The sequence below is a fragment of the Juglans microcarpa x Juglans regia genome, chromosome 4S (genome assembly GCF_004785595.1).
Source record: "Juglans microcarpa x Juglans regia isolate MS1-56 chromosome 4S, Jm3101_v1.0, whole genome shotgun sequence".
Classification (NCBI taxonomy): Eukaryota; Viridiplantae; Streptophyta; class Magnoliopsida; order Fagales; family Juglandaceae; genus Juglans; species Juglans microcarpa x Juglans regia.
This window is the reverse complement of record NC_054601.1, coordinates 6,417,532-6,489,620: the sequence shown is the minus strand read 5'-3', so window position 1 is coordinate 6,489,620 and position 72,089 is coordinate 6,417,532. Positions and strand designations below refer to the sequence as shown.

Genomic DNA, 72,089 nt, shown 5'->3' with positions numbered 1-72,089 from the left:
GCAAATTTTCCAGCTGCTTTATTACAGTTTAGTGTTTACAGATCCCTGCAAGCATATTAGAGCTGTATCTAAATCCAAGCCAATGTTCATGCCAATAGCATTCACATTTGCCTTTAAGGAGACCGACCCAAGTAAAAAATGCTTATATTGGGGTTTTTTCTTTTAAAAAAAAATAAAAAAATAAAAAACCAGTTTGCAGCTACCAGATTTGGAAGAGAAGAACAAAATTTGATGAGAGGAGAGAAAAAGATTGTAATATTCAAATTTTACTTTTTTAATATTTAAAATTCATGCCACGTGAGCATTTCACATCAAGCGGGAGGTAAAAGTGGTGGGAATAGCATTTCTCCTAATTTCTTCCCACCACTTCTGACATGAATATGAATGATGCATTAATTATTGCAATTTTGGCCTACAACTCCTTGGGTTCTTGAAAACCCTCCGTACGTACTTTGAATGATGCATGAATCTATTTGTGCGTGTGCACATGTGTCTGTGTCTATGTGGGTGGCTGGATGTGCACGTTTAGGTGTGGGTTGGGGTGTGTGCGTGTGGGTCTGTATAAGGATAAGTCACTTTTTGAAGTATTTGGATGACATATACAAGTTTAACAATCAGGTTGATGCATTGTTTCTTCATTTTGAGTAGGACTTTGTACAAGTGTGTGCGCGCGCGCGGGGGTGGATGTGGGTGGGTGCTTGTGTGCTTGCAAGTGAGCATGTTCATCGTTGTCTGCGCTTGCGTGTGTGTGGGTGGGTGCATGTGTATGCAATTGCTTGAAGGTGTGTGTGTGCATGTGTGTGCATGCACTTGTGTACGTGTGTATATTATTGGTTGAAACTTTATAGTTCTACATGCATGCGAATGTACCGTTTTTACTTTTGAGTAAAGCTTTATCACTCTCACTCTCATTGTTTGTCTCTATGAGTATTATCTCTTGTTTTTTAGTAGAGGTCCATTTGTGTATGGTTGTGGGGGTGCATGCATGGGTGTGTATATGTGGGTGGGTGGGTGCGTGTAACACCCCCTTCCCGTAGACTAGGAGTGTCACGTATTTTTCATAAAATAAACTTGGTAATAGATCTCATATTTCATAAATAAAATTAGAATTTTTTTTTGTAAAAAAATGTCTAATAAAATGTCTTCCAAAAATATTAAATTAATAAACTGAATAAATTCATGTCATAAAAGTAAATTTTATTTTAGAAAGTCTGAAACTAAAATTAACTGCTTCTTTTAATCCTGGTCTGCTTGCTCGTATTCAACATCCTCACCTGGGTGGTTAAAAAAAAGAAAACAAACTAAAATGAGTTGAAGACTTAAATCCATCACAACCTAAACGTAATAAACGTAAGGTTTTTATAAAAGTTTTCATGCTAAAAGTTTAAAATGCATGACTGTTCATACTGATGTTTATGCTATGCATGACTTTATCTGAATTAACTGACTGATCTGACTTAATTGACTGATCTGACTGGCCAACATACTTAACCCTATATGAGAGGTTGTGTACCGGCCCCACGTCCCGTTGCAGCAAAGGGAGCCGCTGATAGTATTCTGGCATACTATAGTGGACCACGCTTGAGTCCGTGGCTTGCACATCCACCTTGAAACTGAACTGTATTGGTACCATGCATCTGAATGGCCATCTGATTAACTGATCTGATTTTATCTTGTACTTGAACTTAAGATAGCTTGTGTCTTATACACATGAAATGCATGACATAATACATACATAACTATAATTTTTGAATTTGAATATGATGCGAAAAGACATGATCATATGCTATACTGGATGCCATGTTTGCATATGACATGAGTGGTGCATAAATAATGGATGTCAATGAACTGGTTTGAATAATACTTATATATAAGTTGAACTGTAATGATCTTAATTTGTGATCAAATTACTTACCTCGCTGCGCTTTTTCTTGAATATCACTTCGTAACTCAATACCTATATGCAATAAAAACTATCACTAAATCTGTTTGGGAACAATATGTATTAATATCCTATTAAATTAAATTCACAATCTAAAAGATAGTTAAATAAATCTTTTATTTAACACCATAATCAATAAATCTTAGTATTTAAATTACTTAAATACTAATAACATATTATAATTTAGTAGAATACTTGAACTATTTTAAAATAAATCATAAAAATCTCAATTCTTAAAATAGATTTATTTTCCGAGGCTTAACATAATTATTTAATCTTATAAGAAATCTAATAATTATAATTTACATATCTTAACATATTTCTTAATTTTTCTATTTAAAGTATAACATAAAAATCTTGAAAATCTAATTAAATAGTCAATTGGAATATTACTTAACATAATAGGCTCAATAGCATAAAAATATACTTTAATTCCTTTAAATGCTTTTTATAATAATTTAAGTCCAATTTACTCATATTTATTTGAGTAAAATCTCACCTTTAGAATATTAAGCCCAATAAAATTATTAAAACAGTTGTTGAAATAATATAAGATCAAGCCCAATTCAAAATACAAGTCCATTTAAAGATCATTACAATATGTAAGAGTTGCAATTTGGCCCATAATAATATTACTACATTAGTCTATCTAAATAAGCCCGCACACGCACATAAGGGCTTAGGGCCCAAGGGCCCATCAAGAACTAAGGATTCCTTTGGAAAGCAAAACACACGAGGCCAAAAACAGAGAGCTTGTGAGAGAGGGAGAAGTTCTGCAATGGACTCACCGAGAGAGGAGGTTGCACGGTATGGTGGCTCAGGCGGCTGGGAGTCACGGCGGCGCAGCTGGAGGGTCCTTGTGGTGGTGCGACACCAAGAGAGGGAGATAGAGCGGTGAAAGAGCTTACCGAGAGGGGGGAGGAGCACGTGCTGAGCTGGGTGGCTGATGGTCATGTGCTTACTGTGGCGGTGCGAGGCCGAAGGAAGTGAACCATATGACAGTTTCTGTGGCTTCTTGAGTGGTTTTTCGGCATCTTGAGGTGGCTACCGTGCAGGAGAAGCAGAGGCTTCGAGCTTCACGTTCGTGGCTGTTGCGACGTGCTTTGGGGGCTGAGGGTGGTCCGATGTCTTCTAAGGTGGTCGGTGGTGGCATCGGCGTGTTCTGGGCAGCGTGGAGTTGCTGCAAAGGGGAAGGAGCTGCGCTGGTGCTATGGTCTTGCGTGGCTGGGTAGCTACTTTCTCTTGGTCCGAACGTCACAGTGCAACGGCGGTAAATTCTGGGCTGTCCGGAATAGTGCTCGGACGTCTTCTGTGGTGGCTCCGGCGTGATTTGAAAGTGGTGGTGGCATCGGCGTGGAGTTGGCAAGGGTTGTGAAGTAGGGAGGGTGGTGGTTGGTGTCGTGTGGGTTCGAAGCTGGGCTACTCTATGTGGTTCTCGGTGTAGCTTTGCGGCAGCGCCTAGTTTGGGTGCTCTGTTTTGACGTGTAGAAGAAACTTGATTTCCTATGGGGAGGTTCTAGCCGTGAGGTATCGTGGGTGTGTTGATGAAAATATTGTGAGGAAGAGAGGATTTATAGATGAGGTGGAGGGAGATATCGTGAGTGATAAGGTGATTGGATAAGTTGGAGTTGGGAGTTGGCTTTGATCAAGGATTTTATTCAAGCTGTGAAACCAACAATATAGGAATACATGCACGCACGGAAAAGGGAAAGAACTTTTAAAAAATACACACTATCTAGAAACCTATCTTAAAATATATCTCAATTTAATAAAATTAATCCTACTTCCCATAAAATGTTAATCCAAAAAAAAAAAACCTAATTATCAAACCAAATAAAATATATGTGTAATTATCTTTAATGATATAGGATCGGGATGTTACAGTGCGTGTCCAAATGTGGGTGCGCATGTGTGTGTGAATGTGGGTGTCTGTGCAAGTACGTATGTGCATGTGTGTGTAGGGGTGAGTGTGCGCATGCACGGGTGTGGGTGAATGAGGGTGTGCTTGTGGGTACATGCATCGTACGCGTGTGTGCTGGTGTGCTTGTCTACATGTGTTATGGTGTGTGGATGCATGTGTATGTAGTTGTGTATGTGTGTGTGTGCACGCGCGCGTGCGGGTGTGCGTTCATGTGTGCGGGTGTGGGTACGTGCATGCTTTGGGTGTGTGTGTGTGTGCATATGTGTGTGCCCGTGTATTTAGGTGTGTGTGCACTTGTGCATGCATTTGTACAGGTGTGCATGAGTAGAGCTTTGTTTGTTTATACATGCATGCACACGTGTGTTTGTGTCTACGTGGGTGGGTGTTCGTGCATGCGGGTGTGGATGGGCATGTGGGTGTGGGTGTGGGTGTGTGTGGGTTGAGGTGTGTGCGTGTGGGTATATGTGCATGATATTGGTTGAAGCTGTACAAATTCTACAAGCATGCAAAGATATAGTTGCTAACTTTTCAATACAACTCTCTCACTCTCACTCTCTTTATTTGTGTCTCTGCATGTTAGATATTCATTTGAATCTTTATATTGGAGGAAACTTCAAATAGTTCTGCCAATTTTGCTTTGATTTTGGTAGATTTGTTTGTTTATAAATGTTGTTTTTAGTTATAAAGCTGCACAAAACTCTTTATATCTCATCTGCCTAAATGCTACTAAATGTATCCTTGACAATGGCTGCTCAAAAGACTCATTATGGTTTGTGTTTCTACACTCTGTAATCTATTTTGACTTTGGATTTTTTTTTTTTTTTTTTATATAAAATCCATTTTATTAATTCAAAAATAAATATTATCATTTCTTCCATCAGATTCTATAAGGACAAGTTACTTTTTGAAGTATTTTGAAGACATGTACAAGTTCAACAAGCGGGTGGACGTATTGTTTCTCCCTTTTGAGTAAGACTTTGTATGTGTGCATGTGTGTGGGTTGGTGGATGGGTGTGGATGCGTGCGGATGCGTGTGTGCTTGTGAATGTATTTGTAGGCATGTGTGTGTGCGTACATGTGGGTGTGTGTGCAGGTGCGTGCATGCACTTGTGTGCTTGCATGTTGTATTGGTTAAAGTTGTATAGTTCTACAAGCATGCAAATGTATGATTTCTCACTTTTGAGTAGAGCTCTATCACTCACACTCTCACTATTTGTCTTTATGAGTATTGTTTTTTATTTTTTAGTAAAGCGTTTTTTGTGTATGGTTGTGGGTGTGCGTGCATGGGTGTGTATATGTGGGTGGGCATGTGAGTGTTTTTGGGTGTGTGGGTGTGGGCGGGGTGCGGGTGCATCTATGCATTTGTATGCGGCTACATGAGTGTGTGCATGCATGTGTGTTTAGGTGTATTGATGAGGGTGTGTTTACGGGTACGTGTATGTGTATGAGTGCGTGTGTGTGGTATTGGTTGAAGTTGTACATTTCTATAAGCATGTGAAGGTGTTGTTTCTCACTTTTGAGCAAATCTCTCTCACTCTCAATCTCGTTACTTGTTTATGTTTGTATTGCTTATTATTTTTTAGTAGAGCTCTGCTTGTGTGTGTGCATACGTATTTGTGTCTAGGTGGGCGGGTGTTCATGCATGCGGGTGGGCATGGCCATGTGTGCATGCGTGTGGGTGTGAGTGAGTGTGTTTGGGTGTGTGGGTGTGAGTGAGTTGTGTGCGGGTTTAGGTATAGGCTAGGTTGTGTGCTCACGTGCATGTGTGGTATTGGTTGAAACTCTACAAGTTCTTGTTGGAAATATTTTCAAAATAAGTATATATTATATTTATCATTTGTATTATTTTTGGGGGTTTATTTGGAAGTTATGAATTAGTTTGGAAACAGAGAAATTATAGAAAGTTTATAAGCTATGGCTTATAGTTTTAATATTTTGGGTCTATGTGAATGCATAAGTCTTTCAATGGCTTAGTGGTATTGAGGCTCTAGATTTAAGGACTAGGGTTTGAGCCACACCCTTGTCAAGAAATGGTTTTTTATTGATTTAATGAAAGGATGGGCATCCCTCCACATGGGCCTGGGCATGTGGCCATCAACCCAATCCGCATTGGCCTATGGGGGTGTGGCTAGCTCAACCAGTGCTTGGCACATAGGCACAACTCTTGGCAATAAATAAAATGCCAAAAGTCACGTTTGTTGGGTTTCGAACTAGAAGGATGGTAGGGAAGCAGCATGACTATTTGGAATAAGTCCAACATATGTGTTGACCATTTGGACTAAGTCCAACCTATGTGTTGGTTGGTAGCAGGTGCAATACATATGCATATTCCTAATGGATTTGAGTCCAACCATTTGCTTATGAATTGAAATACGAAGAAGACAATTTCAAAATTCTCTCTCTCTCCCAAAAGTTTTCATTTCTTCAAAACTTGTTATTATGATTTGTTCATTTTGCATAGAACATATTTTTAATCTTTTGGTTGAATAGCAAAATCTGAGGGTATTCAGATCTAATCTCGTGTGTGCATAACCTGTGTGCATACCGTTATTGGTGGGGGATAATATTGTCTTAAGGAAAGTAACATTATAACCCGTCTTGAAACAAATTTTTCTCTCACTATTTTCTTGTTTTGCAGCTCCTTTGCACCAATAGTTCTCCACTACACCAAGCACTACATAATAAGTAATTGCTCCTTGCAAATGAATAATCATTCGCATGCATGGCTCACAAGTCCTTCATTTTCATTTGGTTGAATAGATTCAAACCTTCTTGAACAAAACCATTTTGTGATAAACTAGATATCATAATAGTCCATGTTAGAAGGTTTCTCTTCAGACATGTCCTTAAAGAATGACTTTGCTTCCTCGATGCGCCCTGGTTTCATGTATGCAGAGAGTTCATTAGTCGCGTGGCCAATCGAGGATGTAAGTACATGGCCTGAACCCTGTAATCATATGGGAAGTGGGCATGGACGGTTTGAGTAAGGGAGTACAAATGGGGGCTTCAGGAGCTGCAGACTTTGCAGTGGAGCCATGTAACCGCTTGCCACTATATGAACATGATGAGTGTACAAAAGTGTACTCTAAATACCTTATTATTAGACTAAAATGCTAAAATATGAATAAAAATTATAGGAATTAATGTGTATTTTTGAATTGAGTTTCTATTTACTTTGGGATACTCCTGAGTAAATTTTTATGTTTAATTTCAGAGTCTATAAAAGAGCAAGTCAAAACCCAGTTAAATTTAAAAGACTTTCAAGTAGACAAGATGTTAAAACAACCTAATAACTTTCAAAGAGTGTATGACTTTTCAAATAAGGATAATGATGAGGTTTGAGAGTAATTTGGATCAAGAGAAAAAGTCAGTCCGAAATTTGCTAAAAGACAGCATGTACATACTTTAGTATTTTGATCGTAACTTTATACTCAAATATCGGATTGATACGATTATTAATGCGTTGGAAATCTATCTTAAAGGGCTACAAATTTGTCTCTAATAAGAATTTCTAAATTCGAACTCCTAAAGTACATAAGTGGCTGCTAAGATAAGTCCTAAAATTTAGGCGATTTTGTATACGAGAATATGAAGACATTAGGGTTTCTTTCCTATCCTATATAAACATTTCATTAGCACGAAATTGAGACTTTTTAGAAAGGGGAGACGGCTCAGTACTGAAGAAGGAAGAGACGAAATTAATTTCTATGGTCGTCGTTTGCTTTATTTTTCTCTTGAGATTTTTGTTGGGCTAGGGATGAACTTGCACATTAGATGATATTTTAAATTTATGTTTTTGATTTTCAATTACCAAAACTCTTTTGTTTTATCATTTTCAATTCATTGTTGATGTTTTCTTCTCTGAATAATCATAAAATTTATTTTATTTATGGATTCAGTCATGCTTTTTCTATTGAATGAATTAGCTCTTTGATTATATTTGGATCAATTACTTATCTATATTGATTTAATTTTTTGCTGCAATATCGCTTCCTGAATATATTGTCGTCGTTAGATTTTCTCAATAGTGATAATAATTTATGTATTTTAAAAGTGGTGAATGATTTTTCAAAGGGTTACATTTGATTTAATTTTGGTTTATAAATCTATACCTCCGATTGAGAATTTTGGGACTTGAGTTATTCAATGAATTAAGAGTAATTAAAATACCAGATTTGTGCAAGGGATTCTCGATACTTTACTGTCCATCAAATTTGAGTACCTTTATCGTTAGTCACTTTGTTTTACTTTAATTTGCATTTAAAATTTATTTTTGTTCTCCATTAATTATTTAATATTTTTGTTTAGTTTTTTTGTTCCTTTAACTATTCTTTTAATTTGTCTCTCTGTGAAATCGATACCCCAAAGCTGTGCTACAATTACTGTGTTATTTTTTTGGGCGTAATCAAAACATCCAAGGCATTGCCAATTTCAAAGTGCTTGGAAGTCGTGACAGGCTTTTATGAAAGAAGATGACTGTAGAAATAACTAAATGAAAAATGCTACCCTTTCGACTAGTTGGGGAATACCACTAGAATTTTTTATTAAGTGTATTTTAATAATATTGTAAATTTTAAAACAAAAATATTAAAAAATATACATGTAAAAAAAATACAAAATGAACTAATGGGAGCCCCAACGATGGTTGTAGAGTTACCCCCAACCAAATTATCACAAGGAGGTTTCAGGAGCTCAAGTGTCGACTATTTATCCAAGAATTAAGGTTACGTTTGGTTACCAAACTCATCTCAACTCATTTCAACTCATCATTACAATTTTTTCAAATCTCAATACAAAATATAATAAACAATTCAATTTTTTTAAATTTCAAAATAATAATAATATTAAAAAATAATATTCTAACAATATTTTATCATCACAACTCAACTCAACTCAACTCACTTCAACATCTACACACACCCTAAGAGAAAAGGTAACGTATATCGAAGAATTTGAATATTTGGCAATGGTAAAATTTTCTCATTTTCTTTTCTTTTTTAAGAAAAAGAGATTTTTTTTTTCAAAAAAGTAGACAGGTAGAAAAGTTATTTAGATAATTTTTTTTAAGGTGTGTTTTTCATACCGAGTGTTAGAAATAAGTGAAATTAAAAGATTGTTTGAATCAAAATTTTGATCTCAAGTGTGTTTTTTCTTTTGTGAAAATTTTGAATTATGTGTTTTTCTTTTGAATAGAAATTCAGAAAAATAATCAGATGTCTTTTTAAGGTAAAAAGTGTTTTAAGGTAATCAGATTACCCACTCTTAAGAACATCGAATTCTAATGAGCTGCATTTAGCCTAGCTATATATAATACACATAGGATGTATGGGATAAATATATCCAAGTAGAAATAAGAAAATGGTTTATTTACAATTATTTCATAATTAGATATAAAATGAATAGTATTTTTGTTAAATAAAAATTTAATTTTAATGAAGTCGTTAAATCTAAAATAAATAGTAAAAGAAATGCATGTGCTGAGTTATCATCGACTCTAAACATAAGAATCTAACCTAAAATAATAGTGTGATTGGACTTTCTCTTAGGATGAGTTGACCAAAGAGAAATGTTTGGCCCCGAATGGCTTTTTTTTTTTTTTTTTTTTACTTAGTGATTAAGTGAGTGTTTTTTAATGATATTGTGATTTTTTTATTTTATTAAAATGTTTATGATGATTAAAAAAATACATAAAAAAAGAAAAGAAAAATAAAAAAGTAAAATACACTATTGAAAACAATTTTTCAAGTCACTTTTTCGGTGGTAGTAGCAAGACTCTCAACCAAATTTATAATCAGTTTATTTTCAAAACAATTTGCTTAAACTTCTAACATCGTAATGATATATACAATACATTTCACAATATATTTCATAACATATGTTGTAAAAAAAAGATATTTTTATAAAATGATATTAGTTTTATAAGGTATTTTATAAAAATATCATTCTTTTTAAAATATTGTGTAAAGTACTGTAAAAATTGATGTGTATTTATCATTTTTCTATTGCAATAAATGTACGAACACTCTCCAAAGTTCAAATTACAATTTCATCGGCTATCATCCTCAATTCAAAATAATAATAATAATTGCAATCGTCTCTGACTCTCTACTCTATCAATTTTGGTAATAATAAAACCAAAAAGAAATTGTTATATGCCACCTCCATGAAAAATATTACATGGGTATTACTGATAAAAAAAAATCAAAGTCAAAATAAATAAAAGATAATACAAAAATTAAAATATTAGGACAAGATTGAAAATATAATTAAAAAATAAAGCCGGAAAACATAAAAGTGAGTTGTTTAGTTTTTAACTTTTATTTTCTTAAAAATGTTTTCAATAAACATATTTTGTCATCTTTTAGAATTGTTTGAGTAAACATTACAATTTCTAATAGTTTGAAGGTGATTGTCAATATTAACAATTTAGAGGGATGATTACAAATTAAATAATAATTAGAAAAGTCTTTATGTGTTAAAGTGGGAAGTGAGAGTTAAATATGAAATTGAGTGTGATTATTTTGGCAGGCTAACCGAAGGATGGAGACAAAACTCTTTCTTATTGATTAAATATATTTTTCATTATAATATTCTTTTTTTAAAACCAATAATACATTAAATTAAAACAAAGATATACTAGGAGGAGGGGGTGAGTGCACCATATAAAAGACTCGTTACGACAATTGCAATGCTCGGGAAAAAGAGAGTAAAGAAAAAGACAGATAATAACTATAGGTTCAAATCCAAGTTCCTTGGTTGAGCTAGGAGATGACTCCCATTAATTCAACCAGTAATTCTACAGGTACCTGCCATGGCGTACCTTTTGTGTAACCGGCTGACACGTCAGTTGGTATTATTAAAAAAAAAAAAATCAATTTCAGACAGATGAAAATGCCCTCACGAGTGCCAAAACCTGATCAAAAGCAAAATATAGCCCAATGTGTTGTGAAGAACGAAGGTCTACTTGTCGCTACTTGCCGTCGTCCGGTCGAACCAACCCCATCGTAGCGTCGAACCCATCCCAGAAGAAGCTGCGTCGCTGTGCCGTCGAACCCCCATCATGCCGTCGAACCCTCATTTGCGCCAGTGGTCGATTTCTGTGTTTGAGAGAGTGCCATCGTGGGTAGACTAAGGTTTGATTCTATTTTCCTCTGTTTTATGCTTCTATTTTTCTGTATCTTTGATTCTTTGAACAATAGAACAACCAAGGTTTGATTGTATTTTCTATTATTTGATTCTTGACCGAGGTTTCTCAACCTGGATTACTGTTTATAGAAACAAAATGGATGAGTTTTGTTCCCATTGCAGTTCTTTACATTGAAGTTGTAATTTTCTTGTTCCTCCTTTTGGCCGTGGGTTTTGTTCCCACTGCAGTTCTTTTTCCCACTGAAATGCAAGCAAAAATCCGAAAGTTCACATTAAAGTGAGAGGGGACAAACAATTTTTGCACCTGGACTGTAAAGTAAAAGCGAGAGCCACATTTTATTTTGTTTTATTTGTGATGTTTTGCATGTACAAGCTAGTGCTTTTGAGCTAAGTAAAAGGATGCATATAAATATTTCATGTTGATTTGGAGAGGAAGAAAGCAAACGCAGCAGGTGCTGATAACATTTGCATTAAATGTTGATTCATTAAATATTTTGTCTTCAACGACCCTATTGAATGGTGCTGAAAACATTTGCAATATTAGCTTGGAAATATAAACAAGTAATGAAATTAATTGTCATATGCATTTATAAAAGAAAATAGAATGACCATCCAGTCAACATGAAAACCAAGTGTCTCACACGATTCACTCCAGCAGAGCAAACACAAGACCTTCAAAATTGTTTCTACTTAATGACAAATTATAAAATTTCTCCAAGATAAATATCATTTTTCTTTATTAAACGGACATCAAATTGACATTTACTAGAGATAGGGCTGAGCAAAAATCCGACAATCCGACTCCGCACCGGCTCCGCTCCGACTTGTCGGAGTCGGAGGTTTTTCCCTCTTGGAAGTCGGAGTCGGAGTCGGAGTCATTGATGAACCGACTCCGGCTCCGCTCCGATCCGACTTCGACCCCCGGACTCCGCCTCCGACGTGGCCCTCCGACTCCGCCTCCGTCTCCGATTTTATTCATATTTTAAAAAAACATGTATTTTTCTATATATTAATTATTTAAATTTTATACAACTATATCTTATATAGTTAGTTAAACTCAATAATATACTAGTTAAATAATATATTTATACTATAATATATAGACTAAATTGACTAATAATAGTTTAGTATATGACTATATGTAAATATCATACCATACTATTACAAATTTATAATATTACTACCATGTAACACTAAATTACTAATGTATAAATATAATAACATGTAATACTAATATATATATAATATACTATAAACACTAAGATGCATAATAACATCAACATGTAATATTGTAATACTAATGGATAAACACCAATCTATAAATTTATAATAACATATAATACTTATGTATAATAACTAAAGTATTATTCATATAAATTACTAATAGTATTAATTACTATATAATTAGTAAACCACTTTAAGCCTATATATAAATTACTATATAAATCACTATACTATTAATTACTAATACGATATTACTAAATGATACTATTAACTATAGTGATATACTAGTATTAGACATTAGTGTACTAATACAATCAGTGATAGAGTTAGTATAATATTTATACTAATACTATTATATAGTTATACTAAATTAAAATCACTATAGCAAATACTAATATATAATTATGCTAATCACTATAACTAATACTAATACTAACATAGACTATAGTTATAACTTATAGTATTATAACTATACTAAATCACTATAACTTATACTAATATAGTTATACTAAAATTTAAATCACTATAATTAATACTAATATAGTTATATTACTATAGGGTACCATTAACTATAATGATATACTAGTATTGGTATACTAATACTATTAGTGATATAGTTAGTATAATATTTATACTAATACTATTATATAGTTATACTAAATTAAAATCACTATAGCAAAAGTTTAATCAAAAGTTAGTATGTTACTTGTTTTATTTAGTTCTATTTTTTGTTCTAATCAAAAGTTTAATTAGTTTAGATTGTAATGTTGAGAAAATTGAAATTTGAAAGCCCACAATTTTTTTAAAAAGTGGGTCAAATATGAAGTTAAAAAAGACAAAAAAAAAAAATCCGACTCTGCTCCGACAAGTCGGAGTAAGAGTTGGAGCAGATTTTGTACGTCTCGGAGTCGGAGTCGGAGTCGGAGGTGCTCAGCTCTAACTAGTGAACAACAAACCAAAAGCAAACTTCTTTCCCTCATACAACAATTAAATAACATACTGAGCATATCTATTTGAAAGAAAGCAGGGGGAGATATTTTTACCCGCCATGTTCCAAAAGTAACAAAACATTTTCGAGTATAGAGATATTTTTAATGTCTTGGAATCATGGAATCATGGTATTCCAGAAATGATTTTGTTGCTTAATGGAAGCATAGGAAAGTTTTGTTTATTTTAGAGTTTTTCATTTAGGATGGACTACTTGTATGGCCAGTTTTAATTCCTCCTGTGAAATCATGCAGTTCATCCCCGATACAGTATGGAAAAAGGAAAAGAATACTCATCTCTACTAATACCATGTAGCTCAAATCTCCCAATCGCGGTATGTTATATTTATATTTGTAAGACTATGTTGAGTTGATATTTATTTCCAAAATACATGAATAACTTGTATAATAGCATGTTAGGACATACCATCAACTTGTCCAAACTTTGAAAATTACATGCACGGTTACTATTGTGTTCTTGTATTTTTGTTTTTATAAGTTGGCCTGTTTTTTATTTTAAGTATAATGTAATTGATTTTTCGCTCTTTTTGTAGAATGCTTGTTACTCGACTCCTCTCATGACTACAAGCTCCGCTACGAGCAGAAGGGTTGAAAACATAGAGGAACCACCTGATTGTAGGCACAATGATATTCCATGTACCTCTTCTAGAGTAGAAGAAAGTAAAGAAGATACACCAGATTCACAGGAAACTGAGGATGGCATTGCCGGGACATCTCAGTTAGAGGATGTAGTTGATGGTGATACGATTGAGGAGCCAAAGTCGGGGATGGAGTTTAATTCTTTTGAAGAATTAATGAATTATTATAAGCAGTATGCTAAGAAATGTGGGTTTGGGGTGATGACAAGAAGGACTGAGAAGGGGGATGATGAGACTGTTCGATATGTTACCCTTGGTTGTGCCCGTGGTGGGAAGGCCCGGAATATGACGTTGAATGTCGCCAGACCACGTCCGACAGGAAAAACAGAATGTAAGGCAAAGATTAATCCTTTAAAAGTTGATGGAAAGTTCCGACTAACAACAATTCATAATATCCATAACCACGGTCTCAGTCCAAAGAAATCTCGCTTCTTTCGATGTAATAGAGAAGTGAGTGACTCTGTAAAAAGAGTCTTAGATATCAACAATGAAGCTGACATCCGAATGAATAAGAGTTTCGGATCTCTCGTTGTTGGCACTCGTGAATTTGAGAACCTTCCGTTTTTGGAAAAGATTGTCGAAATTATATCGACAAGGCAAGACATCTACGACTTGGGAAAGGTGATGCTGGAGCACTTCAAGAGTATTTTTGTAGGATGCAGTGCAAAAATCCTGGTTTCTTTACGCTGATGGATTTGAATGATGAAGGGAGGTTAAAAAATGTCTTCTGGGCAGACCCCCGTAGTAGGGAAGCCTACCAATACTTTGGTAATGTGGTCACATTTGACACTACATACCTGACGAATAGATATGAGATGTCATTTGCACCATTTGTTGGTGTAAACCACCATGGGCAATCAATTCTGTTGGGAGCATGATTGATTTCAAGTGAGGATACGGAGACGTTTGTGTGGTTATTCCAGACCTGGTTGAAGTGTATGGGTGGTATAACTCCGAAAGCTATTATCACCGATCAGGACAGAGCGATGAAAAATACAATTGCTATTGTCTTCCCAGAAAGCAGACATCGACTTTGTTTGTGGCATATACTGAAAAAAGTCCCTGAAAAGCTTTCCTCCTATGCTTCCTACAAAAGTGGGATGAAAAATGCGTTGATGAAATGTGTTTATGACACCCAAAGTGTTGAAGAGTTTGAGAAATATTGGGATCAGTTAATCACCACTTACAACTTGCATGAGAATGCCTGGCTGAAAAGTTTATACACTGAGCATGAACATTGGGTGACGATCTTCTTGAAAGAGTATTTTTCGGCTGGAATGAGTACAACGCAGCACAACGAAAGATGGAGGAGATACACCAGTGCCGAACACGTGCAGGAATTTATTTGGCCCATCAGAGATAGATATGTCCAATGTTGGTTACGTGCAAATATGTTATTTTTTTATATTTATATTTCAGTTCTTATATTTATGTATTGATTTTTGTTATTTATCACCAGCATGTTCAAGACAGATCAGTTAATGTAATTGGTGGAGCCCAGCTCGGAGAAACAGTGGTTGGAAGTCAAGAAAGTGTAATATGTCTAAACTTTTTAGATTCAATTAGTAACATTGACATGACACTAATATTTGCATATTAATCCTTATAGATGCAATTTGATTTGGATGGATCACAACCGATGCCGATTGGGTTGGATGGATCACAATCGGTGCAAATTGGACTCCATGGATCACAACTGGTTCAACCATGGTTGGAAGGCCCAGAGAACTAATTTACATAATATTTGTATATATAGTTTATGTGGTTGGGTATTTTGCACATTTTTGTTGACATTAAATTGGATATGGGGCTGCTGAGCTATGTAATCACTGAATGTAAGTTGATTTTTTGTAATCACTTTTTGTAAAATGGGACCTGGATGGATATGAGCCATGTAATTACAACTTGTAAGTTGATTTTTTGTAAATGGCATCCGTAAATGTCACTTTGTAAATGGGACAGGTTTGTAAATGGGACAGGTTAATGCAGGTAGAATTTTTACACATATTCTTGTCACTTTGTAAATGTCACTTTTGGTAGATTATATTTCGGTGCATCCATTTCTTGAACAGATTTGGGACAGGTGCATTTATGAGCCATGTAATTCCATTTTTGAACAGATTTCACCCAGGTGCATTTATGAGCCATGTAATTACAATAGAAAAATGCAAATTATAGTCCGGTGCATCCATTTCTGGACAGATTTCACCCAGGTGCAGAAAAAAATTGGTTTCAAACAAGAATAGATTCACCCGAATGTGCCTACACAAGTAATTAACATAAAAATATAAAATAAAAATAAGAATGTGCCTACACAAGTCAAACACGGTAGCTTCATCCAGTTTCTCCCACAAGTCATTAACATAAAAATAAAAATAAAGTGTTGACTTACACTTTGAAAATATTCTGAGTGTCTTAATCTACACAATCAGACTAAGTTCTAACATCACCAACATATAAACAATTTAGATGCACATATCAACTAACTTCTAACACTAATCCTAAGTCACTTATCGACAAGACAAGTAACATGCTACAACAAATGCAAATGCCCAAGTCGAAGTAGTGTGCGTGAACGTATTAATTCAGCTTCGCGTACAACAAGCGCCATCTCCTTGTTCACAACCTCCTAATTTCTATGGGATAGCGCCATCTCTCTTATCTCGATCTCATCTGCTCTTTTACAGAAATCAATCTTGCTCTTTTCGATATTGTCGAGTATCTTCTTCAGCTCTTTCTTGGTTCTTAACAGTTCATTGTGAATTTCTCGAAGATCGGACATCCTGTATTCATCCCCTCTACCCACTTGAAATACTTACAATATGGTAATCCCTAATCATTTTAAACATATTTTGGAAACATATTAGATGCACATAATATTGAAAATTTTATTAAACATGAATGTATTACCTTTGTGTTGTACTTAGGACACCCTAAGAAGGGTCGTCCTGGATTTCTTGTAGTAGATGAGTATCTCACTTGAGCTTCAACTTCACAAAAGCATAATGGTTGACCCATACTTCGTTTACCAAAAGATGAAGAAGAGTCCGTGGTGGATGATGACATATTTTTAAATTTAATCCAATACAATTTTCAAAAAAATAGAACAACCAAGTGAATAAATAATCACCATTTTAGTTGCTTGCTACCATAAATACAGTAAGCAGAAAATATTAAAATGCCATTACATCCTAATGCATATTATATTAAATATTTCATCCCACCTTAACTCAAACACAACATAGCCCCATCCCACCATTTAGAGTTGACCACATATATCCTAACAACATGATCTAAGACAACAAGAAAGAAGCAGAAGCTAATTATAATATACTCATAGTATCAATTTCGGCCTTGATGTTTGGAACCTGCGCATAATAATATAAAATGACCAAGAAGGAATGCTTCCATTATGGACAGCTAAGCAGTTCCATAAGTGCTGCATATAGAGTTCCATAAATTTAATTGAATATCAAATGCTTCAGGCTACAAACCAGGGAGAATAAAGAAAAACTTTTGGACTGCATATGCAATTGATCAAAATCTTGCATTATTCATGGAATACCACACATACAAAAGTATTAAGACTTACTAATATAGTAGTTGTCAACAAACCAACACAAAGATTTTGTAACCAAGTGAAAACCTACTTCAAAAAAATCTCAAATCCTAAAACCAATTTGAGGTTAGCGAATCCAAAGGTATCTACTTCAAAATCTTTGTACCCTCAGAAGATCCAACTTACAACCACGAAAAATGACCTGTTCACCTACCATTGCAATGTCTCTTTTAGTCGAAAAACTATGAAAATATGCCAAAAAATCACAGTATTTAGCAACCAACCATTTTAGTTACAATTTGAAATGCATTAAACAAAACAGAGCAAGGGGAAAAGGTTCAACACAATCCAACATCACAATATTCAGCAACCCTAAAATCAAGCGACCTAAATTAAACATAGAAAATACCTGGTCAAGTACCTCAAAGAAAGTAGAAGAATTTTTTAGGGAGAAAAATCTACAGAGAAAAGGCTGTGGGAAATTGGTGGTTCGCTAGGGTTCGTGCCTTAGGGTTTCAAGTTTCGTGGGAAGGGGGAAGACGATGGTAGGGCACAGTTGGATCCACGACAGCGAAGATGAAATACGAAGAAGATCCCTTCACATTTGCCGAAATGAAGCTTTTCATGGGTTAGGGTTTCGGGCTTTGTGGGAAGGGGGAAGATGATGGCACGACGACCAAGATGAAATACGAAGAAGATGAAGTTGAGAATGCTAACCTGTTTTCGTGGTGAAGAAGATGGGAAGCAGAGAGGTCTCGCCGTGGTGAAGCTCTTTGTGGGTCAGAAGCAGAGAGGTCGCTTGCGCTTGTGACGAAGGGGAGTGTTCGCTTGGATTTCACAAGTTGAGGGCTGCAAAAGAAACGCAGCGTTTTTGGCCTCCACGTGGAGGCCCGTGTACATGGGGGGTACCTCTCCCGAGTGCAAATAGATTTTTTGTAATTCAACAAATGTATCAGTTGGTTGTGGTGGTAGAAAGACGGTGAAGTTGACTATTCTGATGTATTTTGTAGGAGAATTCAACTTCTATTGTTTCCATATTCTCGTTTAAGGAAAGTATGAACATAATTGGTTAAAGAGCCGAAAAAATACAATTGTCATAGACACCAAATGAACACCGGCCATTGTACAAGCGGGTGGGGGTTTCCACATGCCACGTCGGGAATGAAGTGGGATCGACCATATTTTGAAGAGTCGAGACCAAAAAATCCATCAATATCCTTGTGTAGTTGATGGAGGCGCAAATTCGCGGTAGCGCATGAGCCACACATGCTGGTCAGACAATGCCAATTCTTAGTAGCAAAAAGGTAATTTATCAAGCATTTTCTGACTTAATAGAAAAAAAAAAGCTGAAGAAAAAAGAAAATAAAATTAATTTGTAAATATGGAAACAAAAATAATAGATGGAAAGTAAAGGAAGAGAGAAGGGAGAAGCTCTCCATGTAATATCCTTGGAGGGGATATTTTCATCCCCTCTGGGTCGGTCTAATCGAGATCCTAAAGCTCATTCTAACCTGAATAGCGCCCTTCCAGTGTGCCCAAGAGGCAAGAACCATCAACACAGCCAACCCACAAGCCGTACAAGACCTACCAGCCCATGGGCCCCTGAGCCAGCAAGCCCGTGTCGACGTGGGTAGACAAGACCCACCAATTTTGGCACTTCTCTACAAGAACACCTTGCATTTAAAGATCTTATATTGCAAACGAACGGGTATTGCAGACCACACCCTTGGCTCTGATAGAGTGCACGGTAAGTGATCGCCTCGCCCACATGCCGTCAAAGCATAACCCAAGATACCATGCTGCATTAAAGACTACGACCTGACGCTTGTGCTCGAGACGCCTACCCCTGACATAGGATACGTAATGTCTCCATGATATCTAGTATAAAAGTCAGACACCATATAACAATGGACTCTCTTGAATTTTAGAAGAAAATACTCTAAGGAATATATATTAACTTTGGCATTGGAGGTTCCCAAAACAATTCTGAACCCCCATTTTCTCTGTGTTGCAGGTGACTGAATGAATCCATTACCCTAGGTGCAAACCACATCATCAACAATTCTCATAGTCTGTTCCGATAATATATACCATTTGCTTCACTTGCGAAACTGAAAGTACAAGTTCATTTGATCCAAAATTGTTCTAAGCACTGAATTGGAATGTGCATTAAAAGAATAGAGGCACACCTACGAGGCTACTATGAGAACCTTGGAATTCACAAGAAATGGACTGCCTATTCTCACGGCTTAAATGGCTGAATCCACAAAACCATAAAAGAAAGAGTTCAAGCCACGAGTATATATATATTGGAAAATGCTAGTCTTCCCGTTGGTTGTTTTCGTTGAAAGTTATCGTAGAGACTTTTTTATTTATTTCTATTTTTTTTATCTAATGATTAAATAAGTATTTTTTAATAATATTGTTATTTTTTTATTTTTTAAAATATTTAAAAAGTGTTAAAAATACGTGAAAAAAAAGCAAAAAAAAAATAATAATAAAAAAAAGCTGACTGGAGCCCCAAGCGGGAGCTCTCAGCGGTGGGAGTATCACCACCCTATATATAATTTTTTAAGGAAAATGTCATTATTCATTCATTCATTAAGAGAAACTTATATCCATGATCTGATACATGTGGAGATATTCTCATTTTAATTATTTGGAGCTCTACCAGTACATTACTGGATTGGTCTAGACTTCACTACTGTTGATACTTTTTACAAACAAACGTCTAAAAGACAGCATTCTGCCTAAACAGAAACTCGACTTCACCGTTCATAGAAATGGAAGACTCAATCTCTACGGACAAACCGTCCAAAAGACGAACTCCTTTTTTTTTAAAACAAGAACGAAAAATGATGGATTACAGTTTGGATCAACTCCGGTAGACTTTGACGGCACGTGAAGGCAACAAGCTTGTCTCTTTTCAGCCACAAAAGTGGTGGTGATTCTAGTGATCTGGCGCGTGTGGCACATGAGGACCACGCGCGGTGATTTCAGCAAAACCGCCACTATCCCTTAAACAATTTCCAGATTGAGAGTTTTCTTGTGTTGCGTGTGTCTCTCGAGAGTTGCTGTAAAACTGTAAATTTGATTTTTTCAACCTTGAAGGAAGAAAAATAAATTAAGAAATGAGGGAAGGAGAGAAGGAGAAGAATGAGTAGAAAGAAGAAAAGAGGGAATGATAAAGGACAAGTATTGGATAAGTATTACTTCTCTTATACGACTAATTTAAATCCTTTAGAAATGATTCAACATAATATGACACTTATTTTTAACATTTTATGTAAATGAATTGAACTAGTCCACATAATCCATTTGACCTGATGAATATAATTTCATTTAAAGTTAAAATTTATATTTATTAATAACCATAATATTTTAAAAAAATAAGACTACCAACTATTAAAAAATATCAATATTTTTCAGATTTTAATATATAATAAAATCAATATGACAAACCTAACAATAACAAATATGAATATAGGTACAGAATTATATTTCCAACAATAAAGAAAAATAAACATATTGAGAAATATCATGTCACAACAAATATGAATATATGTACATAATTACATTTTGAGATAAAATTTAAATGGAGTATTGCGGGTTGATTTCAAATTAAATGAGTTGAATTTTTATTTTATTTTTATAAAAATTTCTCCTTTGAAAGATAATTCATATTAATGTCTATATCATATATATATATATATATAGTAATTCACACAATCGCATGCATGCAGTTGAAAAGTAACAGAGAAGTAGTGACATATTGCTAAGGTTAAACATGATTTTAACTCAACTTTCAATTGATGGACATACTGATCTCAGTTACACTATTTTTTGCTTCTAAAATTGTTAAAAAAAATGAGGTTTTTATGAAGAATACACTTGAATTACAGTCTTTAATTATTAATTAGAATAACAAAGGGAGATACTAGTCAAAATGCTTTAGCCTTTTTTTTTTTTTTTTTTTTTTTTTGTTTTGAAATCTCTAAATGATTTCAAAATGCTTTAGCTAGAAGTAAATAAACGGTCCAAATTATAGTTGGACGGTTGAAACATATGATTTCTTTATCAGAAGACTTCGGGTACCGTTAAAAATCATCTCCCTAACACCAAACCCACACCTCCCACCTGAACTCGCCCTGCCAGTTGGCTCTTGTCCAAGCATCTACTAACTAACTACTATTACCTTTTTGTTTATTGTTTTTCCTCGTACCAGCCAGGCCAGCCAAAGACCAAAGGCCAAACCAATAACGGAATTAAATTAAAATAAATAAAGACAAAATAGAGATTGAAAAAAAAAATAAAAAAATAGGAAAGTAAAAACGACAGTGCGTTGTCGACTACTGCAGCGAGGCTGGTATCGCACCCATCATCACCGTCAGAGGGGAAAAAAGAAAAAAAATAGAGAGAGATAGTCAGAAAAAGAGAGAGTTCGGACTCTCTCTCTCTATCCTTATCTCTCTCCTTTTCTGCTTTATCTTTGCAGATCCAATGAGAAGAAAGAACAGTCCCCACATGAATTCAAAATTATGCTTTCAATCAGACTGATTGATCCCTTAATGTAATTAACCTTCCTCACTTTTTTTTTTTACACGTTAAATCTCTTAACTTTTCAAATTTCACTTACAGAGCTCTCTCTCTCTCTCTCTCTCGCTGTATATATGTGTATGTGATTATCTGCTTCTATTTTTTTTTTTTGTATCTTCCAGAGAGTGTCGTCTTTCTCAAAGTTGATCCAAACCCTAAAAGGGAAAGGACAGGAGAAATGGCGACGAGGGGTAGTAGATCAGAGAAGGTGAAGAGGATTTTCCAGCAATTCGATGCGAATCGAGACGGGGGTCTCAACAGGGACGAAATGGAGGCTCTCGTCGTGGCGGTGAACCCTAGGGTTAAGTTCAGCGAAGAGCAAATCAACGCCATTCTTGACGAGGTGTTTAGGACATACGGCGAATTCATCGACGGCGAGAAGGGCTTGACCTACGAGGGGCTTTTGCGGACTTATGACGACGGTGCTGGCGACGTGGACCGTGACTTCGACGCGCTGGAGCTCGAGCTCAATTTGGAGGAGAATATTAAGGGTATTTCTGGAGCGTCCTCGTCTTCCATAGCGGATGAGCGCGCCATCGAGTCCCAGAAGAAGCAGAGGACCGCGGCGTGGGCGGTCTCGCCCAACCACGGCATAGTATTCGATGACACGTGGAAAATCGTCGACGATTTGGAGATTCTGATCAAGAGGTTGAAGGCTAAGCAAGCCAAAGATGGGAAATTGAAAGGGGATAATTTCGACGCGTACTCGGACGCAGGGTGGTCGAGAGAATTGGGGCCTTCGACGGAGATTTCGGACAAAAGGGTATTCTGGGAAGAGTCTGGGCATGACTACGTGCTGTTTGTGAAGGAATTGGGGGTTCTGAGAAGCCGAGCCGACGGGGCGAGGTCGAGAGAGGAGGCCTTTGATGGCCACATGGCCATTGGTCGAGCTTTGTATGAGCACCAGCTGTTTAGGGAGGCTTTGGTCAGTTTCAAGAGGGCTTGTGAGTTGCAACCCGTGGATGTGAGGCCTCATTTCAGAACTGGGAACTGCTATTACGTACTTGGCAAATATAAGGAGGCCAAGGAGGAGTTTTTGTTGGCGCAGGAGGCAGCTGAAGCGGGCGGGAACCAGTGGGCCTATTTGCTTCCGCAGATTTATGTGAATCTCGGTATTGCGCTGGAAGGCGAAGGTATGGTTCTAAGTGCTTGTGAGTATTACAGGGAAGCTGCAATTCTTTGTCCTACGCATTTTAGAGCTTTGAAACTTTTGGGAAGTGCTTTGTTTGGAGTCGGGGAATATAGGGCGGCCGTGAAGGCCTTAGAAGAGGCTATATTTATGAAAGCAGATTACGCCGATGCATATTGTGATTTGGGTTCGGCTTTGCATGCTATTTGTGAGGATGAAAGGGCAATCGAGGTGTTTCAGAAGGCTATTGATTTGAAACCTGGTCATGTCGATGCTCTGTACAATTTGGGTGGGCTTTATATGGACTTGGGCAGGTTTCCAAGAGCTTCTGAGATGTATACTAGGGTCTTAGCTGTGTGGCCGAATCATTGGAGGGCACAGCTCAACAAGGCTGTATCCTTGTTGGGGGCTGGGGAAACTGAAGATGCTAAGAAAGCCTTGAAGGAAGCTTTGAAAATGACAAACAGGGTTGAGCTGCATGATGCAATATCCCATTTGAAGCAACTGCAGAAGAAGAAGGTGAAGTCTAATGGGGGCAATGGGGAGGGGGCATTTGTAACTGTGGAGCCCTCAAAATTTAAGACTGTGGGGGAGAACACTATGTTGAGACCAGACTTGGCTAATGCTCTTCAAATTAGGGCTTTCCAGAGGATTACTAGGTTGGGTCGCTGTCATGTAGACCTTCTGATGAAGGAAATGCTTGATGGTGACGTGCCGGTGTCCTATTCTGGTAGTGGTGTTCCTGAGAAATCCATTCGCAAGCCTAAATTGGAAGAAGTTCTTCACCGTTTACTCAGTTTTCTAAAGCCCGAGACCTTCCAAGGAGCTGTCAAAGCCATAAACGAGAGGATACTCTCTGTTCTGGATGATGCAGGCTCAGGCAGGGTGGATTTGGGCATGTTTTTTGCAGTCGTGGCCCCCATTTGTGGTGGCCCTCCAGATAAGCGTAAACGTGTTGCTTTTGATGCACTTTTGTGGCGTCCTGTGAATGAAGGCATTTCCCAGATTAAAAAGGTTGATGCTGCTAGATACATCAAATTGTTGAGGGCTATTTATGTCCCTTCTCATGGGGTTAGTGAGATGCTGGAGGTCCATGGAGAAATGGATGCCTCAAACTCGTTGGTGTCTTACACCGAGTTTCTTGTAATGTTTGATGATCCTGACTGGGGGTTTGGTATCATGCCCACTCTGTTGAAGCTTGAAACCAGGGATAGGAACCGGCATGGCCAGCATGTTTGTTCAGTTTGCCGCTATCCAATTATTGGGTCCCGCTTCAAGGAGATGAAATCTTATTTTAGTCTATGTAATCAATGTTACAGCGAGGGAAAGGTGCCTTCTACCTACAAGCAGGAAGAGTACAGATTCAAAGAGTATGGAAGTGAGGCTGAAGCAATGAAAGATAAGTGCATGTGCTTTAATATGCAATCCCGTAATGATCCTTAGCTAGGATACTTGGGTAGTTCTTCTGTATTATTCCATCGGGTTGTTCTAGCTGCCAAGTGTGAGATATGTAGTCATCAATGTGTTCAGCAAGCATCATGCCTTTGTATGATTAAATGTTTCGAGTGGTTGAGCTGATACTGCTGTTCTCTAATAGCTACCAAAGAAACTCCCTTCCTTTCCCTATTTTCATCCCCAAACACTTGAGAGGTGTACATTACCTTTATGGCTTGTGATTCTTTATGTAGAGTTTATTTTGAATTGATTTAAGTTCAGGTATGGATGTCGGTGGCTTTCTGTCAAGTGTATTGTTATAAGCCAAAAATTCTACTAGCAAATGGAGATACAAATGTCTGTATTTTGGCACTTACGAGTTATGGGGTGATTCTCTTTGATAATTTAATTAGTCTCACTATCTTTTTTGCATTTGAACATAAGTTGACATGATTGCAGTGCTAGGTTTTTGTCCATAGATACTAATCAAATCGGATCTTTATAATGACATATCAATGAGCATTGTCATTCATTATGAGAATTAGCATAACCTTTCATATTTTCATTAGAACACGAGAATAAGGAGTCTCAAGAGGGATGAGTATGTTCTGTAGTGGAGGGCTGGAACATGAACTAAAGCTTGTAAATCTTATCACGTTAGTATTGGAGAATCCAATGATGGTCAATGTTGTGGATCACTAGGTTACTTGCAATTTGTCTCATCCCTTTCCTCTAAAAAGTTGGTTTTCTGAGGTTATATGCTAATTGCTGTCTTATTTGGTTCAAGGTGAAGTTTTTGTCTGGTTAGTGGCCTATCTATCATCTGCAGGAAGCATTTTTGTCTGAGCGGTCAAGGGCAGACATGACTATAATCAATCAAGCAATTGATTTATGCAATGAGATCCCATTGGACTTCCTGCATCTTCATTGCTTACCAAAAAGAAATTCCTTGTTCTAGTGTTTTAACGTCTCGTCTCGTCTCATCATTATAATTTTACTAAATTTTCATACAAAATATAATAAACAATTCAACATTTTCAAATTCTAAAACAATAATAATATTCTAACAATATTTTATTTAACTTTTATCTAAAACTATCTCATTTCGTCTCATTATCCAAACTGCACCTAACTGCACCTAGTCTGTGTTTTGTTGCCTTCTTGCTGCAGTAGGAGGATCCCCCGACAATTCTGGAATGTAGTAAGTTAGTAACACATAAGACTCAACAGTAATGCAATTTTAGTCATGAAAAATCCTTCCAAAGACGGGAAAACCAGCCGGAAAAGTGAAAAATGAAAAATAGAGGGGGAGTGGGGTTGGGGTTTGGTAACTAAAAGGTTAGAAAATTATAACGATGCTCGGTTTGTAAAAATCTTTTCAAACAAGACAAAAGGTTGTTATGATCTAATCATGGGTTCAGACGACGGAAATCATTATCAATATCAGTTTGGCTAAAACTAATAAATTTCGACTTTTTTTTTTTTTTTTAATAGTTTGTTGCATCTGACTTAGGTGGTGCCATATCATTTAAATCCACAAAAATGTGTCTTCTCTCCATGAAACTGGGTCAGTTGTGTAATTTCAACTCCAATCTTTTTCAAAATAAAATAAGAAATGACCTGTTTTAATAGTTTTAATAAATTATCAGAGTCTCCAACACCAACATCCGTTGTAGTCTAGTTGGTTAGGATACTCGGCTCTCACCCGAGAGACCCGGGTTCAAGTCCCGGCAACGGAATTACGTTTTGTTTTTCGACAATGTTTTTTCAATACAGGGCCACCAAGCTTAGTTTTGTATCCATTTTGTCCCACTTCTACACAGGGCAGGAGGCTTTTAAATTGAAACCATTTCATAATGTGTTAGATTCCAATTCAATTCGATTTTTTTTAAACGAAATAAACTTGATTTAATTTTTATTTTATAATCAATCTTACTTTTCGGTATAAACCCAAATAAAAAAAAAAAAAACGGTGCATTTGTTTCTTCAGCTTGCAATCTATGACTATTGCTTCTGCTCTCGTGGGTATGTATACTGTTATGTGTCCATATATGGTCCAAAGATTCACATCCTAGAAAACCGGCTGGCTAGGTGGAGGTGCCCCCAAACTTATATGCACACATACCATTTGACTCCTAACCAATGTGTGACCATAACATATACAATATATATATATATATATATATATATATATATATATATATATATATATATTTTATTCTCAACGCTGATGCAGTTCCAAAAGAAAAGAACAAGTCACGCGTTCAAGTTGTGCATGCGTATAGGTTTGCTATTTTATTATATCACCAGTAAGCTTAAGCTGCCCCTTCCAAAATGCAGGCAAGAAACATGCTTTGTCATCCATTAGGTGTGAGAAGATAAATACAATTTAACTTAAACACTGCTTTCAGTTCATTAGAACTCACAATTAACGCATATGTATGAGCTATAAATCATGATAAATAGTTGAACTAGTTGCTAAATGCTTTTAACATGGCTAAAAGAACCTGAATGAAGAGGACGAGGTTAGATATGCAGCCAAAAATAATGCCAACCCGAACTCTAGGGTTGGTTATAGGCATGTTATGCATGATAATGGTTATTATGATGCCCATGGTAGCAACTTCGTCGTGGTCGTCATCAGTATCGCCATTAGCACTGGCTCCATTGACGGAATCTTTACCATCTCACCCCCTAAAGCATCAAGTTCAGAGAGGTGAGGAACAATATCAGGCTGAACCAGAAGTACTGCTGGAAGACTATGGCATGTGGAACCCCGCACCCTACGATGGTGGAGGTGATGCCGCTCCTATTCCACACTGAGGAAGAGTTTTACTGTGGTTCTACTTACTAGATTCAATTTCGAAAGCAAGAAGAAACCAAGCATTGTGATTCTTTCTCTTGAGTAATTTTGTATTTGTATACATTTAACACTGTTTTCCCAATAAGTTGCTTACTCTTGGTACGTGTTTCCTTCAGTCCAGGGGGCACTTATTACATCAATCTTTGCAGTCTGTCTTCAAAAACAAAGTCTTTGCAGTATTTCTGAATAACAAACCGATCCAATGTTTATGATATCTTAAAATTTAAATGCATGGTTATATCCTCCTAGTCGCATCCTGACTAACATTCTCTCCTTGCTGTATTAACCATTTTTTCATTCCCAATCTATGAAGGGAAAAGCACAGGAGGAAGGCAGTCTAACTAAACCTTCCAAATTCTAGCCGAAGGTGTTCCTAATTTAAGGACATTTTGCTAGGGCGGTAACGGGACCCCGTTTCTCATTTAGTATCAACAGGAGCTAAGAATGATATAAAACCTCGACCAACTGAAAAAAGGAAAATCAGATCGTGGCTATAGCCTGCATAAAAGGGGATGACGACACACAATAACTGCATCCCGATATACCAAAGAGTTTTAGGTTTATTTGTTTCGCAGGCAAGACAAATATGTAATGAAACATAAACTTAATTTCATTGCATTCATTAGTACATCCACTCACCCCCATGAACAAGGAAAAAATAAACCAAAATTAAGTAACAAACTTCTGATAATCTATGCGGCCAAAAAATCACGGCAATGATGGTTAGGATGACATTCGACCCCTTCTCCGGTAGCACATGACTGTAGGTAACTCGAATTATATGGGAATTCAGAACAGAAGCCCCCTAAGGGACACTTGAGTGTAGATTTTACCTATTGAACATGAGAGAAAAGTCATTAGAATGCGAGGTTGAGGAAAACTAAAGGAAGGAATGCCTGCATGTCCAAGGCAGCTGAGGGCAAAATTTGAGTTGAGACCATAATGCCATTTATAGTATTGCTCTATAAATTGTACAAGGCGATAAAAGAAAATGTTTGTCAAGTATGTCTGAATTACCTATTCAAAACCACAAAAAGTTTTTCTACAACAGGTAAGGTTTAAAGAAGAACTGGGTGTAGGAAGATGAATCAAAAGTTTCTTTAAATTAGTTCCCACATTTCTCGCATAACTAAGCAAAGAAAAATAATATAACTTTATCTTCTATTGTGGGAAGGGAACAAGGTGGAGTGCGTTGTTTATTCTCCAAACCAAAGCATGAGCATGTTGCCTGCTGCCTCTGACAAATTCCCCACCAAGGATGTGCCTAGCAAACATCGTAGGTCTGTATATTTAACTTGTATTCTGTACGGAAAGATGAGCTCTCTCCTGTTGGGGAATGCATTAGAAATTAATCTAACCTGGTAATTTCTTGAGCAGATCCCACATTAGCCCCGATACATTGGTCTCTAACTAGTAACTAGAGAAGTTAATGCTTGAGCTCAAGTGAGAAGGGCCTGGCTGGAGTTAGCATTCCAGGCTGATGTTATTTTCTTATAGGGGGCTAATACGGTTTGTGGATAAAACTGAGAATTGTCATTTCTTATACTAAATAGTTGAATGAAGATTTCTTTGCAAATAGTTGAGGTGGCTTTCTACGCCCATCTAGTTCTTCAACTCTTCCTCTTATGTTATTAGCTTGAGCTATTTATCCCTTCTAGTCATCTCTTCCTCAACTTCTACATCTCTTCTTGGTATACATATAGTTGATAAAAGCTCGAAAAATATAAAATAGCGTGCATCTAAAAATCCTATAAATGAGATTGTAATTCCAACTAGCTGAAAACATAATAATAAACTTACCATACTTACATAAGATGTATAGATGATGGGCCAGCAATGGCAGCAACTTTCTGAGCACGCTGTGCTTCACCCCTATAAAGCTCTTTCATTTCTTTTTTTGCACGCCGTGCTTCACGCCTTTCTTCCTTTACAGCAGCCTGCAAACAGAAAGTTTTGGTGTCATTACAAAAGACAGTAGAGTAGACCAACTGAAAAAACTAAGCCCGTGCATGATTTTTTATAATAACAAATGCTCAAACCAGTATCTCCTCGGATAACCAACAGCAACTTATTTTCTCCAAATCATCCTTAATGATGACAGTTAGCAAATAGACAATGGGACTTTATTCTGATCTTTTCTCAGTGCAATAACGGTAATTCGATGGTTGTAGCACTAACAGTTCAAGAAATGGAATAATCAGAAATAAGCAGCCAGGAGATACCTTCCGTTCTTTCTTCTCCTCCTTTGACTCCTGACCCTGTTGTTTCCTCTTCTGCTGCTCAGCTTTATTACTACCCACATCCTTCACCTTTTCTTCAGCAGGTTTTTTACTATGAGGTAGAAAGTCCACAGGAAGCCTCTCTTTTCCTCGAAGGGATATTACATGACTGGTAACTCCCAAGGCTCCAGATACAGTTTCAGCCAACTTCTTTCTCCTCGCTATTTCTGGAGCCCCAATCTTACCAGGGTGGTTATCAAGATTTGAATACGTTGAAACTATGGTCTCACAGTCCCACACTTCTGATTCATCACTGCTTTCTTCTACGAAAACAACAGGTTTGTCATCATTTTCGTTTTCATACTTCTCAGCATATTCCACACAGCGACGAATCACGTCAGCAGCAGAGTCTGATAGCTCCTTCCTCTTTGATATCTCATTATCACGCAATAAATCAGCAGGAGCCTTATATTTATCATCGAGTTCCAAGTCATCCATTAAATGATCACCAATGGCTTGATTAAGCTTCTTGGCAAGGGATTCATCTTCTTCAGCCACGTAATCATAATCACCATCGTCGTCGTCATCGTCAGTGCCATATTCTTGATGTTCAAGCTGAAAAAGATAAGCTGCCGTCAGACAGAAGAAATTTAATGTGACAAGAAAACGACCATCTAACAAATCAAGATAGGGATGCAGACATATTATATAGCTTAAAAGAGTAAGTCACTTTCTTTTAAATTTGGAATCAGAACATGCAGCAAACCACTCAATCAGAAAATAAATAGGCTACATTGGCAAGTGCAACAAGAACTGTGGTAGACCAGTCGAAAGCTTTCTCAAGGCCTCCTAAATGTCCATGAAACTTGTATTATGAGATCAAGACGAGTTGGATACAACATAGGCTGTTGAAACTCATGTACTATGTAACATAAAGGAACTGGTGATATCAAAAGCCTTAATCATCAAGTGAAAAATTAACTTCTAATAACATACATGTAAATACACTTTATGTAATTTGTATCCTCTAAAATCAAGTATAAGGCAAGAGGATTTCTACAAGCAAACATCATGCACTATACGTTTATATTCAAAATAAAACACTAACTAGAATAGACCAAAAGGGTTTAAAGCATACAGTAAGATGTGGCAGTCCTACAAGGAGCAGAGCTTCAATTCCCAGACACAATACTTATAAAAAAAAAAAAAATTCCCAGACACAATCTTCATTTCATAGGTATTTTAGTACTATGACATCTGTACTATAAATATCATGTTCAATTGCTAGGTGTTTTCTCTTGTATACATCCAGTGTACTCGGCTACTCCTGATATTAATAATTTTTGCTTACAAATAAAAATCTATTTTCAATCAGAATCAGCCCTATTTAGTTTGAAAATTAAGTGCTTTATCACCAAAACCAAAGAAATTTTGGACTCTCAAGTTGTAGATGAGGATAATTACATGGACAAGCAATAATGACGTCCCAAATATGTTTTTAAAACAATGTTCATAAAAGCACTTTAAAGAACAAATACTTGAAAAGGAGGAAAAAATGAATTAAAAAACAGAGCCCATAGGAATTCGGAAAAACAAAAACAAAGTTTCAGCCAATTGGCAACAATTGAATAGTATCCGAAAACTACATTAGGGGAGGGCCACTTAGGGGCGGTAGACTATTGTGTTCCATGTATAACAGCTTCTTAATTGGTGTGTCAGCTCTACACTGTATGATAGATAAAGACTAAAGTCCTGACTAAGTCTAATAACACAAACGGGATACTCGACATTTCATCATGAAGCAGTTATGAAAGCAGTCGATAAATTAAAAACTACAGTAATAGAAAAATAAAACGGGGAAAGAAACTCACTAAATCAAATTGCTCATCCAGAAGGCGACGAACTCGTGGCTTATTGTCAACAAATTCATCTCCACCTTCCACCAGGTGATTTCCAATTCCACTCTGAAAGACAAGGCCATCCACAGTTGGTTGTTGGTCATAATTATCTGCTTTATCAACCTCTTTTCCAGTTACCCCAAATTGTTCTACCCTATTTAACCTCTCTACATCCTTCTCCTCTTCAAGAAGGTTTGCCCGAACAACAAAATCCTCTTCTAAGTCCTCAACATCAGAACCAAACCGCGATAAATCACTATCGTCGAGCAATGCAGCTACATCAGGATCAACCGCTTTCTGTACCCGCACACCAAATGTTTTCGATGCAACACTGAAAATGGACCTCCCGTTGGGATCATCATCCACTTCAGAAATCTGTACTCTTGATGCATCATATGCCTAGAGACAAAGCGAAATACAGCTTTTTTTATTCCCAAGAAAACAACCAAACACAAAATTCTAGACGCTCACATCAGGCTCATTCTAATTCAGCAGAAATTATTAGAAAGGTAAAAGATAGAAATTTTCATTCCCATCATTTTCGTATGCTTTCCAAGAATTATTTTCCAGTAACCAAACAAAGAAAAAAGCAATCAAAAGCTAACCAACCTTGACATCACGCGGAAGCTGATCGAGCCTCGCCTTCGGATTATTATAGAACGAGGAACCACCGCCAGCGTGCTTAATATCCCTCAAATGAATCAAATAATCGTAACCGTCATCCGGAAACCCGAGTTCCAAAATCTGCCTCCTCACATTCTCCGGCAACGCCTTCCCCGCCCGCACCGAGTTCCCGGGAACCCTACCATCGCCCTCTTCGTTTTCATCGTTGTCCTCAGGCGCATCGGCGAATATAGAATCGGGATCGTCGTCGTTGTGGCCGGAGCCGGAGACTCCAGTGGGGTCTTCATCGGCGAAGAAGGAGACGGGGTTGTTGTCGACGCGGACGAAGACTCGGTCGCCACCCGGTGTGTTGTCGTAATTGGGGTCGGACGAGTCGCGAGCGAGTAATTGGAACGTTGCGGATTTCTTCCTGTCGATGAATTTCTTCTTCCCCATCTTAGGCAATAATTGCTCTGGGAATTACGGGTAACTGTGGGGAGCTCAAACTGATTGGAGCCTCGATGAGTAGATTGAGAGCTATGGTCAATGAGAGTAAAGCAGGAAAAAAGACTTCTATGCGAACCCTAAACCGGAGGTTTTTGTCTTTAGGGTAGAAAGTATAAACCCTCGAGAAAAAAACCCTAGGTTGGTGGCCGAGAAGGGCTGGGCACTGGTGGCCCAAGATTCGGCCCGTCCATTGATTGTCCGATTTACAGGAAAACGGGCGCAAGATCCGTCCGCTAACGGGTCATTGGGCCTCGTCTTGACTCTTACTCAAAAACTGTGAAATAATTAACCCACTTGAACACGTCTCAATAAGAGTTGAGTAATTTAACTTACTAGACCAATTAATGTAGTGTTGGGCTTCTATGTGTGGAGAGAATGATTGTATTTGTGGAGGCTTGGTTGAATGATTGATTCTAACCGATAAGGATCTTTTGCAGTTTTTTTGTGAATTTTCAATGAGTTTTGGCTTCATTTCGAGAAAAATCTTTGATCTGTTTTGGCTCTTAATCCGACACGATCCAACCCACTAATTAATGTATACTATATATATTGTATTAAATTATTGTACAGCTACTGCACTGTATATTTAATTATCAACTGAATGAAATTCTCTAAATCTTCGTATATGTAGGCACGTTATCAAATCATGTAAATCTTGTGTTACGGATGAAATTGATTGGGTCAAATCCTTTAGAAACCTATCACTAAGGGAAGAGATCATAAAGCTAAGAGATAAAGCAGGAAAGAGATAAGACAAAGAAGTTGGCTTAGACTCCTAAAAGAAAAAGATATCACAAGTAAAGTTGGATTCTATCACTCCAAAAAAATAACCTCTATATAAGGAGCAGTTCTCTCCAAGTTCTCTAGAAGCTTGGAGGTAGAATCCATGCACTCTCTACCAATTTTCTAGAGGGACTCTCCTGAGACTAAACTCTCCCATTGTATTGATAGATATGTGAGGGCCGAGGCTACGAGACATTGAAAATCATCATCTAATATAGTAGATTTTGCCCCCAACAACCCGTAGACGTAAGCTTTTATGCCGAACCACGTAAATTTATGTGTCTCCTTTTATTTAATTTTATTTGCTTATTTATTATTTATTTCATGGATGAATGCGAAGAGCACTGTATTGAAGCCCAAATCACCAACATCGGTCGAGGATGACTCTTTCTTTCTTTCCGGTTTGTTATGCAATTTTTGACATTAACAAAGTCCTATGTATATATGTATGTATGTATGTATGTGAGTCTTTATATATATATATATAATATAAAAGCTTTAGAAGGTCTATGTGATGTTTTGAACCGATACTAACCATATACAAACCCGTGGGGAAAGTGTGTTAAGTGTTAGGCTATTGCAAGATCTTATTGAGTTTGAGCTTATTGTTAATTACTTCTTTTTGCATATGGTTAGTATCGGTTCAAAACACCACATAGACCTTCTAAAAACTTTTATATATATATATATATATATATATATATATATATATAAAGAGTCACATACATACATACATATATATATACATGGGATTGTTGAAATCCATGCCCAAGCAAGCAGTCAACAACTTCTGCTCGGCTGCCCAACGCTCAACTGCATTTGCAGTTAACAATTGAATGCAACAATTGAATGCATTCACACAGGTAGACGATACATCAGGCGCCTATAAATTGAAGCTCCATGCGAGAGTTTCAGAAACACACCTAAGAAGAAAAGAAAAGAGAAAGAGCTCGGAGAGCTCTATCCGAGCTCTGAGAGAAAAGAAGAGAGTTAAGTTGAATGGAGTGTGATACTCCTCTTCTGCAATATTTTCTTGTGTGCCACTATTTAATAGTGAAGCTCTTTTTTGTGGATGTAGGCAGTTGCCGAACCACGTTAAATTATTGGTGTCACTGAGCGTAAAGTGTACTATTTTATTACCGCTTTTATCCCTTTCGCTGTGTTGATTTCTCCAACAGGAACCAGTCCTTTGAAACTATAAATGGGTGGAGAATTGATTATCATACACCTCATCGTCTGCATGCAAATTAATTAACAAAAGTTAGGCATTGCTCACGGGTTTAATTGGAGCCTTGATCAGATCTGTTTTTGGGTCTACTTTTTTTATTTGTGGCCACAGATGAAGATATACGTTGTAATTTGGCTAATCAAAATTATATAAGATCTTAAGTACTACTATTCTTCACTATTTTGTATGTATAACTACCCGAATAAGATCTTGTTTTTTTCCTGTTCAAGTTAGAAGATAAATTAATGATCTTTTACCTGATCTATTCTATCGGATAAACATATATTATATATTTGATATGTTTTAACAGTACTTTTAAAATAAAATAATAAATGCAAGATGGAGGGACTTATCTTATATTTTGGAGAAGAACTTGTGAGCCAAGGAGTCATCCTTCTCTCGATTCCGGTGTAGATGATAAATTGATCCCACACATGGCGCCAACTTCTTGTTTCGTATATAATTGATTTCACTTTTTGTTCTATCTTTTCTTTTGTCATTTCTAATATCTAGATTCATGTTAAAAAATATATTTTTTAATAATAAATACTAGTACTATTTTCCAAAAGGAAAATCATTACATAAAACTTATGCCCACTCTCTTAAAAAAAAAAAAATTGCCCACCCTAAATTAATCCCCCCGTGAGAGAAAAGCTCGCAAATCACGTAATTCTCGCATCTTTGCTTTGCTCTTACGCTTGTCGATTTTCCCCCATCGTTCTTATCGTTGCTTAATCTGTAATTCACTGCTCACTGATCTCTGCAATTAGCTTCTAAGTTATATAGGCCAATTCTCCCAGACATACTAATCAATGAATGATTCCAGTAATTAATTTGCAATTTTCTAATAATTTTTTTTTAATGTTTTAAGAATCTTTATGCTTAAATATAATATGGCTTTGAGTGGGTGGAATGATGCATTTAGGAAACGTCACCTTGTGTGCCACAGTTGGCTCCTGAAACCTGAACCACACACCGATGGCCAGCCGTGATACAGAGCTTATAAATTCAAATCATTAAGTGATGTTTTAATTGTACTTGAACCTTTTGGGGACCCCTCTCTTGTCTTTATATAAGGCGGCAAACTCACATGCAATGATATATTGCTTTAATGAATGAGCTCTTTGAACCCCTTAATTTATGAGGAACTTTTCATAGCTAATTTTTTAAAGGTTTCTGCAATCACCTTGTTTTAATGCATGCATGTGTTCTTTCTTCCATTTCTTTTTTACAAGATTGAATATCCTAAGATTACCTAAACCAGTAGTACTACTAGTCCTGCTTGCGTACATACAATAATAGATCTAAAGCACTCACTGTAAAAATGATGTTGCTTGTAGCATAATCTCCAAATGTGTAGATATTGTTCATTATTCAACCCAACTTCTCCATGTTCGATAGATGATTATGTTCTGTACTTACTACGTACCCAGTAAGTAATTGATCCTGCTCCATCTGCTTGCATGGAATGAATGCATATCACCACACTGCATGCCCCCACCATATTATATGCATCCCTCATGTGCTTGCTAGCTGTAACATATCTTCCGAAATTCCGAGACTTCAAGGCCAAGCAAAAGACAATATATATATATATATATATACACACACACTCATATGTGTAAGGTGAGGTACCAGTAGGGTATAATGTGCCACTAACGGTACAAGGGGCAGCCGGCCTCATGTAGTCATGTAGTTGGTTCATTTCTAACTATTGGAGGACCATCATGATGGAAAGGCAAAGGAGTCGTGAGTGCTGCATAATGGAACCTGCCATGCCGTTTATAGAAATCTTTTGTATTTTTGTTATTATTTTGTCTTTTACCTTTGCTGAGTTGTATATTAAGGGCATTCTTGTATTTCTCTATTAAATAAGTAATTAGAATATTCCTTTGGTAATTGTATATAATTCATTTTCCCTGTAAAGCATTTTAACAGACAAATCATATACACATGGAGAATATTTTTGCTCCTCTTCCAGACTTCTTCTTCCACCTTGCTTTCTTACATGGTATCAGAGCTCTCTCAATCTAATGACGACCAACACTGAAGAAACTCCAATTTCAACCAACTCGAACAAATCTTCTCAGGATTACCTAAATTTTTCGGACCTATTCAACCCATTCCGAATTGAGAATGGTGACAATCTTGCTGCTGCTTTGGTCTCTGACCTCCTCGACGTTGATAACTATGTCAGCTGGTCGCGTGCCATTAGTTGAGCTCTTCGTGCGAAGAACAAGCTCGGGTTCATCAATGGTACTCTTCTCAAACCTGTGGATATTTCAGATCCTCTTTTTGAAGCCTGGGAGCGCTGCAACAATTTAGTGGTGTCTTGGTTGCAGAACTCTGTAAGTGCTTCTGTTAAGTCTAGCCTTGCTTTGGTTGATGATTCCAGGACCTTATGGGTTGAACTCAAGGATCGTTTTACTCATCAAAATGGTCCCCGTATATTCTAACTTAAACGTGATTTGGCTGGTTTATCACAAAACCAGGACTCTGTTAGCTTATACTTTGGCCGCTTGAAAGTCCTATGGGATGAACTTGCTATCTACGATCCACTTCCCGATTGTGATTGTGGGAAATTGAAAATCCTTTATGATCGTTATGATCGTGATTGTGTCATTGAATTTCTTATGGGGCTCTCTGATTCCTACTCTAATACCAGAGATCAGATTATGCTACTTAAACCATTACCACCCCTCAACTGTGTTTTCTCCATGGCTCAAAACAAGAAAGACAACACCGAGTAATTTCCACTCTAGCACCTTTTGATCTCATGGCTATGATGACCAAACCAACTTATCTCACCACCAAGAATAACACCAAATTCTCCAATTCTACCAGTCCTAAAGGTAATCGACCTTACTGCTCCCATTGCAAAATCCCTGGCCATTCTCTTGAGCACTGTTTTAAGATTGGAAATGCTGAAGCTCCTGTGTGCTCACATTGTCACATGACTGGCCACAATGTTGAGAAATGCTACAAGCTACACAGTTACCCTCCTGGTCACAAGCTACATGGAAAACCAAGAAACATTACAGCAACTCCACTTATGCAACTTCTTCTCCAGATGTAGATCATGACACTAACTCCACTGAATCTGTGGCACTCACTAAGGGCCAGTACCAGCAGCTTCTTGCTCTTTTACATTCTAATGACACCAGCACACCTATAGCTTCCATTGCTGTTGCACAACCTTCTTCTTCCTCGCCTACTAATCCTGTCAACCCCTCTCGTGTTTCTGGTTTGGCTCTTTGCTCATCAACACACACACACCAGCTTTCTTCATTATATCATTCACCTTGGATAATTGACACCGGTGCCACAGATCACATGATATGTTGTACCTCTATTTTCACGTCCATTATGGCTACTGTTTCTTATCAAGTTCAATTACCAAATGGAGAGGCAGTTCCCGTTACTCACGTTGGTGTTATGAGACTTTCTGAACACCTCACTCTTACTCATGTTTTGTGTGTACCTTCATTTCATTTCAATTTACTCTCTGCCAAAAGACTTGCACAACACACTTCCTGTTGTCTCATTTTCCTATCCAACTCTTGTTTTTTTCAGGACTTAGCTTCTTGGACAATGATTGGGATGGGTGAAGTGAGAGGTGGATTATATCATCTGCTTAGATCACGTGTTGCACCTTCTGCTCTAGTTGATCCCTTGCCCAAGTTCACCAATAAAGATCAGTTCACTTCCGCTTTTGCTACTCATTTGATGTCTGATCTATGGCACTGCCGTCTCGGCCATATATCTCCTTCTAGATTGCTTTTAATTTTTGATCCTATTGTAAGAAGCAATCTGAACTTTCATAATCAAACACCTTGTTCTGTTTGCCCTTTGGCAAAACAACATCGTCTCCCATTTCCTCACTCTCAGCATTCTTCTCTATCTTTATTTGATATTGTTCATTGTGACCTTGGGGACCAAACTCCACCATTGCCCATGATGGGTCTCGTTTCTTCCTTACAATAGTTGAGGAACTTTCAAGAACAACATGGGTTTATATGCTTCAAAATAAATCAGATGCAAGACCTTGCATTATCACTTTCTGCAATCTGATTGAAACACAATAATTCCAAAGAAGAATAAAAACCATTAGAAGTGACAATGGATCCAAATTTCAAATGAAAGATTTCTATCAACTCAAAGGAATTATTCATCAAAGGAGTTGCGTAGAAACACCTTAACAAAATGGCATAGTAGAGCGCAAACACCAACACATAATAAATGTGGCTCGGGCTCTTAAGTTCCAATCAAATATTCTTCTCAAATTTTGGTCTGATTGTGTCCTAACAGCGGTATACATTATCAATAGGACACCCACCCCTCTTCTTCATAACAAAACACCCTATGACATCCTGTTTCACACCCCACCTCAATACAAACACTTTAGAGTTTTTGGTTGCCTTGCATATGCCTCCACTTTATCCCATGGGAGAAAGAAATTTGACCCTTGTGGAAGGGAGTGTGTGTTCTTAGGATATCCTTTTGGAGTCAAAGGGTATAAGTTACTAGATTTGAACACTCAACAGATTTTTATCTCTCGAGATGTTCAATTTCATGAAATTGTGTTCCCCTTCCATTCTAGCATTCCAAACAACACCTCTCCTTCCTCTTCCCCCTTTAATTCCTTGCCAATAGACACTATACCACACTCTATTCCAGCCACTTCTTCTTCTCCAACACCTTTTCCATATCCAACCACAAATAATCATCCTAACTCACATCTTTCAGACCTTACCATTCCCTCCCTCCCATTTCTCCCACTCCTTCTCATGTTTCTTCACCACCCACTTCTCTCCCTCTTTCTGCAGAATCACCTTCACTTCCTCATCTTCCTGTTTTTCCTCACAGGTCAACTAGAACTCAAAGTACACCTCGTTATCTGCAGGAATTCCATTGTCATCAGACTTCTCTTACTGCTCCCACTCCAAACTTGGACAAGCAGCCACTGTCCTCAGGTAATCCTTTTCCTTTACATAAAACATTATCATATCATTCTTTTTCACATTCATACCAAGCCTTTTCCATTAGCATTTCCACTCACATTGAACCCAAGACCTATAAATATGCTATCAAAGATCCGGGTTGGTGCAAAGCAATAGACCATGAGCTGGCTGCCTTAGAAGCAAACCACACTTGGGAACTCACAGATTTGTCACCTGAAAAAATTACAATCGACTGCAAATATGTTTACAAGATAAAGTACCATTCGGATGGCAGTGTTGAAAGGGCTCGTCTAGTGGCTAAAGGTTATACTCAACTTGAGAGGGTGGATTATCAAGAAACTTTCTCCCCTGTTGTTAAGTTAGTCACTGTGCGATGTCTCTTGGAAGCAACATCAATTAAAAGATGACATTTACATCAATTTGATATAAATAATGCCTTTCTAAATGGGGATTTACATGAGGATCTATACATGAACAAGCCCCCGGTTACAACAAGGGATCACCCCACCAAGTTTGCAAGCTTCTTAAAAGTTTGTATGGCCTCAAAAAAGCGTCGAGGCAATGGTATTCTAAATTCTCATATGTTTTACTTGATTCTGGTTTTTCCCAATCGAAAGTTGATTACAGCTTCTTCACCCGAGAGATAATGGCATTTTTGTTGCTCTCCTCGTGTACGTTGATGACATACTTGTGGCAAGTAATGATCTCAACATTGTGACTGATCTCAAACACCTTTTGTACAGCAAGTTTCAGATTAAAGATCTTGGCATAGTAAGATACTTTCTTGGCATTGAAATTGCAAGGTCCTCCAAAGAATCCACTTATGCCAACAAAAGTATACATTGAATATCTTGGCAGATTCGGGTACTTTAGGTAGTAACCCCACCAAGGTTCCAATTGAATAGAATCTTAAATTTACAAAGTCATCTGGCACACCTCTGCCAGACCCGAGCATCTACAGACGTTTGATAGGTCGACTGTTGTATCTCACAGTTTCTCGACCTGACATGTTTTAGTGTCCAAACACCAAGTCAATTTATGGCTACTCCCACTGATATACATCTCTTGGCTGCCTAGAAAATTCTTCGATATCTTAAAAGTGCTCCGGGGCAAGGTCTTCTATTACCTAGTTCCTCATCTCTCTAGCTTGATGTATATTGCGATTCGAACTGGGCTTCTTGCCTCGACACCAGAAGATCCGTCACTAGATATTGTATCTTCCTCGGTTCTTCTCTCATTTCTTGGAAGTCCAAGAAACAGTCCTTCGTCTCTCGCTCCTCAGCCGAAGCCGAGTATCGTTCGATGGTAGCAACCTGTTCTGAGCTAACATGGTTACGTTTCATCTTGACTGCTCTTCAGGTTTCTCATCCTCAGTCATCCTTACTTCACTGTGATAATCAAGCTACCCTCCATATCGCTGCAAATTCTGTTTTTCACTAATGAGTGAAACATATCAAGCTCGATTGTCACTTAATTCGCGACAAAATTCAGGAAGGCAGTATCTACACTCGGTATGTTCCTAGCTCTGCTCAAGTTGCTGACATTCTGACAAAGGCTCTACCTTCTCATGTCCTTCATCATCATTATCCAAGATGGGTGTCGTAAACCTTTACGCTCCATCTTGTGAGGGGGTATTGGAGGACCATCACGATGGAAAGGCAAAGGAGTAGTGAGTGCTGCATAATGGAACCTGCCATGCCGTTTATAGAAATCTTTTGTATTTCTGTTAATATTTTATCTTTTACCTTTGCTGAGTTGTATATAAAGGGCATTCTTGTATTTCTCTATTAAATAGGTAGTTAGAATATTCCTTTGGTAATTGTATATAATTCATTTTCCCTGTAAAGCATTTTAACAAACAAATCGTATACACACGGAGAATATTTTTGCTCCTCTTCCAGACTTCTTCTTCCACCTTGCTTTCTTACACTAACTGATACAGGCATATATGATTTGTTACAGGTAAGAAGAGTGATTATGCAAAATCTGAAATTTATATCAGATTGTAAAACTCAGAACACACTTTAATTAATACTTTTGATAAAGTGGCAGTACCATCACATTGGCAAGTAGTAAAATATCTTGTAAACAATACCATCATTCAGAGTAAGGTAGAGAGGATGCATGCGCATGCCTTAATAGTGGGCGAGGATCGATTGGTGTGCCTAAAGGAGTTCAGAATATATGAACAAACATTGAGGCTTCCTTCAGGCACTTTAGTCACTGAATTGCTGGGTGGGGACAAAGTAAGACCTAAGGCATGTCTTTTCTTCTTGCACTACACTTTTCACTTACGCAGTTATATATATATATATATATATATATATATATATATATATATATATATATATATAGATAATAGCTGCATCTTTAGACATCTACATGAGTTTCCATGGATACAAGATCAAGATTTTCGTGGCTTGTCTTGTTTATTGCCATTCCTATTGTTCGGCTGAAAGGTGATGAAATGGGAAACGGCACAGCGCATTCTCAAAGCGTTAATACAACTTCTTTGGCTCTTCGTAAGCTTCTTCAAGGAAATAAAGATATAGAAGCTGGCAGAAACAAAACTTCAACTGAAGTTGTGATCAACAGCAAGAATAGACACAATGGCCCATATTATAGAGGAGGAGGGGGTGGCGGGGGTGGAGGCGGAGGTGGCGGTGGGGGTGGGGGAGGCAGTTATAGATGGGGATGGGGAGGAGGTGGGGGTGGAGGAGGAGGGGGCGGCGGCGGCGGCGGCGGTGGCGGATGGGGATGGGGGGAGGAGGAGGTGGTTGGTATAAATGGGGATGTGGGAGAAAACCAAAACATGGTAAAGGAAAAGGCGTTGGAGGTGTCAGAAATCATCACTCACATAGAAAGAGAATTTTCAGCAAGGATGATGATTATAAGCTGGGAGAGTTTGCACAATGCATGGGTAGAGGCCGGTGCAGAGGCATGAGATTGGATTGCCCTCTTCACTGCGGTGGACCTTGTTTTTACGATTGCCAACATATGTGCAAGGCTCACTGTCGACGTTCCTGATGATCATTTGCCATTTCTCCTAGCTAGCTAACTGGCTGCATTCTTCAAAGACTACATAGTATGCATTGGTTTGGGATTTGGATTTTAGATTTCCAGTGGCGTGTTAAGACTTTGTTGGGATGTTTGTTTGTATGCTTGATTTTATCTTTTCCATCAAGAAACAGACATACTGATGATCTGCATTCATGTTGTGTTAACCTTTGGTTTAATTAGCTTGGTGGTTTCTATCATCATATCTTTAGGGAACTGCTGTTTGCAGCTGTAGTATTTTCTTTTTCCCTTAGTGAGTGAGAGATTAATTGAACTTCCCAAAATATATATATATATATATATATATATATATATATGATTTTGATTCGGTTGGAAGATTAGAAGTACTGGAACAGGATTGTGTCCCTCATGGAATGTCAAAATTATTCTTTTGCTTAACCTTTTGATTTTTAATATTGATTACTCTTTCATTGACTTTATTATCTTTAATCATATAGTTGGCGTGACATATTTTAAATAATGTTTTATTTAGTTGGTCAATATAAAAAAGTAATTAAATTATATCGTATCAAGCATGTATTCATACAAAAAATTAGTCTCTCGGTGTGAACTGAGAGGTTTAGTGATTGATAGGTTCTCTTTGTCCTTTCTTATACAAGATGGATGAGAGTGATTTGTTCAAAAGATGGGAGGGGCTGCATTTGAAAAAAGTGGAGAAGGAAATGTTGGTGTTACCAGATGAAGCTTTCAGGGAGTCTGAAGTTAGAGGAAAACACTGCCTCTTGTGTTTAATTGTCACTGAGAAGGGTATTAACAGAGAGGTTTTCAAGAACACTATGTCACAAGTATGGAAATTGGCAGGTTGGGTTACTTTTAAAGAAGTTGGTGACTACAGGTTTCTGATTGAATTCCAATATCAATCGGATATGGATAAAATTTTGTTAGCTTGGTTTTTTTACAGAAGCATTATTGCTATTAAAGTGTTTGATGGGAGCATTCCTTTGAATGAGATATGCTTCAATTCAGAACTTTTTTGGGTGCAAGTTCACAACCTTTCTTTATGTGGAATGAACAAAGAGGTAAGCATGAAAATTGGCTCAGATCTTGGTAAGGTGGTGGTTGTTGATGTGGATGAGGAAGGCTAGAGTTGGGGGTAAATGCCTGCGTGTCCAGGTTGAAGTTGATTTTTATAAGTCTGCTGTAAGGGGCAAGAGAATCACAATGGGGGAGAAGATAACTTGGCTCTCTTTCAAGTATGAAAGATTGCAATCCTTTTGCTTTAAATGTGGTGTGATCAGGCACAAAGGGAGGGGTTGTTCTGTGCAAGCAAGTGAATCTCAAGTAGAGGAAAAATCCCAATTGCAGTATGGTCCATGGCTTAGAGCTTAACCTATGAATTCAAACCTGTTTGCAGTGAAGAGGTACGAGGTACAATGGCAGGCCTGATTTAGGTCACTAGAATCAACATCAATCCAGCAAGGATGATGATTTGGAAGATCTGACTTTCAAAAAAAGATGGGGAAATCAAGTTGAGGATTCTGAGGCACTTCTTGTTACGAGTCCTAAGGAAGTGGCTAGCAGTTCGAATTTTGTATCTTATTGTGAGATACCCATAACAATTATCTTTTGAAGATAATAATTCTAATATCCCAGAACAAGGGAGAGGTGAAGCAGATCATGATCTGAGTTTAGTTGCTAACCAAATTGAGGTGGTGGTGCATGAAGAGTCAGTTCAACAAGATAGTGTTGATCTAACAAAAGTTTCTCGCAGAAGTGGGAGAAAAGTCTCGTGGAAAAGCAGAGCTAGAGGATCTTCAAACTCTAGTATGATCAATACCATTATGGCTTTGGTTAGAAGGAAAATGAAAGAGGTAAACATGTCTCAAGAAGTAGAGGTTCTAGTTTTAAAGAAGCTAAAGCTCAGTAGTAGCAGGGAGTTGCTCATGGATAAGGAAACAGTGGTCGCAGCCTCCACCACCAGAAATGAATTGCCTCAGTTGGAACTTCCGAGGGCTGGGGAACCCTCAGACAATTCATGAACTTCACCCATGGGTGAACACTAAGAACCCACATTTTTGTTTTTCCTCATGGAAACAAAATGCAGAAGGAATAAGGTGGAGTATGTGAGGAATAAGCTCAGGTTTTATTGTAGTATTGTGGTGGATAGTAGGGGCTTGAGTGGAGGTCTAGCTTTACTTTGGCATAGCACTAGTTCTATTAGCCTTAAGTCCTATTCACAACACCACATCTCTGTTACCTTTTCAATAGAAGAGTTAAATAAACAAGTGTTGTTTATTGGGTTTTATGGTAATCCAAATCCTGCCCTCATCTCATGATGAGAGTTGGAGACTGTTAAAAATGCTGAAACTAGAGGAGGAGTTCGCTTGGGTTTGTGTGGGGGATTTTAATGAAATCCTCCACCAACATGAAAAACAAGGAGCTGTACTTAGACCTTATAAACAGATGGATAATTCTAGGAGAGCTATGGAGGATTGTTGACTGAGTGATATGGGGTTCAAAGGCAGTAAGTATACTTGGTGTAACAATAGGGAAGGTCAAATGTTCATTAAAGAGAGATTGGATAGGGCTATAGGGAATAAGGCTTTAGTTGACTTAGTTGATGGCAGTACTATTTTCACTCTTGCTGCTCAACCTTCTGGCCATTGCCCTTTGGTGATTGAATTGTGTAAGACCAGATATGATGGTCTTAATAAAATTAGGCCTTTTAGATATGAGCTGAGTTGGGATAGAAATGAAGAATGTAAGAAGATTGCAACAACTTGATCCTAAGATTAGGCCATAAGATAAGTTTTATGTATTTTTCTTATAACTATAAATATTATTATTATTATTATTACAAAAATGATACTTTCACCCGGGAGGGGTATACCCTGCATACCCGCGGTTCCCATGTGGGATTAGTGAAACTGTGCGTTCGCACCATCGTTTTGTAGAGTTTGAGTTTGGCCCTTTTTTATCGCACTGATCTTTTTAGGCATCAAAGAGTCGTTGTACTGGTATTGATTATTGAGGTTGTGGTGAGGAAGAGGTGGGATCTGCTGGATCGAGGTGGCATAGTAAACTTTGTTGGGTGCAGAAGCCGAAGGCTTCTCTTTCTCTTGGCTTTGGGAATTAGCCAAAGGGGCTCTTCTAAAGCGAGCGTGGCCGGTCCTGGCCTGATCCAGAAGAGTAATAACCTTCTTGAACTTCGAAACAACGACGTCTGCCACATCCTTGCAGTCCATCTCCATTTCCAACGAAGGTTTCAAACTAGAGGAAGACAATGATTGGTATTGATGTTGCTGCTGACTCTGCTGGGAAAGCAATCTGATTAGCTTTTCGACGCTCTCAAGCCCAGACGCCGCTTCCTGCATAGCGTTCTCTTCCATTTTCGTCCTGAAATCGTTGTTGCTACTATTGTTGTTCCTATACTCCATGAACTTCATGGCCATCCCTCAGAACCATCAAAGATAGAGAACGAAAGAGAAAAATGGTAAAAGGGAACAATGAGAGCTAATAAAACGAAAGGTGGGTCTCTGGTCAAAGAGGTGTCCATTGGGGTTGGTTCGACCGGACGACGACGATTTCACTTTCGTCACTCGTGGATGGAAATACGATTTTAGCAAATGGAAATATGATTTTGGCGTTGGTGAGAGCATTTTGATTTGTCTGAAATCGAGTTTTTTTTTTTTTAATAATATCGGCTGACATGACCAGCCGATTTTGCAAACGGTACCCCACGGCAGGTACTTTTAGCAAAACTACCGCCGCGGCCACTGTTGTCGCCGCCGCCGCTGCCGCCACCACCATCATCGTCGTCGTCGTTGTTCTTATTATTATTCTTATTATTATTATTATTATTATTATTATCAGATTTTTCATTGTTCATTTTAATAAGATTATTATCATTTTTATTGTTGATATTTTATTATGATCCCATTTTGCAATAGCCACTAGAGTTTTGTTTAGATTTAAACCTTATTTGTCCATATCTCCACCTGTAAGCTTCAATATATATCTCCTAGTTCAATAAATTTCCTAATAGGAAACCAACTCCTAACTCCTAACTCTATACAATCTCTGCTCACGTTATTCCCTTCCCCTCGCCTAGAAAACTACCCCGAGACCCTCAAAATTAAACACAAGAAAATCCAGTTCCGCAAAGAAGAAAACTCACTCTCGCAAGCACCACCACAACCTTCCTCCCAGCAACCAACAGCCACCTCGTCGGACTCATCATGGTGAGCCTCTGTTTTCCACTTTCGAAACAAGAGCAGTCACGTCTCTTCCACCCCAAGCCATTTGCTTCGCTGGAGTCCACCACAGAAGACATCGAAGCGCCACCACCACTTTCAGATCACGTCGGTGCCAGCTCATTGACCACCACTGTCCGAGAACCCAGCTCAACCACGTTGTGGCTTCTTACACTCGTAGGCGAGCACCTCGACGCTGCCAGTCCAGGTTGTTCCACTTCCGCCACCACCCTTCGCCAGGGACAGCTTAGGCATCACAGAAACCACCAGCCGATTTTTTCCCATCAAACCCACATCTTCCCGTAAGCCCACAACCGCCGCCAGCCTCCTCTCTCTCTCGGTTGTTTTCGGGTTGACAGAACTCTCCTCTCTAACTCTCGCTTCCTCTCTCGGCGTCGCACCACCCTGCCTAGAGGACCACCCAGTCGTGTTGACAGTCCTTCCCCAATGCAGTTCAGTTCCAGGGTGGATGTGCAAGCCACGGACTCAAGCGTGGTCCAAAATAGTATGACAGAATACTATCAGCAGCTCCCCTAGCGGCTGCGGGACGTGGGGCCGGTGCATAACCTCATACACAGGGTTAAGTGTGTTGGCCAATTAGATCAGTCAGTTAATTTAGATAAATCAGTCATATATAGTATAAACATCAGTATGAACAATCATGAATTTTAAACTCTTAGTATGAAGACTTTTACGAAAACCTTATGTTTATTATGTTTACATTGTGATGGATTTCTTGCTGAGTCTTCGACTCATTTTAACCACTCAGGTGAGGATGATGAAAACGAGTAGGCAGGCCAGGATTAAAAGGAGCATTTGATTTAGTTTCAGACCTTCTAGAAAAAAATTTCTTTTATGACATAGATTTTATACAGTTTATTCATTTAATATTTTTGGAAGACATTTTTTTACAAAATAATTCCTAATTTCATTTATTAAATATGAGATCTCTTGCCAGGTTTATTTTATGAAAAACATGTGACACTCCTAGCTTACGGGAAGGAGGTGTTACAAAGATAGTTGACGATAGCGGGAAGAAATTTAGGTTGACTCAAACAGGTTTGTTAGCAGTCACAAAAGGGCTACAAAATTGTAAGGCTTCTCTTGTGCAATGGAGGAAATGATGCACTAAATGGAAGGGGACTTATCCTTAAGAGATTGGAAGAAATCTTGATGCTGCAAGCTACAAACACAAGAGGCCTCACAGATTGCATAAAGCAAAAGCAAAAGGAAATAGATAAGCTATTGGAGAAGATAACATCAAGTGGAAACAACGTGCTAAACAGAAATGGCTTCAAGATGGTGACAAAAATACCAAGTATTTTCATGCTTGTGCAAATCAAAGAAGAAGAACAAATACTATTAAGGCTATTGAGAGAGATGATGGTTCTGTTGCTGGTACTTCAGAGAAAATTGCATGATTATTTCTACACTTTTATCAAGAGTTATTTTCTTCATCAAATCCTGATAATTTAGAAGAGTGCCTCAGTCCACTAAAACCTAAAGTCACAGAAGAAATGAATTTGTTCTTAACTAAGGCCTTCTCAACTGATGAAGTTAAAGATAGTGTTTCAAATGAATCCTTCTAGTTCACCAGGACCAGATGGGTTCCCTGCAAGCTTTTATCAAAATCATTGGGAGTATGTGGAGCTGTTTTGGAGTTCCTTAACTTAGATGGAGATATAGAACAGCTTAATGAGACACATATTTTTCTTATTCCAAAAAAGATGAATTCTAGGAAGGTTGTTGATTTTAGACCTATATCTTTGTGTAATGTGAGTTACAAGATTATTTCAAAGGTAATGGCTAATAGATTGAAAGGAGTCCCTCCAAGAGGTTATTTCTCCCACTCAAAGTACTTTTGTTCCCAGGAGATTGGTCATGGATAATGTGATAGTTGCTTATGAAGCTTTGCATACAATAGATAAAAAGTTTAAAGGCAAATCTGGATTTATGGTCTTAAAGCTTGATATGAGTAAAATTTATGACAGGGTGGAGTGAGCTTTTCTAGAAGCTGTGATGACCAAGATGGATTTTCATTCAAAGTGGATAAGTTTGATTATGAGGTGTATTAATTCAGTTTCTTATTCTATTCTTATCAATGGGGCACCTCAATCTTTTTTCAAAACTACAAGGGGAATTAGGCAGGGTGATCCCCTTTCACCTTACCTATTTATCCTTTGTTCAGAAGTTTTGAGTGCATTACTTAATCGAGTTGAGGAAAAAATAGTTAAATTTGGTATCCCTATTTCTAGTGGAAAATTTTCAATTAACCATTTATTTTTTACAGATGATAGCTTACTGTTTTGTAGAGCTAATGCAGTAGGGTGGAGTCGATTGCTGGAGATCCATCTCTATGAAAGTGCTTTTGGTCAAAGGATAAGCAAAGACAAGACTTCCATCTATTTCAGTAGGAATACAAAGGAGGTTACAAGAAGCTATATCCTGAGTATAGCTGGAGTTAGAGCTTTAAACTCCTATGAGAAGTATCTTGGACTACCTGCCATCATAGGTAAGGCCACAGGGAAAGCTTTATGTAGAGTAAGCAACTGGAAGGTTAAGTTTCTAACACAAGCTGGCAATGGGCTTTTATTAAAAGCAGTAGTTCAATCTCAACCCACGTATTGTATGGGAGTTTTTAAACTGCCCCTTTCACTCCTCAAGGAAATCAACAGAATTATGAGTCAATTTTAGTGGAATCAGCAGCATAGTGAAGGGAAAATTCACTGGGTCTCTTAGACTCAAATGGGTAAGGCTAAACTTGTAGGGGGCTTGGGATTTAGAGAACTGGAGAGCTTCAATGTGGCTTTACTTGCTAAACAAGCCAACAAGTTACTACAAAGACCTAATGCTTTACCTACTAAGGTCTTGAAATTAAAGTACTTTCCTCAATCATCTTTCTTTGATGCTAAAATTGGCTCTAACCCTTCTTACATATGGAGGAGTATATTTGTAGCTAAGGAGTTAGTAGAGGAAGGATCCTTCTGGAGGGTTGGGAATGGACAGCAAATCAGAATTTGGAAAGATAGATGGATTCCCAAACCATCATCTTTTCAAGTTTAAAGTCTTGTGTAAGTACTAAGCAGTGGTGATTATGTACCCAAGCTTATTGATTCAGATCTGAAGTGTTGGAATGTCTTAATGGTTGATTATGTATTCTCGAGTGAAGAAGCTAAGTTGATTAAAAAAGATTCTTGTAAGCTCTTATAACTGTCCAAACAGACTCGTGGAGATGTTTAAAAAATGGTATGTTATCTTTTAAGAGTGCATACCATCTGCATAAGGAATTGGTGGAAAGGATTCAAAGGTAGGGGCCAAGCTCTAATTCTCATAAAGGTGTTTGGTGCAAGCTATGGAAACTGCACATTCCTAATGCAGCTAAGTTTTTTTCTTGGAGAGCTTGTTTAGAATCTCTATCTACAAGGGCAAATTTGTTTAAGAAAAAAATGGTGGAAAACTTCAACTGTCCTATATGCTTGAGTGAAACAGAAATAGTTGCTCATGTCTTATGGGATTGTAGTGCAGCTAGAGATGTTTGGGGTGCTTACTCTAAGCAAATTCAGAAATGTGTGTCTTCTGTTACAGATTTTATGCAATTATTTGCTAGTATGATGGAGTTGTTAGAGCAAGAGGCTTTGGAGGAATTTGTTATGACAGCTAAAAATATTTGGCAGAGAAGAAACTCTTTCATCTTTCAAGATAAGTTTGCTCACCCAAATATGGTAGTGCAGCAGGTTCAAAAACTACTATCAGCATATCAAGAGAGCCAGCTTACAAAAGAGTTTTCCAGGTCTGATATAGGAAGGATCTAGTCTAGATGGGAATCTCCTCCTTTGGAATTTTACAAAGTAAATTGGGATGATGCAATCAGAGAAGAGGATGGAAGAGTAGGAATTGAAATTTTCATAATGGATTTTAAGGGTATGGTGCTGGCATCTAGGAGTATGCAGAGGACAATGTTCACTAATTCCTTCTTAGCCGAGTGTCAAGGAGCTTTGCAAACTATAACTTTTGCTAAAGAGATTGGATTGAAGAGGATAATATTGGAAGGGGATGCTTTGCAAGTTGTTCATAGCCTTAAACTCGATAGTTCACAGTTCCATAGTGCAGGTGTGTTAATTTGGGATGCTAAAGTAGTGTTATCTCTTTTTTATCATTGGGATGTTGTTCATGTGAAAAGGGATGTCAATGTGGTAGCACATGTTTTGGTTAAGTATGCTTTAGAGAGTGAAGAGGATGAGATTAGAATGGAGGAGAGTCATTCATGTATTTTGCCTTTCCTTTGATGATTATTAATGAAATTCACTATGTTTCCTTTCAAAAAATAATGTAATTTGTATAAAATAATTTAAACCTAAATTCAGATAACACAGAGTATCCGTAGTACCGTTGTTGATGCCCACGCACTGCTCTACACGAAGCTAAATCCTGCCTCGATCGCCTGCATGCATTGAGACAAAACATGAATGACCATCCCTCTTGGGCTCATCTACATTATACGCGTGATCTCTCTCTTCCTTATCTGATATCAAAGTCATCATTATCTTCTTCCTAACTTTCCACCAGATTCGACTTGAAACGTTTATATTAATTTTAGGAGTAATTCTACATACAATCGTGAAGTGCGTAAACGTCGCGTAATCGCTTTAAAAAGTAGTGGAATCCACTATTTAAAATTTAGTTTTTTTTCATGTGGGTCCCATGTTTTATTCATTTTTTTCAAAGCGATTACGCGACAGTTGCACAATTCACGATTACAAATATGTTTTCTCTAATTCTAGTGTTCGCTCGGCAATGATAATTTCAATATTGGATCCTTCCGTTTGGTGTCCTTAAATATGGTCTGTTAATTCTTTTTTTATTTCAGTGTCATTTTGATAAATTAGTATATTATATCTCTCTCTCTAAGAGTAAAAGGCTAGGCATGTTGATTGTGATTTTTAATTCCTTTTTCTATTGTATTTTTGGAATATTTTTTTTATTTTTTTAGCTTTGTACACACAACTAGCTAGACTGGAAACCAATATAAAGGCAGAAGAGATGACGAGGTTTGGGTGGTCGGTTGAGAATGGACTTCGAAGTTCCGACATCGAGGGCTTATGAAGTGAATCCAAGTGCGTGCATGACGCTCCTGCTCTTGAAGCAGTACTCTACCCAACAAAGAATCATCCACGAGGTAGTGAAGTACGTAACATCTCCAGACTTTTTGTTGAATCCAATGAATTATATATGCAAACATTGCAAAGTTGACATCAAACTTACCTATTTCGGACCTCAACCATCTAAAGCAAAACCTTTTTGTCGATTCTTCTTCCCATCCATTTTTATGGTAACAGTGAGGGTAGACACGGCATTAGAATGTATAAGTTTGATGTAATTTTATAAAAAAATAAAGTTTATTATTAAAAATGACTTTTTTATGTGAATTTTAAATTTATTAATACTTTAAAAAAATTCACAAAACTTATACGTCGTAAACTTACAAATATTATTTGTCTTATCTATAGATATGTGCAGTTCCTCTATTAAGTATATTAACGTTGTGTTTCGTATACTTTTAAATCAAATTCCAACAACTCGAGTCTTCAAAGATGGGTCCTGTACAAGGTAACAAAGACTTAAGTAAAAGAGTGTACCTGTGATCTGCTATTTATACTACTAATTTGGGGAGCAAATATGCCTGCTTTTCTAAAGTCCGTGTTCCCCTTACTGTTCCTTTTGTCAGAGTCTTTAAATGCGACGTGATTTTGTGACGGCATCATTAATGTGGCGTGTTGTCCGGGTGGCGGAATTATTAATATGGCGTGGTTTTCCAACATTCTCCTCCCAGTTTGTCTTCCCTCTGGTCTGTTCATGTCTTTTCTGTCAGTAGATCAACGATTCTTCGTATATCATGCTTGCTATGCGGGTGGGCATTCGAGGACTGGACACTACCCGAGTGGTCCTCAAATCGATGAGTCTCATCCTCTACAACATCATCCCTCCTTTAAGTCATGTACATAGGAGTCTCCTAGTGGGCCAAGTTAATGGCTTTCTGCTTCGGACCGGACTTAATTGGGCCTTGAGAGGAAAATCCCCTTACAAAGTACCTATAATGCACTTATTGAGACAAATTCTTAGATTAATAAGACTACGTTTGGATGCTGAAGTAATTTCAAATAATTTATGAATAATAGTAAAAATGTAATAAATAGAAATAAAAAAATAATAAATAATTTATAAATAATAATCAATTGTTTATAAATAATAATGATTTGTATGTAAATAATAATGAATAATAATAAAATAATCTCATTTACCAAACTTAGTTAAGAAGAAGCTAGAAAATGAGGGTTAACATTAGATCTCGTTTGGTTACATAAATCTCTCATTTTATCATTATAATTTTATTAAATTTTAACATAAAATATAATAAATAATTTAACTTTATTAAATTTTTAAATAAAAATTATATTAAAAAATAATATTTTACTCAAATTATGCCTAACTAAACGAAAGAAAAAATTGGACTGAGTCCTGTCTAAAAGTTTTGCTTCTAGCTTGACACATGGAACAGGTAAAAATACGAGTCCCGATGTCCCTGCCAAAAAAAGTCCCGACCTAAAGGCAAAAGAGAGAAGGAAAAAGGAAACCAGTGGACCCCAGTACTAGAATAAGAAATTAAACTCAGCAAAATTTCCATTTGGAATAGTGAAAGAGCGCTACCTATAATCTCACATCTTTCACGTTTATTTAGAAATATATTATTTTAATTTTTCATCTTATTTTACTTATAAATATCTTTTGAATATTTTTATTTGGTAAGTAAAAAATAAAATGATATATTTTAAAATAAATATACAAGATGTGAGATGTATACCTAGAATCTATGAAAACGATGCTGCATGCACTAGCCCCTACGAAGAAAAACTCTGCGCTGAGACAAAATGAGGCCATCATCCTTTTGGGCTTTTCTCGATTTCTCTTTTCAACCACCATCATTGATCACCATTTATCTGCTTCCAAATTAGTCTCGAATTTCAAATAAAATAGCCACAATAAATCAAAATACAGTAATACATCACCCGACCAAGACTGCAGATAAGTTGCGCCTATAGTAGTACTGTCACTTCAGATTTATCCGATTCCGGAATAATATCACACTGGAAAATGATATTTATTTTTTTAGAATTTTGATTTTTTTCAAGCATTTTTATATGAGAAAATTCAAAAATAAATTTAGAAAAAATAAAAGAAATAAAAGTTATTTTTGTTGTTGGGATTTGAAAAGATTGTGGGGGTTATTAAAAGTATATTTGTGACAAAACTTTTGTAAGATGACTTTTTTTTTTTAATTGTATGTAGGTTGTTCGTTTTTTATTTATTATAGAAATCGGTAAAGTGCTCTGATCAAGATTATTTTATAGATTATTTTCTCCCTTGATATGTTTTAAGAGCGAGAAAATTATTGTCAAACATGATCAGCAAGATATTATATATTATGTTTAGATGTTAAAATGAGTTAAATTGAATTGTGAATAATATTATTTTGTGAGTTTGATTTTTTTAAGTTGAGATGAGTTTAACTTTTTAGATTAAGGCTCCGTTTGGATACAAAACGACTTCATCTGATCTCATCTCATTATTATAACTTTTTAAAATTTTCATATAAAATATGATAAACAATTTAATTTTTTTAAATTTTAAAAAAATAATAATATTAAAAAATAATATTTTATTTAAATTTTAACTTTTACTTAAAATCATTTAATCTTATCTCATTATTTAAATTGGGTATGAAATAAATTAAGATAATTTGATGTAACACTCCGTATTTTAGTGTATTTTTACTGAAGGAATTATTTTTATGTGATCAAAATTTATTCTCTTATTTTAAAATTGGTTGGATTTTTAGTGAGTTTATTTCTATGATTTTAATTTGGTGAAAATTATTTTTATGTGCTTTCTTAATATTTATTTATTGTTATGCATTTAAATTACTTTTAATATTTAAATTAATTACCGTGGGATTTTAATTATTTCAATTTAACTTTACCATTACGTTTAAATTATTTTATTTAACTTGTGGTTTTAAAATCTTTTCCGTTAGATCATTTTTGTGACCCAAGTTATGAGGATTGGACCTCATTTCTTTTTCTCTCTTTTTCTTTCCTCTCCTTTTCTTTTCCTCCCTTTTTTCTTTTTCTCCTTATTTTCCTTCGGTTTTCTCCTCTCCCGCGCGATCTCTCTCTCTCCTCTCCTCCGCCCGTTTCTAACGTCCCCTCCCAGCGCCGCCGTCCGTCAGCGGTGGTCGACACCGCCCGGTCCCTTGCGTTCCCCTGCCGCCGGCCGTCCTACCCCACCAATATCACCTCCGTTCGTGCCGCCGTTAGCCCCCACGAAGCCCACGAAGCCGCGGCACACTTTCCGCCGTTGCGCCGCAGTCGTACCGCCATTGGCCACCATCTTCCTACCACTTCATCCCCGACCTCTTGGCAACCCATTGGACCCAACCCCAGCTCCGATCCGTCACCGGTGAAGCCCCACCAAGTCCATTTCCGATTTGTGCATTTTTGGCCTAAAACCACCCCTTGCGCCGCCACCCACGGCAAACCACCACCACCACTAGCTTCACCGACCTCCATAGGCCCTACCCTATCAATCTTGGGTCTTCGTTTGTCCTCGTTGAAAAGTTGGTATTTGTGACCCACGGCCACAGTGTATTTTACACTGTGATGTTACTCAAACGTCGCATTTTTCAACTTCGTGATCCTCAGAAAATTATTATATTGCAATGTAAGTATTTCTCCAAAGAACTTTCGTAATTTAAATGTATTTTTACACTAACCCATTTCACTGTATTTTTTGCATGCCGGACTGAGTCCGAGGAGTTCGGAGGTCGGATGGATTTGTGATTGGAGTTGTTTGGTTGGATTTGATTGGATTGGTAATTGTTGGTTTAGATATTGTGTTGGTACATGTGCATTTCATCATTTCATGCATGATCATGTTTGTAAAAAAAAACTGGGTTTTCGTGTATTGCATTCATGTTCATGTGCTTTGAAAAGTTATGATTTTATGTGATAATATTTTGGTGCGTGTGTATCACGACCCCAAGCCGAGATGGGGCATTAACTCGGTGGAGCTCCTCTGGTTACTCGGGAGCGGAATATACTGAGTAACGTCCCCTGGATTGTCGCCGGGCGACAATGGGATCGGACGAGATGGTCTCGTGCCGACTCCGTGGTCCTTCTGCTGGCGGGGACTAGAGGATGTCTGGCCACGTACGCGCTGGGCGCGGAACTGGGCATCGCTCGTTGCGTAGTGTGGGTGCTTGGCCATGTATGCGCTGGGCGAGGAACTGAGCACCGCTGCGAAGCCAGGACGTGCGGATGGTCCATAGGGGAGGCCATGGTGCATATGGAAATAATGCATGGTGCATTTGGAATTAATGCACTATTTTCTGAGAAAATAGTGCGAGTTGATTTTTGGGTAAATCATTTTCTGAGAAAATGTTTTACGGATAATTTGGGCCAAAATGGGATTTTGGTATGTGTTGGAAAATTATTATTTTCGGGAAAAATTATGTTTTGTGGAAAATGCATATTTTTCATGTGCATGCATGTTAGTTGCATTTAATACATTTTATATTACGTTGTTGTTTGGGTTATACTTACCTGCGATACCATTTTGTGGTAACGCAGATTTTGATGCTGATGAGGAGGAGGAGGGCGAGCCTGAGGAGACGGCTCCGCCTGAGGAGTGATCTGGGATCACTCGTTTGTATATCTAAAACTATTGTAAATTATTTTATGGATGACTGTATAACTGCTATTTAAATCTTTACTGATGTTTGATTGTAAATAAATTCTGGTACTTAGTTGACTATCTGCTGCGTTATTTTATTTGTACACTGTTGCATGTACACATACTGGCACTTCGTTGGGATGTGTGACCGTGTTGTCACCATCCTGGTGTCTCAATCCTTGTGTATTTATATAAGGGAGATTGGGGACGCCACATTTAACTTTTTTTTATGAACAATTAAAAAATAATAAATTCTGTCAAATTTGAGTCGACTTGAATATATTCAACATCCAAAACAAACTGTTAATCACAATTAACGCCAAAGGGAAAACTGAAAATATTTCAGCGTATTTACATTATAGACAAGCGAAAAGTTCCGGAAATTGCATTGTTGATATGTTCAAATGATGCATGCATCTGCAAAAGTACAAGGAGGACAACAGACGAAACTACGAAAACTTAGCCTGCGCTGGGTTACAATAGCACATTCAAGAAGCGGAAAAAGAAGATAAAACGTAAAAAAAGGAACAGAAATGAAGAAAAGAAAACATACAACATTCAAGCCAAATCAGGAAAATATGAACACGAGCCTTGACGAGATTTGGAGGCGCTTTCATTCTACCAAAAAAGTCTGGATCTCTTGGGGCAAGTACTGGAGGGAGGGCTAATTTGTGGAACAGTGAAACCATCGTCCATGCACCTTGATCTGTTGAGTTTCAAATTCGTGGCTTCCTTCTTCTCGTTGAGCCCAGCCAGTTGCGGAGGACACAGAGCAGCAGGTTGTTGAGGGACCCAGATTCCAAAACTGATATCGGGCGAGAAAGTATCTGTATTGCTCTGATCAAGACCAGCATCCAGAAACGGCAATACACAATCATCACTCTGCTATCAACAAAGATAATGAATGAATATCATATTTGAGATCAGAAAAAGAAAAACACTTTTCAAGAAGGTGAAAACCAAACGTGTTGGGATTTAGCAATGCAAACCTTACAGAAACCAAAGGGAGCAGAAGTCGAATCAAGAAAATCCTCAACGTGCCAGCCCGGAAGAGTCTCTATCAAGTATTCAGATATGCTACTTGTTTGGTCCGTTGGAAAATTCTCACCTCCTTTGTCACTGACTAATGCTGTAGTACTTGTATTTGAAGCTGAGTTTTTGGCCAGCAAAGGTGGCTGTGAAGTTGAAATAGGAGCAGCAACGGAGTTGTTGGTATTCACAGGCTGAGATTTGTGATGATTGGGAACAGAATCATAACTGTTGGTTGAAGCAACGGTGGTTGAGGAGGAGGAGGTATAGACATTAGAGGTAGCAGAGAGCTTAACGCCTGTGAGAAGGAACCTGTTATGCTTCTGGGTGAGGTCGTTGGCCGTGTGAATCGGAAAATCACACTCTCTGCACAGAATCGCTCTGTCCTGCTGACAGAACAGGAAAGCTCGCCTCTCCTGCAAGCGAACCCAAGAAAAAACCAAGGATTAATCAAGAAGGTGGCTAGAAGGGTCAACCCAGAAAATGGTTTTGAATTTAATTTGCAGGTTATACCTGGCAAACGTCGCAGAGTGGGACTTGTTTGGAAGAAGGATGGAGAAGCGAGAAGCGTTGATGCTTGGAGGCGAGCTTGTTGGCATGGTGGACGCGGTGGTCGCAGGCGTTGCAGAGAGCTGCCTCGTCGGCGGTGCAGAACACCGAGGCCTCGTCTTTGTCACAGACATCACACTGGATCTTCATCTATCCGTTGTTTGTGGTAGCCGGCAGGAGAGAAGAAAAGGTACCAGAAATGATGGGCAGAAAGAAACAGGTGCGACTGGATTGACACCTCCAGAGAAGGAACAGAGAAAGTTGCAAAAATAGATAAATATACAGCGGATGGAGATAACAGTACTAAAGTATGCAAAAGGATTTCTGCTAATAAATTAGGGATAAAATTTCAAGCTGTGTATTTGTGTTTGATTTACCGGTAGTATCACGTATTGTGAGTCTGTGACACCTAAAATTTTCTCTTCTGCTCAACTTTTCAAATTCTAATAAAAAGTAAAAACTTTGACTTTTATTTATCGTCCCCAACTTGATGGAGGTTAGGCAAAGTTTGCTGAGTCGTAAAATTTGAACATAAGAAGGAAACGCTTAAAAACCCAGCCATCCAAAAACCCAAGTATATAAAAAAAGCTTTGACCAAAAACCTAGTGTTCACTTTGAAAAAAGAAGGCCATGTCTTTCTCCCTGCCCTCCGTTCATTCCTTTAAAACTTGTAGATGGGAAAAAGAGTATAAAATTAATGAGTTTAAGTTTGATATAAATGGGTTCGAGTCAAAACGAGTTGATCAGTTGAGATACAATTAATAAATGAGTCAATAACGGATCAACCTGCTTGACCAGAAATCAACTCACAATAACCTATTTAAATTTTATTTTAAAATCACAATTATACCCTTTTAACCCTAAAAACTAAAAAAACCCTAACTTATCACTCATATATATCTAATTCTCTTACCCCACCCCCACTCCCAAATATGCTTTTATTTTTATTATTGAGATTGTAATTTTTTACTTATGCTTATATTCGTTATTGTTGGATTTGTAATATTGATTTTATTATATGTTAAAATATATAAAATATTGATATTCTTTGTCAGTAGGCAATCTTATTGTTTTTCCTGGAGATATTGTAACTACTGATAAGTATAGATTTTAATTTTTATGTAAAATTATGTTGATGAGGTCAAATGGATTATGCAGGTCAGTTCAACTCATTCTCATAACACATGTTGAAATAGATTGTGTCGTGTTGAGTCATTTCTAATTAATTATTAAACGGATCAAAACAAGTCATGTCATGTCATTCGTTATTTAAATGTGTCGTGTTAAGATTTGAAGGCCTAACTCATTTAACTTAATGGATCGTGTTTGAGTTAACCCATATAGTCAAATGTTCATAACTTGACATGACACAAACACGACCTGCGAGCATGAATTGTCAATACCCCTGATATGAGAAATACACATAGAGTATACCAATATTTATTATAATATCCATATGAATTTTTCTGTGCAATATTAAACACTCAATATTTATTACTCTCTATTTTTTTTTATGATAAATACTCAATAAATATTGTAAAATACTTTAAAATTTTTAAAAAAAGCTTTGAATGAATTATTTTCGATTTGAATATTTTCAAAGAGCAGAGGTAGAGAGGTCGAAGTAAGTTTCATAATATTTAGGTCCTGTTTAGATAGTGAGATGAAATAAGATGAGATAATATGATCTGTAAATAGTAACGAAATTGTTTATAAATAATAGTGAAATATTTGAGTTATGAGATTTTGAGATTTTGAGAAATGAAAGAAACAAAATAAAATAAAAATATTAGAAAGTTAAAAAATTAGTAGAATATAGTTTATTATTATTATTATTATCATTAGTTTAAAAAAATTGAATTATTTTTTGTATTTTGTTTAAAAATTTGGAAAAAAATATATTGATTAAGTAATAATTAGATGAAAAAATTTTAGATTTAAAATTAAAAATATTTATATTTATAAGATTTAAATATTAAAATGAGATTAAATAAAATGACTTGGGAGACTTTGCTAGCAGGCCTTAAAGATATGCCTAGCTAGCTACTACTTCCCTCTGAAGTAAATCCATGAAAGCAATGTTAATTCAAAAGTTGGACTGCCAATGGACTATTCTTTTGAGGATAGGGATAATGAATTATAATGATCTCTCTGACTCTTTTATATATATTTTTTCTATATATATATTATATATATATATGGGACCTCTCTTTATTCTGCGAGAAAGGGCACATTGGGTTGGCAGCATGGGATGCTTAAAGGGCATATTTATGATCCCCAGCAATTCTCTGCAATAGAATAAAGAATTGGGATCGAATAGCCCAATAGTCCTAGCTTTCTAGAGCAAGGGCTGGTGACTGGCAGGTGTGCATGGAGAGATTAGTCTCAGGTAATGGGCAATGTCGTCCACTCCCATATAGCATATGTTAAGAAGAGATCAATTATTTTAGATGTAAATAAATTGTAAATTTAATGTATAACATAAAATTACGTCAGTTTGTAAATTTATTTTTATAAAATCTCTTTATGACAATAACATTTCTCGTCTAAGAATAAAGTTCAACTTTCAATCATGATATTCTAGTATTCAACAGCTATGATCATGGCATTTGATCAGTAAAGAGTACTACCGTTACTTAAGGATCCGGATCTAATGTTGTTGTATGAAATGTTGTAGAATAGCAATTAGCCGACATCTATGGGGAATTATGAGTTGTTCACGATGATGATCTACATCACGCAGATATGAAGTATCTTTTTGGAGAACAAGCCAGTCTTGGATTGATATATAAATAATGTTCTTCTTGACTATTTATTGAATTTACTTATATATAATGCATTAAATAATATTTCTTTATAGCTAGTTGAAGTCTCACTGTCCTTTGATATTTTAAATGATCCCTTTACAACTACAGCTTGTTAATTAAAAGATAGAATATAATGTGGTAGTTGTCCTACAAATATCTCCAATAGTGGATCAATTATTTCTCAGCCCATTCATTATTTAATGGTGAAATGATAACACGAATTAATGCAGACAAACTAGGTAAACACTTTAAGAAAAAAAAAATTATATTTGCAAACTTTTTTATGCATACCCAATACATGATCACTACTGAATGAATCCCACAAAATTGAAAAATGTAGATGTTTTATTTTATTTTTTTATAACTACAATGGATCCCACGCGCATTATAGTATTTTTTTTATAACAAAAATATTGAATGCAGTACTAATAGTTTTGTCACCCCCAAAATCTTTTAAATCTGACTCACTCCATCTCAATATCACCGAGGCGTAGACTCCACACGCCGTCATAAGAAGGTGTAAAAAAGCTCGACCAGTGATGATCTGGGCCAATCCATGCCAGTTATCTTATTGTATTTCTACTTTTCCTAACCGAAAATCTTGAGGCAGGAGAAACCAGTCTCCTCTGTGAATATCTCAGGATAACAAACTGTAGTGTACCACCAACATCAACCGCCTCTAGTGGTAGCAACACAGTTCACATAGCTATACGAACTATTAAAAAAGAAGGTCATTTAAGGGAATGGATGGGGACCAAGTTTTTTGTCTCAAAATCCAATCTATTTTTCACTTTTACACTTTGTCTTTGTTGTAATGAGGTGTTTGTTGAGGAACCTCACCCTCTCCTTCTGTATCTTAATTTCTTTATATTAATAAAATGTATGCTTGATTAGGAAAAAAAAAAAAAAATAACGGACACCACAATAAATGATAAGTATGTAATAAAATTTTAGAAAAATAATATTTGCAGTCGTTGAGTGCACAACTACAAATAATAGACCCGACTATTTTTCAAAATTATTGCACATTACTCAAAATTTTAACTTCAAAACAATGTGATATAAGTGTGCAATCATGTCGATTTGGCTCATCTTTGCAATTGCAAATCATTTCCTATTTAGTTCGTTGATCTGACAATAACAGAATTTATGCAGCGCCCATGTATGACACTGTGAAAAACTTCATCATTTCCTTATGATAAACTATATACAACGATGAAAGAAAAATAAATAATCGAGTTATATGATATATATACATAGGCTTGTATTCTAAAGGATTAATAACATTATAATTGGAGTCCATGGATCGACATATAATTTAGCTTGTTTCAGAATTAATAAGAGACTAAAGAAGATAGTTTCAACTTTTTTTCATTAATAATCAAGCCATTTTATTAATCCATGCATGATGTAATCTTTTTTTAAAGAAAGAATAATAGTACTTCTTCTTGCTCGAATATATTATTCATACTATGAGTATCAGATGTGTGCGCGCATTATTCTTTCTTTGTAAGAATCTTAAAAGAGCTAACGATGGAATGAGTCGGGAGTTGTCTGCATCACAGCGTATAAGCTGCTAGCTGACGAAGGAATATATATATATATATAAAATCTATTCATTATTATTATTATTATTATTATTATTATACTCTCATTATCTCATGATGTAATATTAAATGATAGATTCATAAGTGAAATATAATAAATAGTCTTCAATTATCTAATGTCACATTATAAAATATGATGAAAATTGAAATTATGAATAGCATTTATATATATATATATATATAAATAGTAATAATAATCCAACTTGGTGAATTGGGATTTTTTTTTTAAAATTTTTCTACTTTTATTTGGAAAAATCCAAAGGACCGCATTAAAAATAGGATGAAGCTGGATATAGAGCTAAAAAACCTGGGATGGGACTGAGTACTGATCAAAGCTGGGGCTATAAAAAAAACTAGATATTCTGGGCTGATTTATCAATGATTCAATAATAAGCTGGTGTGGGAAAAATGGGAATGGCCAGTCTTTGTCTGTTTGTAGATCATCATGTTCTGCCAATGAAATACCCTTTTGACGAGTTCATAATCCTTTCAAAAATAAATCAACGTACGTACGTTCTATATTTATTTGGTTTCAAAGATTTTTTTTCAAACGTTTTTCAAAAAATTGTCTTTTTCTAGTCCAAATTAGTACTCCAACTATCTTGTAAACTTTAAATGAGAAAACTATCATATCTCTCCCCTTTTTTTTCCCATTCTATTGCCGGAATAATCATTTTGGTACTTCAAAATAGAAAATCAGACGACCAATTTCATTAGAAGTTATTGAAACCTAGGGATCTTTTTAGAAAAAAGTGCAAAACCCTATTTATATTGAGCTGTCCAGAAAGTCTTAAAAAATATTTAAATAGCCTTAAAAACTCTTTAATAGAAAAATTAGTTTGTTTGGATGTTAGAGCACTTCCAATTGATTGTTTATCTTATCATTTAAAATACATCATCAAAACTAATTTTTTGTATTTTACATACTAACTTTTACAATATGTCATCCATCAACTATCTATTTTTTCTCTATATCATTTCAATATTATTTTTTATTTTTTTAAATATTTCATTTCTACTAATAAATTTACAATATCCATATTTTTTTTATATTTACAATTTTTTTTATATACAATGTAAAATAATTCAATCCTATACACGTAAACACGTAAAACAAAAATAAAAACTAAAATAAAATCAAAATATGAAAAAATTGGTTTAAAAATATTTCCAAGATATTTTTTAGAAAAAAATGAAATATATGTGTTTTAAATTATGAACAATAAAAAAAATTTGCTTACATGATAAAAATCAAAGTAAAAGAAAATGAAGGAGTAAATGAAATATCAATAATAATAAAAAATTTACAAGATAAACAATACCCACTACATGTAGCGGGTTACTGTAGCTAATTGTATTTTGCAATTTCTTTTACGTAATCGGATGAAATTCCGTTTTAGAACAATTATTTAAATAATTTACATTTTTTGTATAATACAAAATCCATTGAGAGTGCTCTTACATATTAAAATATTTTTTAATCTCAAATAAACTAAAAAGTACTTTTGAACAAAAGTATCAAACGTACATTTGATGTTTTTCCTCAAATACGTTTTTCCGGATAATTCGGAATTTAGTTCAAATTTTAAAAACACGATCAATGGGCGAAAATATTAATACAATTTTTAGATCATTACAACTTTCAAACTTTTAAAAATATAGTCATAATTTTTAAAAAATCAAATGATTATCATTTCTACATATACTTCATAAATCACTTTTTCTAATTTGTTTCCTAAACAAATATAACATGTTTGAAAGTACTTTAAACATATAGTTACCAAAGGTATAATAAATAACTTTCTAATAGTAGAAATTATTACATGAGTTATAAGTTATAAATCTTAGCACCATAAGTTATATTTTCAACCGCAATGTCAAACGTACGCTATATCTCAATTCAAAGAAACTACGCTATATCTCAATTCAACGAAACTAATTAAAGCTAGCTGTTGGAATTATTGATCAACAATTAAGATATATGAAATAATTAAAATAACAGCCAAAAGGAAAACCTTATCGGAAACGTAGAAGACCATTTTATTAATATTATAAGTGATCTATACAATGATGATACTTGTGATAAAGAAAGAAGGAATATTTAGCCCTAGCCCGTGATTCAGGTTTGGTGATCTCTTATAATTATATATTAAACTATATGTACAGCAAGATATGTTAGGGTTAGGGGTGGGCAACGAGGCCCCGCACTCCACTGCACCGTCTCGTTTGCCTTGCCATGACCCATGTGGGGTGGGGGTTCCGTCCCGCTTGTGCGGCGGACGGGGGCCCCGCCCGCACCCCTAGAGGCCAGCGGAGGCAGGGGACGAAAGGGCTAAGCCCTGCTTTGCTTTTTCCTCACCCCGCATAATTATATATAATTTAAATTTAAATTATATATATTAAAAAAAAAAACTCATAAGTAAGTGAAACGGCGCCGTTTCGTCCAAGATGAACCCCCCCCGGTGCATCTTCTCGAACTCTCCTCTCTCTCAGACTCACTCTCTCTCTCTGTCTCTCACTCTCAAATTCACTCGCGCTCTCTCAGTCTCTCACTCTTGATCTTCTCTCTCTCTCTCTCTCTCTCTCTCTCTCTCTCTCTCGCACGACTACACGAGCACCACCGTCGTTTGAACTTTGCAACTTCGTTGAGCCAAATTCCAAAGATAAGACTCCCCAAACCTAGTTTTTTTTTAGTTTTGGATTAGAGATTTGATGAAGGATGGGTTGAATCAGAGATGAAGGATGTGAATGATTGTGAATTTGTGTGTTGTGGATTCTTATTTGTGCATGTGTTTGAAATTGATGTCGACCTTGTCAATATGTTTGAATTTTTTTTTTTTTTTGGTAGTTTTTAGTTTCTTGGTGTTAGGATTGGAGCCCTAAATTGATTTAAGGGTTCAATCCAAAAACCCTAAATAAATCAATTCAGGGGTTTCAATTGAAACCCCTAAATAAATCAAAAGGCTAAATCAATTTATTTAGGGGTTTCAATCCAAAACCCCTAAATTGTGTTGGTTTTGCACTTTGCCTTATTTTTTCATATGTAGTGTATTATTACGATTTTTTATGTCTTGTATTGATTGATTTTATAATTTTTTATTGTGTTGTGGAATCAAGAATGTCTTGTCAAAAGGATTTCAGTGATAGCTCTCCTACCCCTACCCCTACCCCTACCCCTACCCCTACTAGTACCTCTGCCCCTACCAATACCCCTGTCTAAGAACCTAACCCTACTCCAACCCCTGGGAGTGGGACTACACCTTGCCCACCCCCAAGCCCACACAAAGCAAGAAACCTGTTTTTATAGTTTGGTCTTTCTTTACCAAACTTGATGGTGGTGACCCCAATAACCTCCAAACTAAATGTAATTATTGTGAAAAAATATATATGGATGTCACTATAAAAAAACATGGTACATCCTAGTTAAAGGTCCATTTAGAGGAACAATGCAAGAAGAGTTCAATATTAAGATCCTTATTGGAGAAGAGTCAATCTAGACTATATATTGGACTAAAAAAAATGGTGGATGAGAATAGTGGGGGGCTCCAACGTTGAAGGGATATACGAAGTATAATGCCGATGAATGTAGAAGGAAGTTAGCTCGTATGGTTATTATAGACGAGCTACCTTTTAAGTTTGTGGAGGGGAAATGGTTCCAATAATTTGTCCAAGAATTGAAACCTAGATTTACGCTTTATTCTCGCCACACTGTGGCAAATGATATTAAAAAGATGTACAGTAAAGATAAAGATGTTTTGAGGGGCCAATTGGTGGGTTTGATAGTTTGCCTCACTACTGATAGTTGGACTTCTGTCCAAAATTTCAATTATATGTCTTTGACTGTTCATTTTATTGATTCTGATTGGATTCTTCATAAAAAGATTATTAAGTTTTTTCAAATAACTGATCACATGGGTGAGACGATTGGAAAGACCTTGGAGGCCTCAATAAAATAGTGGGGGTTGGTACGAGTTTTGACAGTTTCGGTTGATAATGCCTCGTCTAATGATGTCGCCATGGGATATCTGAAGACTTATCTTAGAGAGGCAAATAAGACATTCTTGGGTGGTGAATATTTGTATGTTAGATGTTCTCCACTTATTTTGAATATAATTGTGACTGAGGGGTTAAAAAAAGTTGATGACTTGGTTGCATAAGTTAGAATGGTTGTAAAATTTGTGAGGTCTTTTCTTTCTAGATTGGAGAAATTCAAGATTGCTGCGAAGACTGTGGGCATAACATCGAAGAAGCGTCTTTGTACTGATATTCCTACCAGATGGAACCCAACCTTCTTGATGTTGGTGGCGGCCCAATAATATAAGGCGGCCTTTCAATTATTGGGCGATGAAGACATTCAATATGTCAAATACTTTGATGAGCACGGGGGATTAGGAAAGCCTAATGATGATGATTGGTAGGTAGTTTCTACTTCTGTTGATTTTCTCGAGATTTTTTACGATGTTATATTGAAGTTATCTGGTTCTTTGTACCATACATCTCATGAATTTTGTCAACAAATATATAAGGTGAAAGAAGAATTAGACGACATGTGTAGGGGTTCCAATCTAAGGAAGAGGGGGATGGCATTGACCATGAGGGTCAAATATGACAAGTATTGGAGAGATTTGAGTAGACTAAATATTTTGTTATATGTGGCTGTTATTATTGATTCCCGTCTGAAAATTTCAGACATGTTATATGGTTTGGGACTTGTGCATGATCAGGCATGAACTGATCTTATTAGTGAGATGGCTCGAGATACCCTGGCTAAATTATATGATGAGTTTAATGCAATTAAGGATGGTACTGCATCTACTATACCTACCCCAACACCTCTTCCAAACACTGGGGCAACAAAGAAACATAGATTGGTGTGAACTAAGACCCTCACACATAATCTCATACTAGCCCGTCAATCTACGGATGTGGTTTCAGAGTTAGACAACTATTTGTCAGGGGATCTTATTCAAGATGATGATGGTTTTGACATATTAGGATGGTGGAAGGTGGCAACAAAGAAATATCCCATCATTTCTGAGATGGCCCGCTGTATTTTGGCTATCTCTATTAGCACCGTTGCTTCAGAGTCAGCATTTAGTACCGAAGAGCGCATATTAGATCATTTCCATAGTTCATTGTCTCCTACAACAGTGGAGACATTGTTTTTATTTTATTATTTTGATTTATTTATATTCATTTTAATTTCATCGATATTAATTTTAGTATTCATTGTTGTAGCAACACACGAGACGACTCAAACGACGTCTACCTCTACTACAATATGAATATGTGCTCAAGTCTCAAAAGACTACCCATCTGGGCCATCCCAAATGTCACAGTTAAAGACTCAAACAGCTATATGCCTCTATCTTTAGATTCTTAATTTCTTAGAATATTAAAATTTGAATCATTTGTACGTATTATGTATTTGATTTGTAATCTTGATACAATGTCCCTTGAACACTTTTATGTGTGTAATTTTGTAATTATTTAGACTTTTAATTTTATTTTTGTAATAGCTTAGTTATTATTATTTATTAGTTTATTAAGTAGTAGATTTGTAGTCTGTAGTAGTACTTCATTAAAGTCTAAATTAGTAAATTTGTATCATATATATATATATATTATTTTTATTTATATAACTTTTTTTGAAACTTCTAATTTTATGGGCCCAAAATGGCCCAAAACAACTTCTAGGCCATTTTAGGCCAATTTCAATAGTTTCTGGGCCAAAGGCCAAGTAGGGGGCGGGGGGACGGACAGATTGACCCCCCCACCCATACCCCGTTATCCGGGATAGGGTACCCTTACCCCACACGCGGGGGGCGGGGGACGAGGAGAAAAACTAAGACCCCACCCATGAAGGGGCGGGGGACGGGGTGGGGGCTACCCCGCCCCATAGGGGGCAGATAGCACCCCTAATTAGGGTGGATAGACCAATTAATATGGATAGCCATATTCCATTTCCACCCAATTCCTGGACCACTATTATGGATATATTTTAAATAAATGAAAAAACTGAAGAAAGATGGTTCCTAAAACATAATATATTGAAAGCTTAGGTTGTGTTTGGTAAGTGAAATAGTGCGTCTCAGACTACTTCGATCATTGCTATTTACAAACAGTTCAGTACCATTCATTACTTTTTTACTACTCTTTTTAGATCATCTAAAACCACTTCAACATCCAAATATAACTTTAGCTTATATCCTGTAAAAAATTCACTGGATACTACATCATGTTGATCAATAAAGACACTAACATTGTGAAAATGTAGAGTGAGCTAGGGTGGTGGTTGTCTCCTAAATTTGTGGGACAGTGGTAGCTATGATTGTATTTACTATAAGAAAACTACTTATTTGTTGCAAGTTATTTCCTATTAAAATGATTATTTCCTATCGAAATGAGTCTATTCTCATCACAAATAATCATTTTCGTTGCAAATAACTTGTCACAAATGTTCTTTTTTTAGTCTGACTGTTGGTGATATATAATATATATATAAATTCATGATATTTATAAGTTTGGTGTGTAGCTCATGATCACTATTTAGTGCTGGATCCATTATATTTGTAAAAAATGTTAAAATACCATTAATTAATATTTTATGTAAGCTGATATTATAGCAGTTCCCACATCAGTCCAGTGTTTGGTGTAACGCTGAACATAAAATTAAAATAATCCATGTTTGTGAGTAACTAAGAACCAATTAGCTAGAATAATTGTCAGAATACAAGCTGGTTCGCATAATATATATTATTAGGTTCATTCTTTGTCATTCTGTAAAATTATTTATATATATGTTGATGCGGTAAAAATTGTTCAACAGCTCAGAAGGGGAGAAAAAGTCATTCCCGGCCCACTGAGGCGACTTGGGTCTCGTTCGGTGTTGTTCAGAGCCCCTGACAATGTTTCGGTGCGGCTATACGGTGGTGATGCGTACGTCCATGACGGTGAATGAAAAACATAAGTGCAGAGAAATAAAAGAGATGAACACATAAATTTACGTAGTTTGGCATAATGCCTACATCCACGGTCTCTCATATCTCACTATACAATGGTGATGTTGTATATAAATTTACTGGAGAAGAGGCATTCACTGGAGCTCCCTTGTTTGAAAGAGTCGTCGAAGAGGAAGAAGAAGATGAAGACCAAGAAGAAGAAGACCCCAGACGGAGAAGAGAGAGCCTCTATTTATCCTGATTGCCCTTTTTCCCGCTTGCGCCCCCTGCAGGTAAGGCCAAGCCTTTGCGCGTCTGTCCCCTCCCTGACAACCCATACGCCCTGGTCCACCATGATCCCCCTAATCGTCATGACGCCCTAACCCCCTAACACCCCATGACCCTTCTTGCCCTAGCCCTTACTTTTAGCACTCTCCACATGGTTCCCTGCCCCTTGTCCCTTGCTAGGCCCAGGGCCTATATCTCTATCCCCCACAGTACCCTGCGATTCTTAAGAGTGATTTGTTTCCAAAAGAAGACCTTGAGAATCTTCAAAGATAAAAATGTAGCCGAATTGGTCTGTCCGACTACTTTTGGGAAATGAATTCTGGAGGCCAATCCTCGTTTCTTTTGTCCCTCTGGTGCAAGTAGTAAATACTTCTGAACTTAGGATTAGGCGGGGATGAGCTCGATTGAGAATGCGAGTGTGTAGCTCACCTGAGTTGGGAGATGAACCCGACCGCGTGTGGTGCGAGCATGTAGCTCGCCTAAGGAGGGAGATGAACTCGATCGCGTGTGGTGAGAGCGGAGCTCGGCTAATGTGGGAGGGAGATGGGCTTGACCGCGTAGAGGGAGAGCGCGAAGCTCGACTAATGTGGGAGATGGGCTCGACCACTTATGGTGCGAGCACGGAGCTCGGATGTGGTGGGAGGCTGGCTCGGCCGCGTATGGGGAGAGCGCGGAGCTCAGATGTTTGCCGTTTATTTGTATAGTGTATGTTCATTTGAGTTCTTTATCTTGTTGTTAGCATTGGAGTTTGTGTGAGTTAACCCATGCTAAGTGATCAAAGGGCCTGCTGACCCCCTGGGTTGGACCTTAGGCGATTGTCGAGCCTGTCGGCTAGTTCCCGAAGGTTACCCACGCAAGGCGGTTGTGACTCGAGTCAAGGGACATGTCTTCTTGCAAGTGTAAGGACTCAGCTTTGTTGGACGGGGAGTTGGTGCCAAGTCTGGGGACTTGAGACCTTATCCCGCAGTGAGTCAAGGGACTCGTCTTCTTGTGAGTGTAAGGACTCGGCTTATCGAGTCAAGGGACTCATTTTCTTGCTAGTGTACTCGACTTTTATTGAGTCAAGGGACCCGTCTTCTTGCGAGTGTACTCGACTTTTATCGAGTCAAGAGACCCGTCCTCTTGCGAGTGTAAGGACTCGATTTTGTTAGACAAGTGGTCAGTGCCAAGTCCGAAGACTTGGAACTTTACCCCGCAGTGAGTTAAGAGACTCGTCTTCTTACGATTGTAAGGACTCAACTTATCGAGTCAAGGGACCCGTCTTCTTACGAGTGTACTCGACTTTTATCGAGTCAAGAGACCCGTCATTTTGCGAGTGTAAGGACTCGGCTTTGTTGAACAGGGGGTCAGTGCCAAATCCGAGGACTTGGGACCTTACCCCACAACGAGTTAAGGGATTAGTCTTTTATGAGTGTAAGGACTCGGCTTATCGAGTCAAGGGATCCATCTTCTTGCGAGTGTACTCGACTTTTATCGAGTTAACGGACCCGTCTTCTTGTGAGTGTAAGGACTCGGCTTTGTTGGACGGGGGTTCGGTGCCAAGTCCGGAGACTTGGGACCCTACCCAGCAGCGAGTCAAGGAACTCATCTTCTTACGAGTGTAAAGACTCGGCTTATCGAGTCAAGGAACTCATCTTCTTGCGTGTGTACTCGAATTTCGTTAGTAGAAATAAGTTCACATAAATTTTGGGAGACAATACCGAAAAGTTTTTGCCGCTGTAGTTTTTGCCGCAAGTGAGCTCTGAGCAAGTGGTTCCCGAGTTGGTGCTTCCCGAGTTGAGGGGGTGTCATCCAAGCAAATGAGGTACCGAGCTGGTACTGTCCCATATGGATGATTCACAAGCGAGTGAAGCTTTCCCATGCACACGAGTTGTAGGCACTTCCTGAGCCAGGTTGCCCCCGTGTAGATGGGCTCCCGAGCAGAGTTGCTTTCGTGCGGATGGGCTGCTGAGCTGGAGCTGTTTATGAGCTCAACTTTCGTGCATGAGTGGTGGTTCCTGAGCTGTGCATGGTGTTAGTTTCCTAAGTTGTGCATGCAGTTGTAATTTCCCGAGCTGTGTCTTCCATGCAATGTTTTCCCGTGCTAGTGAGGTGTCCTTCAAGCTGGTGACTTCCTAGCTAAGTAGGTTCCGTGCAAGTGAGCTGCTGAGCTG

The 72,089-nt window shown here is 37.1% G+C and overlaps 5 protein-coding genes, 1 long non-coding RNA gene and 1 other non-coding gene across 8 annotated transcripts; 3 read left to right on the top strand and 4 right to left on the bottom strand.

The window, feature by feature from the left end:
• Positions 1-21,838: 21,838 nt before the first annotated feature.
• LOC121262843 (uncharacterized TPR repeat-containing protein At1g05150-like) lies at positions 21,839-25,000 on the top strand. Its single transcript, XM_041165486.1, has 2 exons — positions 21,839-22,007; positions 22,156-25,000. The coding sequence occupies exon 2, from the start codon at positions 22,212-22,214 to the stop codon at positions 24,603-24,605; it is 2,394 nt and encodes a 797-aa protein (XP_041021420.1). The 5' UTR covers positions 21,839-22,007; positions 22,156-22,211; the 3' UTR covers positions 24,606-25,000.
• Positions 25,001-26,262: 1,262 nt separating this feature from the next.
• Positions 26,263-26,335, top strand: TRNAE-CUC. Its single transcript has one exon. It is a non-coding gene; the product is annotated as a tRNA-Glu (tRNA).
• Positions 26,336-27,930: 1,595 nt separating this feature from the next.
• LOC121262903 (protein LTV1 homolog) lies at positions 27,931-32,861 on the bottom strand. Of its 2 annotated transcripts, none has more exons than XM_041165597.1 (5): positions 32,186-32,861; positions 31,550-31,975; positions 29,682-30,293; positions 29,269-29,396; positions 27,931-28,292 (listed from the first exon to the last, which is right to left on the bottom strand). In XM_041165597.1, the coding sequence occupies exons 1-5, from the start codon at positions 32,633-32,635 to the stop codon at positions 28,289-28,291; spliced, it is 1,620 nt and encodes a 539-aa protein (XP_041021531.1). In that variant the 5' UTR covers positions 32,636-32,861; the 3' UTR covers positions 27,931-28,288. The 2 variants fall into 2 exon arrangements, with proteins under 2 accessions (XP_041021531.1, XP_041021530.1); XM_041165596.1 differs by having other exon boundaries at positions 29,260-29,396; positions 32,186-32,789.
• A 5,372-nt stretch (positions 32,862-38,233) lies between these two features.
• Positions 38,234-41,387, bottom strand: LOC121263254. Its single transcript, XR_005940227.1, has 2 exons — positions 41,349-41,387; positions 38,234-38,415 (listed from the first exon to the last, which is right to left on the bottom strand). It is a non-coding gene; the product is annotated as an uncharacterized LOC121263254 (long non-coding RNA).
• Positions 41,388-41,992: 605 nt separating this feature from the next.
• On the top strand, positions 41,993-42,995 carry LOC121263223 (protein FAM98B-like). Its single transcript, XM_041166054.1, has 2 exons — positions 41,993-42,363; positions 42,426-42,995. The coding sequence occupies exons 1-2, from the start codon at positions 42,051-42,053 to the stop codon at positions 42,683-42,685; spliced, it is 573 nt and encodes a 190-aa protein (XP_041021988.1). The 5' UTR covers positions 41,993-42,050; the 3' UTR covers positions 42,686-42,995.
• Positions 42,996-45,594: 2,599 nt separating this feature from the next.
• Positions 45,595-46,128, bottom strand: LOC121262761 (probable WRKY transcription factor 7). Its single transcript, XM_041165355.1, has one exon. The coding sequence runs from the start codon at positions 46,126-46,128 to the stop codon at positions 45,595-45,597; it is 534 nt and encodes a 177-aa protein (XP_041021289.1).
• Positions 46,129-57,080: 10,952 nt separating this feature from the next.
• Positions 57,081-58,608, bottom strand: LOC121263059 (B-box zinc finger protein 21). The gene is made up of 3 exons (XM_041165841.1): positions 58,258-58,608; positions 57,705-58,160; positions 57,081-57,597 (listed from the first exon to the last, which is right to left on the bottom strand). The coding sequence occupies exons 1-3, from the start codon at positions 58,441-58,443 to the stop codon at positions 57,334-57,336; spliced, it is 906 nt and encodes a 301-aa protein (XP_041021775.1). The 5' UTR covers positions 58,444-58,608; the 3' UTR covers positions 57,081-57,333.
• Positions 58,609-72,089: the final 13,481 nt, after the last annotated feature.

Bases quoted from the DNA above. Each gene is read 5' to 3' on its own strand.
- LOC121262761 (XM_041165355.1), bottom strand. From the start codon at position 46,128: ATGGCCATGAAGTTCATGGAGTATAGGAACAACAATAGTAGCAACAAC.
- LOC121262903 (XM_041165597.1), bottom strand. From the start codon at position 32,635: ATGGGGAAGAAGAAATTCATCGACAGGAAGAAATCCGCAACGTTCCAA. The intron at 31,976-32,185 runs GTTGGTTAGCTT...CTTTGTCTCTAG, and splicing joins AGCTTCCGCGTGATGTCAAG to GCATATGATGCATCAAGAGT. The intron at 30,294-31,549 runs GTGAGTTTCTTT...TATCTTTTTCAG, and splicing joins TGGATGAGCAATTTGATTTA to CTTGAACATCAAGAATATGG.
- LOC121263059 (XM_041165841.1), bottom strand. From the start codon at position 58,443: ATGAAGATCCAGTGTGATGTCTGTGACAAAGACGAGGCCTCGGTGTTC. The intron at 58,161-58,257 runs GTATAACCTGCA...GTTCGCTTGCAG, and splicing joins CACTCTGCGACGTTTGCCAG to GAGAGGCGAGCTTTCCTGTT. The intron at 57,598-57,704 runs GTTTGCATTGCT...TGTTGATAGCAG, and splicing joins CTCCCTTTGGTTTCTGTAAG to AGTGATGATTGTGTATTGCC.
- LOC121263223 (XM_041166054.1), top strand. From the start codon at position 42,051: ATGGATACAAGATCAAGATTTTCGTGGCTTGTCTTGTTTATTGCCATT. The intron at 42,364-42,425 runs GTGGGGGTGGAG...GGATGGGGGGAG, and splicing joins TAGATGGGGATGGGGAGGAG to GAGGAGGTGGTTGGTATAAA.
- LOC121262843 (XM_041165486.1), top strand. From the start codon at position 22,212: ATGGCGACGAGGGGTAGTAGATCAGAGAAGGTGAAGAGGATTTTCCAG.